At 42.7% G+C, this 72,089-nt stretch overlaps 1 protein-coding gene across 1 annotated transcript; it reads right to left on the bottom strand.

The window, feature by feature from the left end:
* Positions 1–32,492: 32,492 nt before the first annotated feature.
* CEBPE (CCAAT enhancer binding protein epsilon) lies at positions 32,493–65,078 on the bottom strand. Its single transcript, XM_040354555.1, has 3 exons — positions 64,918–65,078; positions 44,494–45,080; positions 32,493–33,165 (listed from the first exon to the last, which is right to left on the bottom strand). The coding sequence occupies exons 2-3, from the start codon at positions 44,938–44,940 to the stop codon at positions 32,851–32,853; spliced, it is 762 nt and encodes a 253-aa protein (XP_040210489.1). The 5' UTR covers positions 44,941–45,080; positions 64,918–65,078; the 3' UTR covers positions 32,493–32,850.
* Between the last annotated feature and the right edge of the window lie 7,011 nt (positions 65,079–72,089).

The following is a 72,089-nucleotide window of genomic DNA, read 5'->3' as shown; positions in this document are numbered from 1 at the left end:
GTTGGAAGCAATTTCACTAAGTCTGAGGAAAAGTTGCTGATTTGTGTAAGTATTTTGACCACTGTTATTTCATCATCTTCAACTGCATTTTAGTCTAGTTTAAAAGTTAGTATATATGATCAGATATTAGTATTTCACAAAAAATGTGTCTCCTGCTTTTACAAAACTACAAGTCCCAGCATGCCTGGACAGCTGCAGACACCCTGGTTGGCAAATGTGTATTTAGGCACTTTTCCTTGTTATTTAGCATAATGAATTTAAAAATTTTTTGGACATAGGACGTATGCGAACGTCCTGACTTCAGTGTCCTCAAGGCCCAAGGACGTTCGAATACATATTGCCCTTTAGATGTTGCAGAACTACAACTTCCAGCATGCCTGGGAATGCTGGCACTTCTAGTATTGTAAGTTCTGCAGGCCCCCATTTTTCAGGCCTTTATGCACGGGTCTCTAAACTGTGGCACCCTAGATGCAGCAAAAGTAAAATTCTTAGCATGCACTGACAGACCGTGGCTGATGGGAGTAGTAGTTTTGCAACAGCTGGAGGTGGACTGGTCTTGAAACCCAGAGTTAGGTAACAAACCCGTAGTGTTTTGCAACCATTCTGCCTCCAGCTGGTTTTTTCCTGTTGAAAAGCCTGTGGCGTGCAAAACACAACCCAAAAACTCCACCCGGTGGAACGAAAAATTTGCACACACCTAAAGAGTGACATCACAAAAAACTGCGACGGTTGCATACGTCAGTGGTCCTCCGAAAAGGTCCCGTCTCTGACCCCCCGGGGCGTTAGGCTCCTGACAGGGAAAAGAGTTACTGTGGTCCATACAGCCGAAGCCATATGGACCCATCTCGGTCCAAGCAGCGCAATCAACACGCGAACAACACGCGACCATTTCCTGGACCCTTGCCAGTTTCCAACTTTATGATCGCAACGCAATCGCAGAGCAAGATGGTTGGAAGTAATTTCACTGTATCTGAGGAAAATTTGCTGATTTGTGTAAGTATTTCGACCACTGTTATTTCATTATCTTCAACTGCATTTTAGTCTAGTTTAAAAGTTAGTATATATGATCAGATATTAGTATTTCACAAAAAATGTGTCTCCTGCTTTTACAAAACTACAAGTCCCAGCATGCCTGGACAGCTGCAGACACCCTGGTTGGCAAATGTGTATTTAGGCACTTTTCCTTGTTATTTAGCATAATGAATTTAAAATTTTTTTGGACATAGGACGTATGCGAACGTCCTGACTTCAGTGTCCTCAAGGCCCAAGGACGTTCGAATACATATTGCCCTTTAGATGTTGCAGAACTACAACTTCCAGCATGCCTGGGAATGCTGGCACTTCTAGTATTGTAAGTTCTGCAGGCCCCCGTTTTTCAGGCCTTTATGCACGGGTCTCTAAACTGTGGCACCCTAGATGCAGCAAAAGTAAAATTCTTAACATGCACTGACAGACCGTGGCTGATGGGAGTAGTAGTTTTGCAACAGCTGGAGGTGGACTGGTCTTGAAACCCAGAGTTAGGTAACAAACCCGTAGTGTTTTGCAACCATTCTGCCTCCAGCTGGGTTTTTTCTGTTGAAAAGCCTGTAGCGTGCAAAACACAACCCAAAAACTCCACCCGGATGCAGTGAAAAATGTGCACACACCTAAAGAGTGACATCACAAAAAACTGCGACGGGTACATACGTCAGTGGTCCTCCGAAAAGGTCCCGTCTCTGACCCCCCGGGGCGTTAGGCTCCTGACAGGGAAAAGAGTTAGCAACGCATATCTCCCCTATACGTGTATCCTGTGTTGTTAATAATATATTCATAATTATGCAAATGATAATAGCTGCTATATTTATGCAAAAAAGGTGGCGACCGAAATGGCAGGATATAAAATCTGTCATGTTACCCCTGTCATTGATTAATAAGGCGAGAATGCTTCCAATTGTTGAATAGCATACATTTACGTCATATATCCATAAGGCTGTCAACAGAAGTATTACAATATACTTTGTTCTTCATCTTGCAGAAGTTCCTGGAAACAGGATACGATAAGCTGCGGAGGCAGCCAGAGAAAAGGGCTGTGGTCAGCGCCCTAATCGCTGACTTTGGCGGCCAACACGACCACAAGGCGATTGTGAAGAAGTGGTCTGACCTGAAGAGGCGCCAAATGGATCAGGTCAGACGTCTTCGGGCTAAATATCATCCAGGTAAGTTATTGTTGACAGTTATGTTTTTTTTTTCAAAAGTGTATTTTGTGCGTGAACTCGAAAGAGAGAGGAGCCGGCCTGCAGGAGTTGGGAGGCCTCCCCCAGAGGCAATCTGCCACCTTTCTCCATGCCCCGGTTGGCAATGGCGGGTGTGAGGGGGTCCTCCCAACCCAACCTCGCATAGCACACCCACCAGGGGCGGGGCTGAGACCACCAAACTCAATTCACAGGTAGCCGAGAGCGGGATCCGAACCCCTAGCTGCAGAGGTGAATCACTTGTCAGTGCAGTGGCAATCGCGTGGAGCCACCGCAGCTCCTTTGGTGACAGTTATGTAAGGTCATATGTAATTCATGTAAGGTCAGATGTTGTTAACCAAGATGCCATGTTGTGCTAACATATATCACCACCAGCCAAGGTATTCATAGTACTGTTGAAAAAAGACATGGGACAGCAGACAGGAACACAGAAGTTATGTGGGAACATACTTTTCCCATTGCTTTGCATGGGACTTTAAAGAAAAACCCCGACCATGGCAAATGGGGGTGGGTAAGGTTTAAACCACCTATCCTATGTTTGTGGCTGACATATAAGTAACCTGTGTGCCAAGTTTCATATAAATATCTTTAGCCGTTTGTACGTGATGCTGGAACATACATACATACATACATACATACATACATTTATGCACACACACGTTGAGTTTTATATATATAGATTACCACTAAATTCCTGTGTTAGGAGTGGGGTTGTTATAGTAATCCCGTGTGCTCCATCAGGCCCTTTTTTTAACATGAGATCGTCTGAACAAAACAAAGGAGACAAAAACAGCTCATTTTAACATGGTGGCATCCCAGCTCACGCTCAGTCCCCTGTAGTGCCCACAAGACCCTTTAATATAACATTGTCCCATTGGTTAACTGTCTATATAAATCAATTTGTATTCATATACAATACAGCAGAGTACACAGAATTTGCATACGTCATTAGAAAACATTTTTATAATATATGAACATTGTGTTATTATAGGAGCTCCAATGCCAGTTGTGCGCGCCAAGCGCAGAAGGCGCCAGGCCGATGAGGAGGAGGAGGAGGATGCGGCAGAGGAGGATGCGGCAGAGGAGGAGATGGATGAGGAGGAGCAGCCAGGGCCCTCCCACTCCCCAACCCCAGCTCCTGTTGAGGAGCAAGCTGAGGAGCTTCCCCCCCCCCACCACCCCAACTTCTCAAGCAGAAGAGCAGGAGGAAGAGAGCGGTCCTGTGAGCCTCGTTCAGGAAGGTAAATATGTGCACAATGATTAATAACATTTCAACAATAAAATGTAGATATAAAAATGGACAACATATAAAGCGCACCTGTCAGATTGTAGAACCATAATATGGTATTGATGCTAGAAGTATACAGGTAGTGCATAATTATTAGGCAAGTTGTATTTTTGAGGATTCATTTTATTATTGAACAACAACCATGTTCTCAATGAACCCCAAAAACTCATTAATATCAAAGCTGAATTTTTTTGGAAGTAGTTTTTAGTTTGTTTTTAGTGTTAGTTATTTTCGGGGGATATCTGTGTGTGCAGGTGACTACTATTACTGTGCAGAATTATTAGGCAACTTAACCAAAAAATAAATAGATACCCATTTCAATGATTTATTTTTAACAGTGAAACCAATATAACATCTCAACATTCACAAATACACATTTCTGACATTTAAAAACAAAACAAAAACAAATCAGTGACCAATATAGCCACCTTTCTTTGCAAGGACACTCAAAAGCCTGACATCCATGGATTCTGTCAGTGTTTTGATCTGTTCACCATCAACATTGCGTGCAGCAGCAACCACAGCCTCCCAGACACTGTTCAGAGAGGTGTACTGTTTTCCCTCCTTGTAAATCCCACATTTGATGATGGACCACAGGTTCTCAATGGGGTTCAGATCAGGTGAACAAGGAGGCCATGTCATTACTTTTTTTTATTTAATACCCTTTCTTGCCAGCCACGCTGTGGAGTACTTTGACACGTGTGATGGAGCATTGTCCTGCATGAAAATCATGTTTTTCTTGAAGGATGGTGACTTTTTCCTGTACCACTGCTTGAAGAAGGTCTCTTCCATAATCTGGCAGTAGGACTGGGAGTTGAGCTTGACTCCATCCTCAATCCGAAAAGGCCCCACAAGCTCATCTTTGATGATACCAGCCCAAACCAGTACTCCACCACCACCTTGCTGGCGTCTGAGTCGGACTGGAGCTCCCTGCCCTTTACCAATCCAGCCACGGGCTCTTCCATCTGGCCCATCAAGACTCACTCTCATTTCAGCAGTCCATAAAACCTTAGAAAAATCTTTCTTGAGATATTTATTGGCACAGTCTTGACGTTGCAGCTTGTGTGTCTTGTTCAGTGGTCGTCGTCTTTCAGCCTTTCTTACCTTGGCCATGTCTCTGGGTATTGCACACCTTGTGCTTTTGGGCACCCCAGTGATGTTGCAGCTCTGAAATATGGCCAATCTGGTGGCAAGTGGCATCTTGGCAGCTGCACGCTTAACTTTTCTCAGTTCATGGGCAGTTATTTTGCACCTTTGTTTTTCCACACGCTTCTTTTGTTTGATGATCACGCTTCAGAAGCTTTGCAATTTTAAGAGTGCTGCATCCCTCTGCTAGATATCTCTCTATTTTGGACTTTTCAGAGTCTGTCAAATCCTTCTTTTGGCCCATTTTGCCAAAGAAAAGGAAATTTACTAATAATTATGCACACCTAATATAGAGTGTTGATGTTATTAGACCACACACCTTCTCATTACAGAGATGTACATTACCTAATATGCCTAATCTGTAGTAGGCTTTCGAGCCTATACAGCTTGGAGTAAGACAACATGCATAAAGAGGATGATGTGGTCCAAATACTCATTTGCCTAATAATTCTGCACTCCCGGGATGTGTTAGACACATAACAAGTGTATACACATGATAATGATTGATTAATAAGCAAAAAAAATTTTTTATTTATTTGGTAACGTTATTTGAAATCCAAATGTTTTTTTATTATATCCTAAAAGCATCAAGAGATCTGAGAAGGCAGAACAGACTCATCGAAAAGACCCACCAGAGGATCCTGCAAAACCAGCGGAAGATGAGCTACCTCACCCAACAAAATGCTCTGCTAGAGCAGCAGCTATCGGGTCATATTGCGGAACTGCACCGCATTCAGAAACGCATTGATAGTTATATTTGAATTTATTTTTGTATTAAAAAATCTTATTTTTTGGAAATGTTTCATTTCTTTTTGAGATAGAGTTGTAGGTTTTTCAACACATCTAACTTCACATCAAACAAATCAACATCAACACATTTAACTTCATAATAAGCAAAAACATTTTATACTATTATTTTATTTAACAGTAACCTAGGACAAACTAAAGCACACGACACAGACACGACGAACACAAAATAAACTGTTGAAAAATGAACATAACAAAAGCAACAATATATATATATATACAAAGAGAGAGAGAGGGAGAACAAGAAAGAGAGAGAATGCAGATGAGCTCTTGCAGACAGCCCAATGGTTGCAGTATAAATGCCGCAAAACAGGGTTTAACATAAGGTTCATTGTTATAGTTACACTTGCTGTTTAGATCCGGTCTGGTAGCTTGTAGCGGAGGCTGTTGGTGGATCCGCTGTGCCAGAGAGGTCATGAAGCTTTACTCAGCATGGAGGCAGCAGCAGGAGTATTAAAATATAATATAACTAGACAATGCATTTCCTGAGGAAAATGCGAGTGGGAATGCTGAATAGCTTAATTGGTGAGCCCCTTGCCAAAGACATTCACCATAACCACTACACTATCTTTAGGACACACAGCTTCTTTCTCTATCTGCAAAGTATAGAGTATGCTGACTTCCTGGTCGCCCCTCCCCCCTCAATAGGTTTCCCCTCCCCCCCAGGTCAGTGAGGAGGAATATTGCACTGAGGTCAGGAAAGTTATTTATGGAAAGAAATAACATTACAAACGCTTTTAATTCACAGATCTAATACATGATTTAAGCCTCCAAACAAAGCTTAATAAATCCTCAAACGTACATGCAATTGATACAACGACTACACCGTTTGAAATACACGGCCCTTGTAAACGCATCGATATGAAATTTATGTAGATAAACTTAAAAATGTGGCCATGTCTGCGATTTAGAAAAGAGCGTCTTTGTGAGTTCTGCAGCAACATTTTTTAGATAATTTCACATGAGAGTCTATGAGACATAATTTCTGGCTGTTGCTCCAATAACTAAAACTAAAATACGTATCGCAGAATTGATCACATTGCCATAAACCAGACAAGCATAGCTACGTTTTGATATAAAAATTGTGTATGAAAAGTAGATCTTGTGGGCGTGAGACCAATTTGTTTCCCCTTTTTGTAAAGATATTTTTAATTACAAAGATCTCCAATGTTAAGGTCACATGACAGACTCTAAATCCCCTCCATAGGATTACATTATAACCTATTGCATTTTTGTGAAAAATTCGCAAAACGTAAATTGCGTTTTCACCAAAAAATTGTAAACGATAACGATCTGAAAAGTCATAGCCGGATAGCTAAATATTTTGTGACCGCTTTAAAGTTTTTTCAGTGTCTGTAAGTGAAAGTATGAAGTAGCTGAAACTTTTGGCAGGGCATGTGAATTCAAAGGGGAAAAGGATGTTCTCATTGACTTCAATGTTAAAAAAAGGGTCTAAAAGCTTAAAATTTATAAAAGTGTAAAAAGTAGAAAAAAACTTGAAGAAGTCCCATCATTAGCTGAACGAGACGAACATTTTTACAGTTGAATGGTCTCAATAGCTGAAAGTATGCCGAAGTTACGCAGAACCAAAAAACGTAAGGAATAATAAGATTACTAAATTTACGTATATCAATACTGGAAATGTTTATTAAAGCATTCACACTAATTAAGATTAATACATTTACGGGTATCCATACTGGGAATGCTTATTAAAGCATTCCCACTAAGTATCACACAGGCATGATTTACAAGCAGTAGTGGTAATAGTAATAGATAGCATAAAAACACTTGGGGAATACTTTACAGCATCAGTAGTGGTCATAGTAGTCAATAGTGTACCAAAAAATTGGGACACAGGTGTCTTGACTGAGCTGTAATAGTAGTAGTAGACATTGACAATACAGTGTCAAATCACTCGGGCAAGAGGTGCCATGATGAACAGCAGTCTTAATAAGAGTATATAGGGTGTGAAATAACTGCTGACATAGGTGTCTTGACTGGGCAGCAGAAGCAGCAGTAGTAGTATTAACAGTAGTAGTTGACACAGAGTCATATCACATGGGCAGGAGGTGCCATGATGAACAGCAGTAGGAATAGGAGTATATAGAGTGTCAAATAACTGCTGACATAGGTGTATTGACTGGGCGGCAGCAGCAGCAGCAGAAGCAGCAGTAGTAGTATTAACAGTAGTAGTTGACACAGAGTCATATCACTTGGGCAGGAGGTGCCATGATAAACAGCAGTATTAATAAGAGTATATAGGGTGTGAAATAACTGCTGACATAGGTGTCTTGACTGGGCAGCAGAAGCAGCAGTAGTAGTATTAACAGTAGTAGTTGACACAGAGTCATATCACATGGGCAGGAGGTGCCATGATGAACAGCAGTAGGAATAGGAGTATATAGAGTGTCAAATAACTGCTGACATAGGTGTATTGACTGGGCGGCAGCAGCAGCAGCAGAAGCAGCAGTAGTAGTATTAACAGTAGTAGTTGACACAGAGTCATATCACTTGGGCAGGAGGTGCCATGATGAACAGCAGTATTAATAAGAGTATATAGGGTGTGAAATAACTGCTGACATAGGTGTCTTGACTGGGCAGCAGAAGCAGCAGTAGTAGTATTAACAGTAGTAGTTGACACAGAGTCATATCACATGGGCAGGAGGTGCCATGATGAACAGCAGTAGGAATAGGAGTATATAGAGTGTCAAATAACTGCTGACATAGGTGTATTGACTGGGCGGCAGCAGCAGCAGCAGAAGCAGCAGTAGTAGTATTAACAGTAGTAGTTGACACAGAGTCATATCACTTGGGCAGGAGGTGCCATGATGAACAGCAGTATTAATAAGAGTATATAGGGTGTGAAATAACTGCTGACATAGGTGTCTTGACTGGGCAGCAGAAGCAGCAGTAGTAGTATTAACAGTAGTAGTTGACACAGAGTCATATCACATGGGCAGGAGGTGCCATGATGAACAGCAGTAGGAATAGGAGTATATAGAGTGTCAAATAACTGCTGACATAGGTGTATTGACTGGGCGGCAGCAGCAGCAGCAGAAGCAGCAGTAGTAGTATTAACAGTAGTAGTTGACACAGAGTCATATCACTTGGGCAGGAGGTGCCATGATGAACAGCAGTATTAATAAGAGTATATAGGGTGTGAAATAACTGCTGACATAGGTGTCTTGACTGGGCAGCAGAAGCAGCAGTAGTAGTATTAACAGTAGTAGTTGATACAGAGTCATATCACATGGGCAGGAGGTGCCATGATGAACAGCAGTAGGAATAGGAGTATATAGAGTGTCAAATAACTGCTGACATAGGTGTATTGACTGGGCGGCAGCAGCAGCAGCAGAAGCAGCAGTAGTAGTATTAACAGTAGTAGTTGATACAGAGTCATATCACATGGGCAGGAGGTGCCATGATGAACAGCAGTAGGAATAGGAGTATATAGAGTGTCAAATAACTGCTGACATAGGTGTATTGACTGGGCGGCAGCAGCAGCAGAAGCAGCAGTAGTAGTATTAACAGTAGTAGTTGACACAGAGTCATATCACTTGGGCAGGAGGTGCCATGATGAACAGCAGTAGGAATAGGAGTATATAGAGTGTCAAATAACTGCTGACATAGGTGTATTGACTGGGCGGCAGCAGCAGCAGCAGAAGCAGCAGTAGTAGTATTAACAGTAGTAGTTGACACAGAGTCATATCACTTGGGCAGGAGGTGCCATGATGAACAGCAGTATTAATAAGAGTATATAGGGTGTGAAATAACTGGTGACATAGGTGTCTTGACTGGGCAGCAGAAGCAGCAGTAGTAGTATTAACAGTAGTAGTTGATACAGAGTCATATCACATGGGCAGGAGGTGCCATGATGAACAGCAGTAGGAATAGGAGTATATAGAGTGTGAAATAACTGCTGACATAGGTGTCTTGACTGGGCAGCAGCAGCAGAAGCAGCAGTACTAGTATTAGCAGTAGTAGTTGATACAGAGTCATATCACTTGGGCAGGAGGTGCCATGATGAACAGCAGTATTAATAAGAGTATATAGGGTGTGAAATAACTGCTGACATAGGTGTCTTGACTGATCCAGAGGAGTCATGGGAGAAAATCATGTGGTCAGATGAGACCATAATATAACTTTTTGATCATAATTTCACTAACCGTGTTCGGAGGAAGAATAATGATGAGTACCATGCCAAGAACGCCATCCCTAATGTGAAGCATGGGGGTGGTAGCATCATGCTTTGGTGGTGTTTTTCTGCACATGGGACAGGGTGACTGCACTGTATTAAGGAGAGGATGACCGTGGCCATGTATTGCGAGATTTTGGGCAACAACCTCCTTCCCTGAGTTAGAGCTTTGAAGATGGGTCGAGGCTGGGTCTTCCAACATGACAATGACCCAAAGCACACAGCCAGGATAACCAAGGATTGGCTCTGTAAGGAGCATATCAAGGTTCTGGCGTGGCCTAGCCAGTCTCCAGACCTAAACCCAATAGAGAATCTTTGGAGGGAGCTCAAACTCCGTGTTTCTCAGCGAGAGCCCAGAAACATGACTGATGTAGAGAAGATCTGTGTGGAGGAGTGGGCCAAAATCCCTCCTCCAGTGTGTGCAAAGCTGGTGTAAAACTACAAGAAAGGTTTGACCGCTGTAATTGCAAAGAAAGCCTACTGTACCAAATATTAACATTGATTTTCTCTGATGTTAAAATAGTTATATTCAGCACTGTAAATACATCAGGTCCGGGGCTTCATCAGGGAATGCATGACAAGGGACCCTTCAGCGCCCTGAACCGACGACGGGTGCCAGAAAGTCACCGCCGATCCAGGACTCATTCATCTTTATGAATGTGAGTCTGTCCACGGAGTCTGTGGACAGACGGGTCCTCTTGTCCGTGACCACCCCACCTGCCGCGCTGAATGTCCGCTCAGATAGTACGCTGGAGGGGGGGCAAGACAATAACTCCAGCGCATACTGAGCGAGCTCGCGGCAGGTGTCCAATCTGGCAACCCAGTACTCCATGGGGTCGTCGGTGCTCATACTGTCAGAAGCACCGACGGACGCCATGTAGTCTGCCACCATGTGGGCCAGCCGCTGGTGGTGACTGCTGCTGCTGCTGGTGCTGGTACTGGGTCGCTCGGTTTGGAAGAACATCCTCATCTCTTCCATTAGGTCCCCTGCTCGGCTGCTGCTGGGTGCAGCCACCTGCTGGGTGAGATGAGGGGGGACAACTGGAGGCCGGGGAGTTGCCTGCTCCAACCGTCTGACAATGCCTGCCTGCAGTTCCTCCATCCGGTGCTGCCTCCGGCTGGCTGGGATGAACTGCTCCAGTTTCCCCTTGCACCTGGGATCCAAAAGGGTGGCCATCCAGAAATCATCCCTCGCCTTGATGGTCTTAACCCGGGGGTCCCTCCTGAGGCATCTCAGCATGTGGGCAGCAATGGGGAAGAGCACAGCCCGCTGTGACTCCTCAATGCTGGCCAGGTGAATGAGGTGCGACTCTTCATCCCTGAGGCGCTGCTGGTCAAACTCAGAGATGCCCAACCCCCGGACTATCGGTGCCCCCAACACCGGCTCTCCCTCCTGACCAGGCCCTGACTCCGGGACGACACCAGCAACCACCTCCTCCTCATCATCATCCTCCTCCTCCTCCTCCTCGTCCTGGCCCTGGTCTCGGTGGAGCATTGCTGACTCCTCCTGCTCCACCAAGGCACTCTCCCCAGCTTCGAGCAGGCGATCTAGTGTCCTCTCAAGCATGAACACTATTGGCAGCACGCTATTGAGGCCGATGTGCTCACTGCTGACCATCTTGGTCGCCTGCTCGAAGGAGGACAACACTTGGCAGACCTGGTTTATCTGCCCCCACTCCGCACAGGCGATGAAAGGGAGTTGTGGTGAAGCCCTCTCAGTGCCTAGTTCCATCAGGTACTCCCTCACCGCCCTTTGCTGCTCCCACAACCTCTTCAGCATGTGGAGGGTGGAGTTCCACCGCGTCACACTGTCCACAATCAGCCTGTGAAGGGGCAGATTGTACTTCCGCTGCAACTTGGACAGGGACGCGGTAGCGGTTGGGGAGCGCCTGAAGTGGCTGGCAATCCTACGCGCCTTTGCCACAATGTCACTCAACCCTGGATAAGTGCGCAGGAACTTCTGCACCACCAGGTTGAGGACATGTGCCAGACAGGGCACGTGGGTCAGACTGCCAGCCCTAAGGGCGGCGAGTAGGTTGCTGCCGTTATCGCAGACAACCATACCTGCCTGGAGCCTTCGGGGTGTCAGCCACTTCTGGACCTGAGCCTGAAGTGCTTTCAGCACTTCTTCTCCAGTGTGTCTCCGGTCCCCTAAACTAACAAGCTGGAGCACGGCCTGACAGCGAACGTGCCCCACACTTGAGTAGCTACGGGGGCGCTTGCTGGGAGGCTCAGCAGCTGCGGAGACAGTGGCTTGAGGGAGACCAGCAGTTCTCCCCTGGACACCCCGGGGCGGCACCACAAGATCGGTTGCCGCCGATCCCTCACCGACGCCTCGGAGGGAAACCCAATGGGCCGTGAAGCTGATGTAGCGTCCCTGCCCATGCCTGCTGGTCCAGCCATCCATTGTCAGATGAACCCTGTTGCTGACAGCGTGATCCAGCGACAGGGTTACATTCTGCACAATGTGCTGGTGTAGGGCAGGGACACCAGTCCTGGCAAAGAAATGGCGGCTGGGGACACGCCATTGGGGTTGGGCCTGCTCCAACATCTGCCTGAAGGGGTTGCTGTCAACTATGTTGAAGGGCAGCAGATGTTGGGCAATAACCCTTGCCAGGAGCCCATTGAGGGAACGCACACGTCGGTCTCCAGGGGGGAAGGGAGTGGTGCGGTCAAAGGCGTCTGAAATCGACGCCTGGCGCCGGACGGCAGTGCGGGACACAGACGTGGAGGGTGCTGTGGATGTAGAGGTCTGGCTGCCGGTACCAGTACCTCTACTAGAGGGAGCGGGGGGGCATGACCTGCTGGAAAGAGATGAAGATGTGGCAGGGGCTGCTGTACCCTGCTCACTTGTGGTGGTGGCGCTGCTACCACCACCACGCTTCATCTCGTCAAACACCGCCCAGTGGTTTATCCTCAGGTGCTGGTTCAGGGCTGTGGTACCCACCCGAGCCAAACACTTCCCTCTCTTCACCCTCACTTTACAAATCCGGCAGATGGCCACGGTAGGGTTGTCTGCCACCAGGGTAAAGTAATTCCAGACAGGTGACTTCAGCACCGCCCTCCTGTCAGATGGGGTGACGCTTACTTGCACCTGCTGGGACTCGGTGCGCACAGGTGGAGCTGCCTGCTGCTGCTGCTGCTGCTCCTCCTCCTGACACCTCCTGCTGCCATCACCAGTGGAGACCCTGACGATGGTCTCCATGGTGGTGACCTGGCGCACCGTTTCACCAGGGTGCCTACCTTCCCCGTCGTCACTGACGTAGTGAGCCGACGCGTCAGATGGCAACCATGATGGGTCACCCTCTTCGCCCCCAGAGATGTCAGACCAAGGGCTGAAATGTGTTGGTCTGAGGGAACCAACTGACATGGAGCCTCTAGCCTGGCTCCGCTGTCCCCTCACCCACGCCTGGGTCTGACTAGGTGCTGCTGTTTCCTGCACCAAAACAGCAGCACCAGTTTGAAGGGATGTCTCTGGGATACTGCCAGCAGGTATCCCATCCTCCTCATCCATCCCTTCAAAAAGGTCCTGACCATCAGGACAGAGCTGGAGGTCTGCCTGATGCATGGCCTCCCCCAAGAGATCCCTCTCACTGTCGCTGTCGAACAGTAAGATGCTGGACTCTTGGGGGCTGGGGGGGCGTACTACAGGCACTGGTGTAATGGTGGTACTACTGTGAGTCGGGACCGACGACTCAGTGGCACTGCTGTGCCCCATGTAGTCCACCACTACTTCAGCCTGAGATGGCAATATCGGGTGGCTGCCAGATGGGAAGAACTCCCGGATCAGGCGTACTCCCCTTGCACCCGATCCTCTAACACTAGTAGGGGCACGAGAGGTACCCCGTGCTGGCAGCGATCCAGCACTGGGAGTAACTCCCCTACCCCTGCTGCCACGGCCACGGATGCCGCTCATTATTGCTGATATGTGTGTGGGGGGGGTAAACTTTATTGGGGGGGGGGAAATGTGAACAAAATGTGTTTTTGTGTATTTTTTACAAGACAGGCACGCAGACAAAGACGTACACAGACAGCTACTAAACTATAAGAAAAGTAGTACACCAAAGACAAGGACTACAAAATTAAAGAAAAAAAAAAAGCACTAAACAAACACTAACTTTTTTTTTTTTTTTTTTTTTTTTTTTTTAAACACAAAACACAGACACTAAACACACACTAAGCTAAGCTAGATGAAATAAATGTACACTAACAGTGTGTACACTTACTACACAAAATTTAACTAAACTGAACACAAAACTTAGCTTTTAGAAAAGCTCTTTAGGAAAAACTAAACAAAATGTGAACTGAGATGCCTAGCAAATATCACTGAACAGCGAACCTGCAAGATCTAACAGTAACACAAGATGAACAAAACTTAGCTTTTAGAAAAGCTCTTTTATAAAGCTCAGCAAAATGTGTACTGAAATCTCTAGCAAATATCACTGAACAGCGAGGATGCAGGATCAAACAGTAACACAAATGAACAAAACAGCACAAAACGTAGCTTTGAAAAAAGCTCTTGGGTCTATTGCTTTGAAAAAAGCAGTTGATATTCTGGAAAAGATCCACTGGAATCACTAAATAGCAATGCTGGTGATGATCTAAATCAATCAGGAACACAGAAACAGCCTCCACACTCTATAGCCAGCTTCTGAATCTGCAATGAAATGGTGCTGGGAGTGAGCTTATATAATGTCCATGCAGGCAGGTTCCTATTGGTTGCTAACCTCTGACGAGTGTGGAAGGAGAACTCTGATTGGCTCTGATGCAAAAGGGCGGAGCAAATAATCGCGCAATATTCCTATTGCCGAATATTCGCATTGCGAATATTCGGCAATATAAAATGATCGCTTCAGCTACTCGGCCCAAGGTCTCTAATCATACCAGCAATGCTTTTAGACGTCTATGGAGATCACTAGGATGTGATCTGTTTTAAAAATGAAACTGTAAAAATCGCTCTGATGCGGAAGATCGGGGCGAGGAAAATAATCGCGCGATATTGCGTTTGCCGAATAATCGCATTGCGATCTTTCTGGAAAATTCAATGAACGCTTCAGCTACTCGGCCCAGGGTCTCTAATGATACCAGCAATGCTTTTAGACGTCGATGGAGATATCTAGGATGTGATCTGTTTTAAAAAAAAAATTGTAAAAAATCGAATATTCGGAATTGCGAATATTCACCGCGAATTTCGAAATATAGCGCGATTTCTCGAATATGCTATATTCGAGTCGAATATTCGCAATGCGAATATTCGTGAGCAACACTAACCACCACCCAAGGTCCAATTTTCCTTCCCATTTTTAACAGGGGCATGTAATTACAATTTTTGATATAATATTTCACAGCAGGGCCTGTTCCTGCGCACAACAAGAGTAACTTTGAGAGTTTACAGTGTTCTGGCGCCACCAAAACCATAGTCCCAATTTTTATGCCCCTGTTTAACAGGACCATGTAATTTAAATTTTAAATATATTTCACAGCATGGCCCGTTCCTGCGCCCAACAAAAGTAACTGTGAAAGGTTACAGTGTTCTGGCGCCACCAAAACCAAAAGCTCAATTTTTGTGCCCCTGTTTAACAGGGCCATGTAATTAAAATTTCTGCTATAATATTTCACAGCAGGGCCTGTTCCTGTACCCAACAAGAGTATCCGTGAGGGGTTACAGTGTTCTGGCACCACCAACACCTAAGGCCCAATTTTTCTGCAGAGTATATAGGGCAGACCGTATAGTTTACATACTGCTGTTCAGAGTATATAGTGCCGGGGGGCCTGTGGGATCCCCACAGACCTGAAGGGCCTGGTATGGATTTTGGGGAGGACAGTCACGCCATTTTTTATGGTATTTTTTCCCCTTAATATTCATACCAGACCCAAAGGGCCTGGTAATGGACTTGGGGGTGGGAACCCACGCCATTTTTTTTCAATGATTTTTATTGCAGCCACAAGCAATTTTAAATGCCTTTTGTTGTCCTTTAGAATTGTGAATTTGCTGGGGTACTGTTTTAAACATGGGAAAGATGCGCTACTTTACAGGCAGACTAAGAAGGCCCCCCAGTCATGATATTTAAAGGAATATTTCATTTTTATTGTTTCACTTTAAGCATTATTAAAATCACTGCTCTGGAAAAACTGAGTTTTTAAAACTTTTTTTTGCATTGATACATGTCCCCTGGGGCATGACCTGGGTCCCCAAATACTTTTTATGGCAATAACTTGCATGTAAGCCTTTAAAATTAGCACTCTTTATTTTTTCACGTTCGTGTCCCATAGGGTTTAACGGTGTTTGCGTGTCCACACACATTTTTTGCCTGCATGCATGTTCTGCTGCGAACCAAACCAGCTGGGGTGGGTTTTGGGGGTCTTTGGCTCATCCCTATCTCCCTATCTACTGTGAGAAGCTCAATAATATTAGGCAATTTGAGAATTCAAGAGGGATGCTTGAAAAATTGTACAAGACTGAAGGGAAGGCTGGAGTTTAGCATTAAATGTATCAGTTAAATTGCTAGTTTTGCTGCTTAATATATCCAATTTATTAAATGCTTGTTAACCACTAGAGTACCGGGCCATCGTCAAATGACGGCTCCGCGGTGACTCTGAAAATTCAACAGGACGTCAATTGACGTCCTGTATTCTTGTGGCCACTGGGGGGCGCGCGAGCGCGCCGGCGCGTCCCCTAGATGCCGATGCGCGTGCCTGGCGGTCGCGATGTCCGCCAGGCACTCGGAATCGGCGGCTACAGGGACAAGACGTGGAGCTCTGTGTGTAAACACAGAGCTCCACGTCCTGTCAGGGGAGAGAGGAGACCGATCTGTGTCCCTTGTACATAGGGACATAGATCGGTCACCTCCCCCAGTCACCCCCCTTCCCCCACAGTTAGAACACAATTTAGGTATACATATTAACCCCTCCCTCACCCCCTAGTGTTAACCCCTTGAATGCCAGTCACATTTATACAGTAATTAGTGCATATTTATCGCATTAATCGCTGTATAAATATGAATGGCGCCAAAAACGTGTCAAAAGTGTCCGATGTGTTCGCCGCAATGTCACGGTGACAGTAAAAAAATCGCAAATCGCCGCCAATACTAGTAAAAAAATTTATAAAATAAAAATGCCATAAATCTATCAGCTATTTTGTAAACGCTATCACTTTTGCGCAAACCAATCAATATATGATCATTGCGATTTTTTTTTACCAAAAATATGTAGAAGAATACATATCGGCCTAAACTGAGGAAAAAAAATATATTTATTAAATAAAAAAGTAAAAAATAGTGTTTTTTTTTAAAATTGTCACTCTTCTTTTGTTTATAGCGCAAAAAATAAAAACCGCAGAGGTGATCAAATACCACCAAAAGAAAGCTCTATTTGTGGGAACAAAATGATAAAAAAATTGTTTGGGTACAGTGTAGCACGACCGCGCAATTGTCATTCAAAGTGCGACAGTGCTGAAAGCTGAAAATTGGCTTGGGCAGGAAGGGGTGTAAGTGCCCGGTATGGAAGTGGTTAAATATTCTTATCATGAATTCAAAGTTAACAAAAGTGAAAAAATACACACCTTTATCAAGTTTTGAAATTCATGTACCCCATAATTTTCCTACAGAGGAGTGGGTAAGGAGACTAAGGGCCAGATTCACAAACGAGATACGACGGCGTATCTACTGATACGCCGTCGTATCTCTGTTTCTAACTATGCGGCTGATTCATAGAATCAGTTACGCATAGCTAGCCCTAAGATCCGACAGGTGTAATTGAATTACACTGTCGGATCTTAAGGATGCAATTCTAGGCCGGCCGCTAGGTGGCGAGGCCATTGCGGCCGGCGTAGAATATGCAAATGAAGACTTACGGCGATCCCCGAACGTCCGGAACGGCCCGTCGATCTAAATCTACGTAGTTTCCGTTGAGTTACGCCGCGTATGGCCGTCGTTCCCGCGTCGAAATTTAAACATCAACGTCGTTTGCGTAAGACGTCCGTGAATGGCGCTGGACGCCATTTACGTTAACGTCTAAGCAAATGACGTCGGTGCGACGTCAGTTATCGCAATGCACGTCGGGTAATTTACCCGACGGAGCATGTGCAGTACGTCCAGTGCGGGAGCACGCCTAATTTAAATGGGACTCGCCCCATTCGATTGGGCCCGCCTTGCGCCGGACGGATTTAAGTTACACCGCTGCAAATTTCCAGGTAAGTGCTTTGTGGATCGGGCACTTAGGCAGAAAATTTGCGGCGGTGTAACTTAAATCGGAAAAGTTAAGTTGCACCCGGGCTACGTGAATCTGGCTCTAAGTTCACACAGCTTCTTCAAAAGTTTTTGGATGTGCTTTTTTTTCAGGCTCAGTCTTTTTTGTTTTAGCTAATGGAAAGCTACCAACTAGAAAAAGGAGAAACAAAAAATTGAGGGGAAAACAGGCATTGCATGTGTTTGCAGGCAGTCTTCAGAAGCTTCCATTCTAGAGACCGTACCAAACGTGACTCTGCCCCAAAGAGGCTCATGTAGAGTTTCAAATGACAAGACTCAAGCGGCATAAAACTCTGGTGTAAATGGACACCATAGGATGGGATAACTCATGTCGAGCATCGAAGCACTTCTAAAAAAGTGCTTCAAATCACAAGGCTAAATGTCAGATCACAGATTCATTATCAAACTTGAAACTTACAGCCTTCTCTCAACCATCCAAAAAGAGCAGAAAATGCAACAGTAAGCGTAAACAAACCATTGGACAATACTGCAGTACCACGCAGGGTTAGAGAAAGCATAGTCCCTGACAGACTAAGAGGTAGGCAGAGGCAGGTACAGGCAAGGCCGGGACAAGGGGTGGGCGTGAGGGAGCGGCTGCCCTAGGCGCAATAGTTTACTATAGGGATGGGACGCTTTTCTTTTGTTACAAGGCTGAGAGGAGACAATGGCAATGGCATCACTACGGCATCACTACTCTTGTCAGCCCAGCGCTGGGAGCAGAACACAGTCCGCACTGCAGAGTGGAGAAACTTCCAGGAGAGAGCAGGGAGTGGAGGAGAGAGCTATCAACACAAGCATGTGCCCAGTGTTTAAACTGAGCTTCACATTGATTTTGACATATATTTTGACAAGTGATAGACTGATGGGCATAGGATCCCCTAAGCTTGCATATCATGAATGCTTGTGCGATTGGCTTACTGATTTTTCCAGAAGTCCAGTTCACACTGGTGCGACTTCAGCCCAACATTGATCTGACTTCCATGTGACTTTAAACAAACTGGATCCAATTTTGATCCGACTATGAGATGAGTTCAACTTGGGTCTTCTTTAGGGGAAACCCCACAGCAACATGTAAAAAAAAAATCCATGATGTCAATGTCAACTAGAGACCCTACCCCCTTGTGATGTCACGAACACATCATGCCCGAGGCGGTGACGTCAAAAAGGTGCAGGTTCAATGGGTAATGTCACCGCATGGCCATGCCCTATAGTTATATAAGAACTGTGAGACACTGGAGCAGCCAGAATGACAAGAGCCTTTGTCAGGGGAAGAGAGTTTTTTGGGTTATTTATCGGGGGTGAGGCAACGACCATTATGATTGATGAGCTACCACGGGGGACATTATAAATTTTTAATAAAGGACTCAAAAACAGTCTCCTGTTTTACTTACACTACACAATTTTTTTTGGGTGAATGGGTGAATGGGTAGGGGCACTATTGTCCAATTGACTCCACAACACAGCTGAATACTATCTGATATATATATATATAATACTTTTAAGGACAAGCTTTTGGGGTATACTTCCTTCTTCTAATGTCTAAGCAGTACTCAATGCACTCCCAGTCCTACGTCAACTCTTCAACTCTGCTTGGACAATGAAACACTGCTTACCTGATCCCCTCACATTGTACCAAACATTATATTGTCACAACTGTTAATAAGGGAAACATGCATATAGCAATGTATGATAATGCTTCTTTTATTTTTTTCCCCATTTTGCTGCCACTGAAAGCCTAATTTTTTAAATTCTTTGTTCAAAGAAAAGACCAAAATTCATACACTTTATGGGAAAATTGTGTACAAATTAAATTATTCAGGAAGAACAGCGCAAGAAGCACGATAATTGTGCAGGTTAGAAGGCATCTGTTGGCTTAGACAACTTAAAGGGGTTGTAAAGGTTCGTCTTTTATTTTCTAAATTGGTTCCTTTAAGCTAGTGCATTGTTGGTTCCCTTACCTTCTCCTTTGATTTCCCTTCTAAATGTTTTTTTTCTTTGTTTGAATTTCTCACTTCCTGTTTCTCCTCAGTAAACTTTCCACCATCATCCTAGCCGTGGAAAGTCATTTAGAACAGCTTACTGAACACCTTACCGAGGAGGAACAGGAAGTGAGAAATTCAGACAAAGAAAACAAAGAAAAAAAACATTTAGAAGGGTAATAGAAGGAAAAGGTTAGTGAACCAACAATGCACTAGCTTAAAGTAACCTATTTAGAAAATAAAAGATGAACATTTACAACCCCTTTAATGCAATCTGAGCTTCCACATAGATTATAATGTACAAAGAGTGAAACAAAGATATATTTCCAGTGTGTAAGAAAACCCATAGCTGGGAAGACACCCCAGCATAGCAGAAAGAATGGATACTAGTATTGAAGAGAAGAAAAGGAAGAATAAAACAGTCTTGAGGTCATGGTCCACTGCACTGGGGGCTCAGTTGGTCAAGAGAGAGGGGAGGAAATAAAAAAAGGGGGAGAGGGGAGGAGGAGAGTAAAGAGGCCAGAATGATATGGAGGAAAGAGTTGGGGAAGAAAAGATGAGTTAGCAAAGGGAAGGGATCCATCAAGGTTTAAAATACCATCTCAAGAGGCTCCACATCACAACTATTACACTGAAAGCCTAATCTTAATGTTCAGCTTTTAAGCAGACGATTAACAAAATATGCGTTGAGGGTATTAAACATAGCTTAGCTTAAGAATACATTTGGAATTTCAAATTCTTAAAAAAGACCAATAATGAATTCCCTTAGTTGCCAAAATAGGCATTAAAAAATGATACAAACTATGGGAGAGCGAATTTGAATATGCAGTCTTTTCCTAGACTTTTACTAAGTCATAAAAAATAATCCCCTGGGTTAAGTACATCTCAAACTATTCCATTAAAGAACTCAAATAAAATAGTGTAGGGGTAAAAACATTGGGCCAAATTCCCCAAAACGTAGCCTAACTTAACTTTCAGCAGTTAAGTTACACAGGCGTTAAATTTCTACCTAAGTGCCCGATCTTCAAAGCACTTACCTAGAAATTACACGCCGTGTAACTTAAGTGCCTCCGTCGCAAGGCGGTCCTCCTCTCCGGGGGGCGATTACAATTTAAATGAGGCGCCGGCCGTACTGCGCATGCGTGTGACGTAATTTTCCCGACGTGCAGCGCGCGAACGTAATTTTCGCCGGGCTTTGTGGATTGCGACGGGACAATAAAGTTGCGACGGGTGAAAAAAAAAATACGCGCCGGGAAAAAAAATTCAAATTTAATAAAAAAAAAGCGGCGATAGAAAAAAAGGTCTGGTTTTACATGGTGGACTAACTTTCCACATTGTAAAACCAGCCCTAATTTTGCGCAAGCAAATCGGAACTTACGCAGAAACCACAATGCTTAAAAGCTTTGTGGATCTGCTTAAGTCCTCATTTGCATACGCAAAGCGGCATTTCAATGAGAAATGCCCCCAGCGGCGGATGCGGTACTGCATCCTAAGATCTGACAGTGTAAGTGTCTTACAGATGTCGGATCTTCTGCCTAACTTTGGAAAAATCCTTTTGAGGATCGTTTCCAAAGTTAGGCACAGAGATACGCAGGCTGAACAGCAGTTCCGCCTGCTTATCTCTTTTGAAGATTTGGCCCATTGTCCCTTCGTTTTTGTTGTCTTTGTCCTATTGGGGAGATTTGCCATAATTTTCTAGCCTGGATAACACAACAGGAAATTAAAATAAATGTATACAGTTGACACCAAAACAGGTATCATCACTGGAAGATTTACCCTTTCCTCTTGTTCCGTGACAACTAAAAAAAAATTGGACTTCCCACCACTTGGCAGTGGTCACCTTGGGCAAGTAGGAGAAAGCGTGAATCCATCTAATGTTGATAATAACAACAATAAGAACTAGACAGGGGTTTTTAATTCTTTCATAAACTATCCAAAACTAAAATATTTTGGTTATACACTTTAGGAGGCACTTGTCACGCTGGTAGGTCATACACCCTATTTTGTCTCCTCCCCCTTGCTGTCTTCCTTTCTTTTCTTTCTTCTTCTTTCTACCGAACTGTTCCCCTTCTAGCTTATCTTCTTCCGCCAAACGCAATTGCTCTATTTCTCATACAGGTCTATACTATTATGAGTTCCGCATTGGCTGCTGCCATATACAGAAAGGTCTAATTGCAAAAAATTTCATTTGCAAAAAAAAGACATAACCTTACATTTTTCATCTCTTTCTCTAATAAATGCAAAACAGACATATGACTGGATATAGAGAAAAGTGAAGGTACATGTAGCTTAGTGAATAAGATAAAGCTCTGTTCACTTCATTCATCCAAGCACATACAAGGCAAAAATCCTGTTTGCACATGATTGGGGGTACAAATTGAACACCTTATTCCAAACACTAAATAAATATATTCTACCCATTTAGTAAACCCCATTCCCTCGTGTCTATTTTGAGCAATTTTATTATTCTTTAATTATAATATTAAAAACAATAATGTTAGCAATTTTAACACAAATCCAGATATACTGCATATGACCTTTTGATATTATATAATCATGTTAGGTGAGCATTGTTTGCCCTAGGGCCATGTTTTGTGAGGTGATTTGGGTGAAAAAAGCTTTTATTCACTTTAAATGTCCAATGATTGGGAGGGAACCTTTACACATAAAATATTGCATAAGATTGGATAGTTGCCACAGGCAACCATCCACATTAAAAAAAGTAAAGTAATGAGGTGGCGGTAGAATGATATAGAAACCGACATGAGATCAGGTTACATGTAACTTGTGCTCTCTGTGTCTGCTTCTCTTATGCTAACCATTTAATTGCAAATTTTACAAGCTTTCAATTAGCTTTTGACTTAAAGGGTCACTAAAGGAATTTTTTTTTTTAGCTAAATAGCTTCCTTTACCTTGCTGCAGTCCTGGTTTCATGTCCTCAGTGTTCGTTTTTGCTTTGATGTTGCTGTAAATCCTCTCTGTTCTGGACACTTCCTGGTTGCCTGTTTCCTGATAACCACAGTACTGGGAGATTTCTCACGGTGGTCACTAATCAAGGAGGTGTGATTACTGTGTGTAAAACGAAACTGGATTGGTGCTGAGGAGTTTTAGACAAAGTATCACTGCTCTCTATTGGCTGACTGCCCTCTAGTGGCTCTCTGTACATCAGAGAACCAGCAAACAACAGCAAAAACGAAACTACACTGCAGGCACATTATATGATTGTTTTTTTTATCTATTTGTAATCATTTTTAAAAGGAATCAGTTAACTATTATGTCTCTATGCCCTGTAAACAGTCATTTCAGCTAAAATTTTTTTTTCCTTTAGTGACCCTTTAAAACATGATCACATAGGCCCAGATTCACAAAGACTTACGCCGACGTATCTAATGATACGCCGCGTAAGTCCACGGATGCGCCGTCGTATCTATGCGCCTAATTCACAGTACAAGATACGCCTGAATTTTGGCTTCCTACGACCGACGTAAATGTCTCCTACGCCGTCGTATCTTGGGTGCATATTCACGCTGGCCGCTACACGTCAAATTTCTAAATGAGCGAGATACGCCGATTCAAGAACGTAAGGCGTACGTCCAGCGTAAAGATAAACCACCAAAAAGCTGGTCTAAGTCATGTTAGGGTATGGACGTCGGAACTGTCGTCAGATTTTACGTCGTTTACGTAAGTCGTACGTGAATGGGGCTGGGCGTAGGTTAAGTTCACATTGTACACATTGAGCCGTCGTATCTTAGGGAGTATATGCGACGTGATTCCGAGCATGCGTGCGCATGCGCCGTTCGTTCGGCCATTTATTTACATGGGGACACGGTTCATTTTAATACAACACGCCCACTACCTTCCTAATTTGAATTAGGCGGGCTTACGCCGGCCCATTTACGCTACGCCGACGTAACTTACAGAGCAAGTGCTTTGAGAATACTGTACTTGCCTCTCTATGTTACATCGGCGTAGCGCAAATGAGATGCGCTACGCTGATCTAAGATACGCCGCTCTACCTGAATCCAGCTAATAAAGTTCAATAATTCATGGCAACTAGTCAAACACAGATTTTAAATATTTCATGGTTTGGGTGACCAAATGATTAAAAATTAAGTGTAAATTGATTCCAAGTGACTTTAGACTGCCATTGCAGTGTTTTCAATTTGATTCTTCAGCAGTTTTGATTTTTTTGTTTGCTTCATAAATGGAAAAGATGTATATAAGGGGTAGCAGATCACTATAGTTGAAAATTTATGGTACACTTTGCAAAACTGCTTAGTGAATTTTAAGCTCACTTTAACAGACTGCATTATTTTGCTAGGTTTTTAAAGTGCATCTGTCATAAGAGAGATATGTGTTATGGTTACCACGTCTAACCTCTCCATCTGAAGTTGCTAGTTAAGTCAGTAAGGGCCCTTTCACACGTCCGCTCAGTTTTTTAGATCATTTTTTTTTTCATCAGTTGATCCGTTTTTTCATCAGTTTTTCGTCCGTTTTCCGTCCGTTTACATCTGTTTCCGATCCGTTTTTCGTCCGTTAACGTCCGTTTTTCCATCCGTTTGCTCATCCGCTAACGGACGCTAACCCATAGGAAAGCATTGCGGTCCATTAACGGACGTCCAAAAAACGGACGAACGGAACGAACGTGAGAAAGAGCCCCAAGGCTGATACTTAAGGCTTTAATCTTCCTGAATAACTGACTGAGAACAAGTATAGAGACAAGGAATTCTGACTTTCTTCAGACTTTAATTTCAGTGACTACCAAGTTTTAGAGTCAGACACAGGCAAGTGGCAATTTAGAAGGAGACATAGGTTGGCCAGTCGCACATTTCTCTCCTGACAGGTACTTTAACTTTCACTGCTGCTGCTTTAACTGTTATGGTGGGACATCAGGTAAGTACCCTTTACTGCGACTGCATTTACACATAGTGTAAGTTCATAGTTACGTTAGAAAACCTAAACTTGCATTGACATGGTACCCAGAGCGCTATCAGCATAGTCAATGAAAATGTTATGTATTAACTTCAAACAGTTAAACTTTTTACATTTCATTAAAATGTTGTAGTTTACATAGTGTTCATGTACACTACCAGCAGTTTGACCATGACCAGTGAAAGCATTATAGTCCAGTTTATTCTACCTGTGCTCTATTCATTCCTCCTATTATAAAAAAATAGGTAACACGTTGTATTTATCATGTCTCAACTCCCTTAATAAACAGTGAACAATTATGTGTGGTGAAATTGAAGCTAGAGTCAAAGACGTTGCAACACTTTTGACGGTTTTGCATGTTTCACAACTTTTAATGTGTTATTAAATTAACCCAAAAAAAGCCTGTCGCAATAGTTTCAAACCTTTAAGAGAGGTTTTACATAAAGTAATATTGCACCAAGTTTTTAACTAATTTTAAATCTTGTATACCTATCTGTAACGCATATATGCAACAGCCTAGAGCACTGGCAGGTCTGTGTACAATAAAATCACGAGAAGCCAAAATCTGATCAAAGATAGGTATTCCAGAGTTGTTTATATTTGTATATGTCACGGTAGACAGAAAAATTCTAAAGGAAAATTAAAGGTTATAGTTAAATATTAAGGCCCAGATTCACAAAGGAGATACGACGGAGTATCTCAGAGTATCTATGCGACTGATTCATAGAATCAGTTACGCATATATATCCCTTTGATCCGACAGGTGTAATTGTATTACACTGTCGGATCTTAGGATGCAGTACCGCGGCCGCCGCTGGGGGGAGTTCGCGTCGTAAACCAGCGTCGGGTATGCAAATTAGGAGTTACGGCGATCCACGACGGTTTTTCGTGTTCGCTACGTCGCCGCTAGTCATCGTTTTGGGTGCCTTAACTTTAGACAGCAAACGTATTGCTGTCTAAAGTATGGCCGTCGTTCCCGCGTCGAAATTTTAAATTTCACGTCGTTTGCGTAAGACGTCCGGGAATATGGAAGTACGCTACGCACGTCGCTGATCGCAAAAATGACGTCAGTTCACGCAAAGCACGGCGGGAATTTCGAAACGGAGCATGCGCAGTAGGTCCGGCGCGGGAGCGCGCTTAATTTAAATGGTACCTGCCCATTCGATTTGGACCGCCTTGCGCCGGACGTATTTACGATACACCGCCACAAGTTTACAGGTAAGTGCTTTGTGAATCGGGCACTAAAACTAAAAACTTGCGGCGGTGTAACGTAAACGGCTTATGTTACACGGGCGCAATTGTACCTGAATCTGGCCCTAATTCTCCACTGACCAACAATGTACATTTCTTTATTGACCACAAATGTAAAGCCCTGTACACACGATCGGATATCTGATGGAATCTAATCCGATTACACACCATCGGTTAAAAATCCGATCGTGTCCAACGCGGTGATGTAAAACACTACGACGTGCTGAGAAAAATTAAGTTCAATGCTTCCGAGCATGCGTCAACTTGATTCTGAGCATGCGTGGATTTTTGACTGATGGATTTCCCCACAGACGATGGGTTTTTTCTATCGTTTTTTTAACCATAAGAAAAATTTAAAACAAGTTCTATTTTTTTTCACTGATGGATAAAAAACCAATGGGGCCCACACACGATCGGTTCGTCCGATGAAACGGCCTGTTTTCATCAGACGAACCGATCGTGTGTACATGGCTTCAGAGAACATTTCTTTAATGACCACCAATTTGAGAATTATTGGTTGAGCTAGATAGATTTGTGTATTTTTTTCAACCAAACTAACTATGTAACTATATAAGATGAAGCTTCTCCACTGACCTCAAATATAAGGGGACCTTTCTCCACTGACCAGCAATGTAAGGTGATGCTTCTCCAATAGCTACAATTATAAGGGTAACCTTCTCCACTGGCCACCAACGTAAAGTGACACTTCTTTACTGACCACCAATGTAATGGGGCACCTCTTAGCTGACTAGTAATATAACAGGACAGTAACCCACTAACCACCAATGGAAAACTGCACTTCTGCACTGACCACCAATTTAAGGGCCCTTCTTATGAACACCAATGCAAGTGAATATTTTTTACTGATCACCATTGTAAGTTGGCCTTGTCCACTGACCATCATTGCAGAGACTGTAATGGCACCAATGTCTTCATTAACAAAAAATGTATAGGAACACAACAGTTATCTCTGACTACATGTTTTGTGACCATTACTATTATTCATTACATTTCATCAATATTATTGAAATGTATTTTGTTTTATACAGCAGTGGGTGTTAAAAAATTATCCGCCCATAGTGTCACTTATGCTGGCTATGCCACTGACAAGAGACTAAATTGGGATGTAAAGGCAGTTTACAGGTGGGAAAAGCATAAGGAGGACCTTATGAGTTTGGTAGCATTAATATACTGTCCAGTCTGCTGGCCGGAGGCAGGTAGGTGATACAGGAAAGCTGCAGAGTTAAAGTAAGTCCTGGCTAAGCAATGTAGCAGATGTTTAAAAAATCATAAGAATGGCAAAACAGAATTCATTTTGGTAGGTACCTAGGTACTTAGGTAGGTTTATACAGTATATGTAGCGGTAACCGTGGAACGTTTGTAACCTAGAACAACCATATTATTTTGTTGTATTATAACATTATATTTACAGTATATAATGGCATGGCGATTGATTGGCTGCTATGAGTTGTTACACTTAAAGCTTATAAGTGTGCACAGTCCGAAAGAGGCAACACAGTCAAAAATTCAATGGGCTGCAGTGTATATCTACTGTCAATATTAGTTCAGTTCAAGACACCAGGAACAAATACGACTTTAGGATCAAGGGATGCAAGAGTTTTAGTGTAACTGCATTTTTAGTTCAGTTATTTTGGAAAGCCCACTGTCCAAGCTATTCTCTTACGCTCACCTGTGTCCAGTCCACCAACATCTCAGCTACATGACCTCCAGTGGAACACAAACTCTACATAGGGTTGAAAGGAAACGGCGGGCAGGGTCTGGGGTGTTATCCGGAAAAAAATATAACTACATTTTAAGGGCAGTAACATTTTTATTACATTTTTGTTCCTATGAAGCTGCAGAAGAGAACTGGACATATTGGGGGAGGAAGCCTGATTACATCATAATCCTTAGATACCTGTAGATACCTGTAGCAGACAAGAATCATCCTGGGCAGCTTGTGGCTTGAAAGTACTGGTGATCCCAATGTTTAATTTTTATTTCCTAGTATAAAATACATTTCACTAATATTTTCCTTTTTTAAGGCCAGTCATGGAATTTTGTTTATTTTTAGGTACTAGGTCCCCTGTAAGAAATTTTCCAGTGCATCCAAAATGTTCATAAACACATCACAAAAGCAGGTCAATATACTTGCTGAAATCAGAAATGAAGAATACTATCAGATTGGATATAAAAAAATTATTTGTCTTCATCAACTATCCTATGAATACATAGTAATTTCTCAATTATAATAAAAGTTATTTTCATACAATTAACAACATAGTTACACTTATGACCTATTGACATCATAGCTGCCTCTGTGCTAAATATATATTTGAAGTAGAAAAGGGAGCTTAAAACTAGACTAGCTGAAGGGCTTAATTGTGAACCTTTTTTGTAGTTTCAGTTCATGCTGCCTGGGATACTCTGGCACTGGAGCAAAGCGAAAAATAGAGTGAGCGTGGAGGCAGGAAAGTGTGTCATCCACTTAAGTCAGGGGTGGACAACTGCTGCTCTCCAGCTGTTGAGAAAACTACAAGTTCCATTATTCCCCTGCCTTTAGGAGTCATGCCTGTATCTGTCAGTCTTGCATTTCCTTGCCTAGAAGGTTTTTGTAGCTTATACACTTTTACCATGGCAATTTCTATAGTGTTCTGGAAGAGATGCAGAATAAACTTTGAATGGCACAAGTGCTTTGGAGAGCTTGGATAAAACAAGCCTCTACAGAGAGGTAAACTGAAGGAATGCAAGTCTTTTCACACGGTAAAGAGTTTTTGGTAGCCTTTCCGTTTTTCTTTCTGCAGCCTTCCCAAAAAAGACAGCACAGCCAAATATATTTAAGCTTAAACAGGCCAAGGGCATGTGTTATATTTGATAGAATTTTTTTTTCTGTTGTCATTTTAGTAAAATGGTCAACTGGGCCACACATAAGAGTGTATGTAAGTCATGGGCATGGCCTTAGAAAGTATGGTCCCCAGGTAAATATTATGATAGGTTCTGCCCGATGCACATTGCCAATTAGGTTTTGTGCCAGAGCGGATGGCCTACTCTTCCACCTCTAATGTAGGTTCGTGTAAGCATTTTCACACCTTTAAGAAAATTTTTGTTAGAAATCTGGTAAGAAGTGCAATTTCTAATTTTAAAGTACAGTATCCCATAGCAAACAGCCTGATTTAAGATTGCCATAGTCAAATCAGATGATAGATTAATTCAGACTGGATTCTATGAGTACACTATAAAATGGTCTTTAAAGAATGTGCTAAATTGTTAAAAACTGCTTGTGGGATAAGATGGGGGTTAATATAAAGCCATGTATAAAGCATTAATATTGCATTCAATTAAACTAGGTTGGCAGCCACATGGTTATTTCTGATTCCATTTATGTCAGCAAAGAGGATAAAAGCAAACATACTGGTGCACACCCAACATGTGTCACCCACAATGAATATACCTTATAAAGCAATTTCGTGCTAATGCATTATTTTTTTTTTACTGTACATATGAGTCACAGTTACAGTTAATGCTATGTTTTTATCTTTAACTATCATAATCTTGGATCTTCCCATAAACAACTCAGTTATTAATATTATTTTAAAAAAATGGCCAAATTTAAATATATGAAAGATTTAGTTTTCATATCCCATCTAAATGATTTGATATCAAGAATCAGGCAGATTATATCAGACTAAGTTCACATGTATGTACTCATCACTACCCTCCTCGCTGTCTCATCTGCTTCTCCCCACCCTACTCTTATTTCCCCCTTCACCCCCCTCCTACAGGATGATGGGCTAACTCTGTGGTCACCATTAGCTGCAAACATATGTCGAAATATGTACATCTCCCACAGACTTTCAGAGAAAAGTAGAGGATGGGGAGAGACAGCAGTAAAGAAATGAGAGAGCAGGTGAGAGAGGGGGGGAAGATAAGGGCAGAGACAGGGGCTTGCATAGGTAAAATGTGATAGGGAAACAAGATGAGGATTAATATAGTGGTGATCTGGTAGGACAATTGATAGAAATAATCTAACAAAGAGATGAGCATGGAGAGAGAAGATTCGAGACGGCCAGTCATTTAGTTGTTTCACTTCTTCTTATGTCTGTTTCCTTGTACATTTATAAACACATATTGCTATATATGTATATTCCTTTATTTATAGAGCTCAAACACACTTCTGTTCCTTCACTTCCCACCCAAGTCTATATCTGTCACGAACATGGATGTTAATAAGAGACCACAAGTTACCAGAGAAAATAAGAATAATCAAGGGGGAAGATAGGTGAATCCTTATGTAGATGCAAGTTGATATTGCATGGACCATTGGGAATCAGTAACTGGACATTTAACAAGTCTATTCTTTACTAGATTAGATAATACTTTAATTCCACTATGTTTTTCTTATTGAGCATTACATTGCATTATGATTAGCTCGAGGCTATCTTTTTCCATATGGTGTAAACAGTTTTTAGTGATCACATATCAGAAAGGAAGATGTGTGATAGGGAATCAATGCAGCTGGTTATCCCATAGAAATATATGTCTACAATGTTTTTGCTTTAAGTCACCAATAAAACCAGTTTGTGTTTCAGAGGAAATACCTTTTATACAAAATTATTTAACAGCTAAAAAGGTTGTTTTAAAAAACATTTGATAGATGTTGGTTCTCTGGACAATGAATGTAATCACTTTAGGAGCGTTCAACAATTGATATGTTTAATTTTAAAAGAACAATACTAGTTATTCCAAAGTACATAATGAAAAATACAGAGTACTATTTTACCTATCTGAAAAACAACAGCCACAAATATATGAGCTCACATCCATACGCCACACTACAGAAACATATTATCAACTTTTCATACAGCCAGTTAGGCCTTGCACATACGAGCTTCAGGTAGTGTAAGAACAATTTGCACAGCAAGGTTTTTCAAAGCATTTGAAAGCTTAAAGAAGGTTTCTTGAAGCCTTTAATGAAAACTTGTCTTCCAGTTTGGTGATGTTAATGGGAATGCTGACTGTTTAAACAAGCTACCATCAAGGTTCAAAAGGCTTTTAACAAATTTCAAGTAGTGCTGAAGCTTGTTGAAAGCTTAATGAAGTCTGCTAGCAGCTTGTTTAAAGCTACTCTGCAGCTAAAATAAAAATGTTAAGCAAAAGGGGAATTATTAAAACTGAAGTAGACAGAATTTGGAGCAGAAACCAATCAGTGGAAGTACCATCATTTGAGCTGATTAAAAATAAATAAATAACCAAAGTCTTTAACATCCCTAAACTGGAGTTAAAGAGGTTGTAAACCTCAGAAGAAAAAAAACCTGCAAGACAAAGACATATTGAGCTAGCATGCATCGCATATTAGCTCATTATGAAATACTTACCCTAGAACGATGCCCTGAGGTGACGCCCGCACTTTGCTCGCACAGCCGACATCTTTCACCGAAGTTACTTCCAGGTTCGCGGGCTCTGACACTGTGATTGGCAGGAGCCACGATGAGGTCACTTCCACGAATGCGCGCGGGTGCAGTCAGTCATGGCATGGGTACTGAAGAAACGGCACGAACGGGCCATTTCTTCAGTGTCCGTGTGCCGATGATATCGGCAGCAGCGTATATGGTAAATATCTCCTAAACTGTGCAAGTTTAGGAGAGATTTACAGTACCTACAGGTAAGCCTTATTATAGGCTTACCTATAGGTACAAGTGGTGTAACAGAGTTTACAACCACTTTAAAGGTGGCTTTAAATGCTGACTGAAAGTTTTCTAAATGTGAAAGTTTACTATAGACACTGGGCCAGATCCACGTACACCGGCGCTTCTTTATGTCCAGCGTAGTGTATCTCAGATACACTACGCCGCCGAAACTTACAGCGTATTTCCCGTATCCACAAAGAATTTGCGCCATAAGATACGGCGGCGTAGTGTAACTGTGTCGGCGTAAGGGTGTGCAATTCAAATGGATGAGATGGGGGCGTGTTTTATGTTAATATGTCTTGACCCAACGTAAATGACGTTTTTTTTCTGAACGGCGCATGCGCCGTCCGTGGGGGTATCCCAGTGCGCATGCTCCAAATTAACCCGCAACAAGCCAATGCTTTCGACGTGAACGTCATTCTACGCAAAGCCCTATTCGCGAACATTTTACGCAAACGACGTACACAACGGAAAATTCGGCGCTGGCCCAACGTCCATAATTAACATTGGCTACGCCTCATATAGCAGGGGTAACATTACGCCGAAAAAAGCCTTACGGAAACAACGTAAAAAAATGCGCCGGCCGGACGTACGTTTGTGGATTCGCGTATCTAGCTAATTTGCATACTCGACGCGGAAATCGACGGAAGCGCCACCTAGCGGCCAGCGTAAATATGCACCTTAGATCCGACGGCGTACTAAGACATACGCCAGTCGGATCTAGCCCAGCTTCAGCAACCTAGCAGTTACGCGGCGTATCAATAGATACACCAGAGTAACTGCTTCGTGGATCTGGCCCACTATTTTTATACAAACTAAAGAGCACATGTACAAGACCTGAACATTTACACAGATTGCCGTCTTAGATAAAAAACACAGGTGTTGAATACTTTCAACAGATGTGTTGTACCAGTAATGTAAAATGAACTAGTCCCAGCCTAGAATCAGTATGTATACAATATATCTTTATGCAAAACTAATCCTTTTATTCTTGGATGTTCGTTCATTTTGGTGAACACAAGTCCCACCCAGAGTCTATTAAAGCTGGTATACTATAATAAGCTCTTTTCATTCATTATTTATGGCTTTCAGCTACAGCCCCCAGCTCCTTTGGCTAATGCAGCCGCTTCAGGAATTTGCCTGAAAACCCCTCGCAAAGCTTCAAGCTCTTGGCTCAGTTGTTGTATGCGACTACGCAGCTTCTCATTCTCAGCCATGAATTCTAGGGCTCGCTGCTGAGTTTCCATATTTCTGCGTTTGGCTTTGTCGCGGCTCTTGCGCACTGCAATATTGTTTCTCTCTCTACGCAGGCGGTACTCCAGACTGTCTTTACTCAGTAGCTTTTTTCCTTTGTGGCCTGGCTCTTTCATTGGAGAGGCAGGCAGCATCCCTGAGAGAGGGCCCTGTAGACAAAAAAAAGAGGTTATAAAGAAGTTGCATTAGGAGTTTTAAAAAGTTTTCATACGTAAGGGTTTCTGAACAATCGGGTAGAAAAAAAATCAGGCCCATGGAAGATCCCTTATTAAACTAACATGCAAATCCTCTGCAGTAAGGGGGGCTGACATATATACAGGAGTGAGGGGGGCTGACATATATACAGGTGTGAGGGGGGCTAACATATATACAGGTGTGAGGGGGCTGACATATATACACGATTGAGGGGGGCTGAGTGCATACAGGTGAGGTGGCCAGTGTACAAATTTGGTGGGATGGCCCTTGGGCAAGCCCTGGGAAATGTTGGTGGTCAGGCTTGAGGGGGCCCAGGCCTAAAGCTGTGTAAAAAAAATTGCCCAAAAATTTCTGATGGCTGCCCTGCATGTTTGTATATGCATGGTCCACTGATGTCACTACCAGAAATCAAGTCCAGAGCAAGAGGGTGTAGCCAATTCTGAAGTGAGTGCATGTAGACAGGAAGTGTCCAAAAGATGCTGACAGAAATCATCATCAACACTGAGATACAAAGGATAAAAAGAAAAATTAAGAGGGCACAAAAACCTGCCAATCGTTAATGAAGCACAATGCTTCAGCAAACAAAATGTTAAGCTATCAAAAACAAATTTACTTTGAAATCCCTGAGAGTACTGAATACATTTTATACAAATACCAACTGCCTGAACATCTCCTAGACCAGTAGAGTTCCCCACATTCCAGGATGCCAGGGGACTTGAGGAGAGCTCTGCATTTGTTTTTCATTCTAATGTCAGTTTAAGCAGTATAATATAGTATTGTGAATTCTGTTTGTTTAGATACAACAAAATTTAAAGTGTCTCCATATTATGTTGGCCAAAGTAACCAAAATGTTGCCTTGAGTTCAGTAGTAACAGCTCAGAGGACATATTTATCATTTACAATATGATGTATCTACAATATTTGTATATATGTATTTATGTTCTTTATGATGCCCCTGGCTTTTCCTTTGGACAAACACGTGAGTTTGTTTTGATTACAAAATTTATTGAATCAAATTGCACTGAATGAAGTTGTATAAAAAATGCATTAGGCAATATGTCATGAAATAGTGTTTTCAAAATCCATGTCGTTCTAAGAGTTGCTTTACTTCTCCATTAGAAGCAGGGCCAGACTGACACATACAGTACATACAGCATAGTAAAGATAGTGAATACCCCTACTGTATAACTCTTTTATATGCGTGTTGTGCAGAAAATAGGCTGCTTGTATGGGGATGTCTGATTGGTCAGGTGTTGGAGCCAAAGTCCCCACCCCACTTATTCTCGGATAGGACAGGTACCCACCTGCTGGTAGTTGTATCCCATGGCCATACTGTGCCAAACTTCTGGCCATAGGACCTCTTATGACATCCCTGGCCATAGGCCTGAATATTTAAACATAAAAGAATGTCCACACAAGAGATATTCTCTGCACTTTACTTTATTTTTTTAAGATGGCCGTGAATTCTAACATCACATACTGTAGACATATTGACAGAACTCTTCGGGCAGAATGCCATACACAGGAGCAAACATTCTGTAGCTGTCATTTGGGCTGTAATTTTTTTTTTCTTGGAGACAGCCTTCTATTAGCTATAGAATCCCCCTAGTACCTGCTGTAAATTACAGGAGCAAGAGCAGGCCTGATGGGGATCTAGTGTCTCAGCTTCCCCATCAGGCTTCACCCATTGCAACTTCAGGGCATTTAGCTGAAAACTCAATGGGAAAGTAGAATCTTGAAGTACCGTATTTGCCGGTGTATAAGGCGACCGGGCGTATAAGACAACCTCCTAATTTTACAGTTTTTTAAGATTTTTTGCCTGTACTCACCATATAAGACGACCCCCCTTCTGAGGCTTCCGACGCTTCATATTTTTTCCTTCTGGAGCCATATTCTTCTTCTTTCTTGCTGGAGCCGGAGCCATATTCTTCTTCTTTCTTGCTGGAGCTGGAGCCAGTCACGAAGAGCGATGTATTCTATCAATGAATACAAAGCCTGCTTGGATTGGCAGAGGCTGTAACATCATCAGCCCGCACCTATCTGACTCTCAAAGCCAATCCGAACAGGCTACTGTATGTAACCTGCTCAGATTGGCAGAGCAGAGCAGAGCAAATACAGTATCCTGAATTAATAAGGACTGTGTGAGAAGTGGAAGAAAAAAAAGAAGAGCACAAGATCAGAGCCTGTTGTTGGAGTCAAGGGGGTTTGTGCAGTCAGTGTGACCCAGTGAGCTTTTAAAGACCCAGAGAGCTTTTGAAAACCCAGATGACCCAACTAATGAAGATGATGACTCTACTAGCGACCAAAATTATGACATTTCCTAAAGAGAGTGTTCCAGGGCTCAGTCTTCAAACTCTAATGCCGCGTACACACGATCAGGTTTACCCGACAGGAAAACCGAGGACCGGCTTGGTCCCTTTTCCCCGTGTACTCACGGCGGCTTTTCCCGACATGTTTTCTCTTGGTCGAGAAAAACGGCCGTGTGTAGGCTCCACCGCAGTGTTTCCCTATGGGAAAACTGCAGAGGAAAAAAACGTTGCGATTCGTGACGAGAAAAATTAAAACATGTTCTTAATTTTCTCGTTGTGATTCTCTGCGGTTTTCTCGTCGGGAAAACTGCTGGAGAGCCTACACACGGCCGTTTTTCTCATCCAAGGGAAAACATGACAGTTTTACAGACGAGAAAACTGATCGTGTGTACGCGGCTTTTGGCTGGTTCTGCTGAGAAGCCTTAAAATCAAGCGATTTTCTTCAATTGCGGAAAAGTGGTATACTACAGATGAGTATGCACAAGCCCACAGAAGCCTGAAGGCCAGCAAAAAGAGTGAACCAGGTGCACATCTCCAACAGCCAGATCCGATTCTAAAGAAACAAAGAATTGACAGTGGTGGCCTAAAGTCTTGCAATTGACTCCCTATGCTCTTTCTGAGAGACTGTCCAACTCACTCTCTTTGACCTCGGGTATGCAGCCCCTGAACGGCAATGCGCACCAATCTCCCAGAACTCAATTGAGACACCAGGAAAAATGACAGCCAGCCAAGAAAGGGGTACAAATACAGACCATAGGACCTGCTTGCCCCACTGTTCCAAGCAAAATCCCTGACAAGTTAGTAGGGCCTTCCTGAACTGTACCAGTTCAAGTAGAAGGCATCCACTGTAGAAGACCCTTCTGGACACAACAGCACAGGTGACTCTGCAATATCAGGACTTTTATTACAAACACCTAAAGCATATAGCCCTACAGAAGTTGGAAGTGCTGGAAATTTGGGGTCTTGGAACCCAGATTTTCCCCTATGAAGAATATCTACTGATCAAATTGGCTTTCGACCACTCTATGGTTGGGCAATCAGAGATATTTAATATATTAGAACTTGTGTGCCCTCATCCACCTGAAGCCAACAAGAGTTCACTGATAATAGGACTAAATACTATTCTCATCAGGAGACTACTCACTCCCCTTGTCTTCAAGCCTGACACGTAGTCCGAGAGTGTACACCCCACACTATGACAAGTGTATTGGCGAATTGTTCAAAAACAGAAAGCCACAGAAGGAGTGGAGAAGTTGTGGTGACTAGACAGAGATGAGAAGATACTGCAGCCAGGGGAAGTTGCATGTCTATGAGCTACAGTCATGTTCAACTGAGATCAGCCAGAGCCCTTTGTTGTCTTTGAAGCCAATTCTCAGGGACGCACACAGGGTGGAGTTGATCCCTAAAGTAGTGTCGACTAGGGCCTTATAACAAAATCATGGCAAGATTCCTGTCAGTGTTCGCAACATTACTGACACTCAAGTGAAGTTAGGGATCCGATTGCTGACCAGACAAGTAAATCCAGCTACTCCAGTCTCACCATCTGATCTGGGGGAAGGTGAGCAGTGGACAAAATCCTAGTAGAAATATTCTACTCGTGGGATACCCCACTTTCACCTAAATGGAGGGAGAGGGCCAAAGCCCAACTCTTGAGATGGCAAGAGATGTTCTCCAAAAACAACTTTGCTGTGGAATGCGCAAAAAGTGCTCAACACAGAATTTGCCTTCGGGAAGAAAAGCCCTTTAGAGAAAGAGCTTGATGAATTTCATTGGGTGATCTGGAAGACCTTCATAAACAGTTGGAGTTGAAGCAAGAGAGTCACAAAGTTCTTATGCCTCTCCCAGGAGAATGGCTCCCTAAGGAGGTGTATCAACTACCAAACACTTAACCAGAGAACTATTCCTGATCAATAGACTACCCTACGGATAGAAGATGCTCTTCAATGGTTGTCCAGAGTGTTGTGGTTCAGTGTGCTAGACCTAAAGAGTGGGTACTATCAAGTTCCCATGCATCAGGAAAACAGAGAAAGAACATCCTTTATCTGCCCCCAGGGATTCAGTAAGAGCAACAGGATGCCCTTAGGCCTATCATGAGTTCAAACAACTTTCCATGTCTTCTGGAACATACAGTGGGAGACATGACTTTCATTAAAGTTTTGGTATACCTCGACAATTGTTTTTTGGCAGAACCCTAGAAGAACTCAAGAAGCATCTAGAGAAAGTGATGCAAAGGGGTTTATTTACTAAAGCTGAAGAGTGCAAAATCAGGCTCACTTCTGTGTAGAAACCAATCAGCTTTCAGGTTTTATTGCCAAAGCTTAATTGAACAAGCTAAGAAAATAAAGTTGATTGGCTACCATGCACAGCTACACCAGATTCTGAGTGCACCAGCTTTAGTAAATCTCCCCCAAAGACTTCATAATGATGGGTTGACGTCTCTAGAGAAGTGCTAGTTCTACCAGCCTTCTGTCACTTAACTCTGGCAGGTCATCTCTGCTGAGGGAGTGGCCACAGACCCCAAGAAGCCAGAAGCTGTCACCTCCTGGCCAAGATCAAACAGTGTGACTGAGTTGAGGTCATTTCTGGGGTTCTGCTCAAGCTACTGAAGGTTTGTTGAGGGATTTTCTTATAAAGCCTGACCCCCTGCTGAAGTGTGAGGATATGGGGATAACATAGACTCACTGAAACCAACTAAACAAACTAAAGGACCCAGGAAGCCTCAGGAGTCAATCCAAAACCAGTCAGTGTGAGCAGGCTTTCCTAGAAGTCTTACCCCTGCTGAGAAGAAATATCCCACACACAAGAATTCTTTGTCTTGAAGTCGGTAGTGGTGGATAAACTGAAAAATTACTTGTATGGTGCTAACTTTGTGGTCAAAAATGACAATAAATTGCATTTGTACTTACCATGGCCAAGTTGAATGCCAACAGGCATACTGTAGGTGGTTGGCTGCCTACAGTATCACCCAGGGGTCAGAACAGAGATGCCGATGCCCTGTCTAGAAGACCTTATCACCCTGAGCCTCTTCCAGAACAGTGGACACAGTAAGTAAAGTCGGAAGGGGTAGAAGACTTGTGCCAAGGAGAAGTGCATCGGGCCAGAGCAGTGTCAGGAGCTGAAGCCATTGGAGTCTCAGTTGCAGGGGTCCCAAAATACTACTGTGACCTTTCCCAAGTGAGAGATGAAGGCCTGCTCAAGCTCTTAAAGAAAGACTGGAGGCAGGATCAGATGGGTGACCCTCTCTACAGTTTAACATTAAAAGCTCTGCTACTCCAAAAGAAGCATATCTGGTTCATAACGAATCGGATTGGTTACAGCTATGTGACAGGGTTGGCTACTATAGGAGCACCTTGGATGATCTTGAAGATACATTTCAACTGTTCCTGCCAGAAAAGCATAGAGAGACTGCATTGACTGCTTTGCATGGTAATTATGACCTAAAAGAACTTTCAAATTAGTAAGACACTGCTTCTACTGGCCCTGCATGCAGGCTGAATTAGAAGGATACTATCACTCCTGCATATGATGCATACAGAGTGTGACAGTATGAGATGCTATCACTGGAACATGTGTATTTAAATTTTAATTTTAATTTAATTTAAAAGACACAGAGTGTGCACATTGGCTCACTGCAGGACTACAGAGTGTAGCTTTGGAGTGGAGAAAACTGCTTTTGCAGCTTTCTCCAGGTTTTGGTATACCTGGATGGGGCTCTGTAGTTAGGAGTTTCCATAGTGTCTTGGGTGGGACGGAATCTCCAAAATCCAATGTCCAGGTTTTGTGGAGGACCAGCGTAAAGAACAGAGGTACTGCTAAAGAGAGAACCAGGTGGGCTAGCATTTTCTGTTTATGTGTATTTGCTGGAGAAGAACCCCTGCGTGGGAAACCCTGTATGTTTTAGACTTCCTAATGGCCTTTTTAATAAAAATGGGCTACCAGGCCCTTCAAATATAGTTCCTGACTACAGTGAATCACTAGAAAACGCATCTACCACTAGAGCTAATGGCCCCCCATGTTACAAGAGAAAGACTTTACCCACCAGAGTTGCCCCAATGGGCCATCTCCAAAGTCAAGGACCAATGGAGTTAATGTGCATTGGCTTTCTGGGCTTGGAACCTGATTCAAGTGGACAAGGGAATGAACTAGTGGTGACTGACTTCACCTGGTACGCCCAGGCGTTTCCAACTAGAGACAAGCAAGCATCTACAGTGGCCAAAGTTCTGATACAGTTTTTTGGTTAATTACGGCCTGTCTCAAAATATCCACTCTGACCAATAGAGAGACTTTGAGTAGACTCATTAGGAGACTGCTATACCTATTGGGTATTCAGAAGTCCAGAACATCCCCTTATCACCCACAAGAAGATCTACAGTCAGAATCATTCAACTGCAACCTATTAGATAGCTGATGAGAAGAAACAACACTGGAGAAGTAATATCTCAGCCACCGTACATGCCTACGACAGCGCAGAGAATGATTCCACAGGGTTCTCTCCTATATGGTCATGTTCTGGAGAGAGGCCTGGCTACCCACTGACTTGCCATTTGGCACATCTCTAGCCTGGATGTCTAAATCTGAAGACAGTGTATGAGCAGGCTCAGTCGGATTCAGATATCCGAGGTCAGCAAAACTAAACGTCAGTCTGAGAGTGAGGGTGCAGGACCTGCAACCAGGTGATTGAATGTTGCTGAGGAATTTGGCTGGAAGATTAAGCTAGGCGTTGAGTGGAAATCCCAGCTATATATTGTCTGTAAGGAGTTGCCCAGATTGCTGACATACCAGATCTGCCCAGAAGAAAGAACCAGCCCATTAAAGACCTGGCATTGTAAAAATCTCTTATCACTCATGGAAGCAGTTTGTGAACCTTGGCAACCAGATTCACAACCAGTGAGTAGATCTCAGTTTTTGCCACACAGATGAAGGAGAGAGCAGTGAAGAGGAAGATGTCTGCATGGTCTGGTTGTGGCCTCCTATACCCTCAGAGGTCATCCTTCCCCTTCTGGTGAAACAGATCCAGGAACCCTCAGGCCTGATGGAACTCATACCCCAAGGTTACTCACTAAAATGTCAAGACCCACCAATTTCCCTGACAGCAGAGAAGACAGAGACTTCTCAGCCATTCATGAAACCAAAGGGAAAGCCGGTTGGAGATGGGCCCTCCGAGTTGAAAGAGCAAAATGCACAATTCTGCCCCAGAGGAGACTTTGGACACCTTAGGTGAGAGTTCTGAATGAGCCATTTTCACCACTCAAAGGACTCGCGAGACACCAACCCTTCCCACTCCAATTCAGTGGGAGACGACTCAAACTCACCCCCTGACACACCTAGGTGGACCATCCTAATATTGGTGACTTTGGACAGGGCAACTTTGCTTCTTCTAAAAAATAGTGGAAGGTTCCTTTGTCAAATTTGTATGTCAATAAGGATTATCTGGGTTTGTGTAAATGTTGACTTATGTGTGCTTTTAGCTGTTTATCCAGGTTAATCTAAGATATTGACATTATATGTTGTCGGACTCTGTCGGGGCCCGAGCTGCGCTCTGTGTGTCTATTGACACACAGAGCAGGGCCCGGGATTGAGCCCACACTAGTTCCCCCATAGTAAGAGGCCTGCTTTGGAGGCACTCGGCATGGGGTGGAGCCAGGAGATACCCAAAAACCATTGCACAGAACAGGTAAGTATAACATGTTTGTTATTTAAACACAAAAATATAATTTAGAATCACTTTAACCACTTCAGCCCCGGACCATTTTGCTGGTCAATGACCGGGCCACTTTTTGCGATTCGGCACTGCGTCGCTTTAACTGACAATTGCGCGGTCATGCAACGTGGCTCCCAAACAAAATTGGTGTAATTTTTTTCCCATAAATAGAGCTTTCTTTTGGTGATTTTTGATCAACTCTGCGGTTTTTATTTTTTGCACTATAAACAAAAATAGAGCGACAATTTAAAAAAAAAAAAAACTTTTTTTTTAAAACTTTTTGCTGTAATAAATATCACCCAAAAACATATAAAAAACTATTTTTTTCCTCAGTAGGCTGATACGTATTCTTCTGCATATTTTTCACCCAAAAAATCGCAATAAGCGTTTATTGATTGGGTTGTCCTGATACCGATACTAGTATCGGTATCGGGACCGATTCCGAGTATTTGCGGGAGTACTCGTACTCCCGCAAATACCCCCGATACCAAAATAGAATACTACATATATGGGGAGGACATGGCTGCATATATGGGGGGGACATGGCTGGATATGGGGAGAGACATGGCTGCATATGGGGGGACATGGCTGGATATGGGGGGGGGACATGGCTGCATATGGGGGGGGACATGGCTGCATATGGGGGGACATGGCTGGATATGGGGAGGACATGGCTGCATATGGGGGGGGGGACATGGCTGCATATGGGGGGGACATGGCTGCATATGGGGGGAGATGGCTGGATATGGGGGGAGACATGGCTGGATATGGGGGGGACATGGCTGGATATGGGGTCGGACATGGCTGCATATATGGGGGGGACATGGCTGCATATATGGGGGGGGACATGGCTGCATTTGTGGGGGGACATGGCTGCATTTGGGGACACATTTAAAAAAAAGTATCGGTATTCGGTATCGGCGAGTACTTGAAAAAAAGTATCGGTACTTGTACTCAGTCCTAAAAAAGTGGTATCGGGACAGCCCTAGACTTTGCGCAAAAGTTATAGGGCCAGATCCTCAAAAGGGATAAGCCGGCGTAACTGCTGTTACGCCGTCGTATCCCTGTTTCTAACTATGGAACTGATCCACAGAATCAGTTTTCCATAGTTAGGCAGAAGATCCGGCATGTGTAAGGGACTTACACTGCCGGATCTTAGGATGCAGTACCGCATCTGCCGCTGGGGGCATTTTGTGTCGAAATGCCGCCTCGGGTATGCAAATTAGCACTTACGGAGATCCACGAAGCTTTTCAGCTTCGTTTTTTCTCCATAAGTTTTAGTTTGCAAACGCAAAATTAGGGCTGCTTTTACAAAGTGTAAACTGTTTACACCATGTAAAAGCAGACCCTTCTGTCCAGCGCCGCAATTTTTTTTTTGTTTTGAATTTTTTTTTTAACGCCGTATCTTTTTTTTTTTTCCGACGCAACTTTATTGACCCGTCGCAATCCACAAAGCTTGGCGTAACGTAATTAAACGCTATGCACGTCGGGAAAATGACATCACGAGCATGCGCAGTACGGCCGGCGCGGGAGCGCGCCTAATTTAAATGGGAATCGCCCCAATGAAAAGAGGAACGCCTTGCGCCGGCGGAATTTAAGTTACACAGCCAAAAATTTCTAGGTAAGTGCTTTGTGGATCGGGCACTTAGGTAGAAATTTTAAGGCAGTGTAACTTAAATGGGAAAAATTAAGTTATGCCGGATCTTTGTGGATTACCCCCATAGCGTCTACAAAATAGGGGATAGATTTATGGCATGTTTATTAATATTTTTTACTAGTAATGGCGGCGATCTGCGATTTTTATCGGTACTGCGACCTTATGGCGGACACATCGGACACTTTTAAAAAACATTTTTGGGATCATTGGCATTTTTATAGCGATCAGTGCTATAAAAATGCATTGATTACTGTAAAAATGCCACTGGCAGGGAAGGGGTTAACACTAGGGGGCGAGGAAGGGTTAATTATGTTCCCTCATTGTGTTCTAACTGAAGGGGGGGGGACTGACTAGGGGAAATGACAGATCGCTGTACATACATTGTATGAACATGTGATCAGTCATTTCTCCCCCTGAAAGGACCAGGAGCTGTGTGTTTACACACACAGCTCTCGGTTCTCGCTCTGTAACGAGCGATCACGGGTGCCCGGCGGTGATCGCGCCCGCCGGGCACTCGCATTGGCACCAGGGGCGAGCCCCTACTAGTGGCTGCAATGCAAAATCATGTTATATTACATGATTTTGCGCAGCCGAGCCGACCTGCCGCCATAAAACTACGGTGGGCGGTCGGCAAGAGGTTAAGCTACATAGAAATTCTCTGACATTGCTCACTGGGTCCTCTAAGCCTGATGACCAGTACATAAACTGTGTACATTGGGATTATGTGATACTACCAAACACAAGCACAAGGTTGCCAGCTTGCTATTACCTTCTTGTCTTTGTTGGGAGATTTCCTCAAACATCCTAATCCATTGAAAAATGCAACCTATGAAATATCTTTAACACAGAAAAATGGGAAAATATAAAACCTCTATCATGTTTTATTATTGTCTTTGTTCTCGTAAGAGTGCATTCCCCTCACTTTCTATCCCACTGTAAACTTTGTAACAGTAACAAAAGTGATGGGAACCAAATCTGGTAGAGGTTCTAGTCTTCTCTACTGTGTTTAAAATAAAATAAAAGTTATAGCTACAGGCAGATCTCTCATTTAACAAAGATCTTGCATGAAGATGTAAGATCTGCCTATTTGTTAGCCCTGTCACTTCTGAATAGAAATTGCATTTTGAAGTCTAATTTTTTTTTTAAATAAAATGTGCTGGTAATTGGGATCTATAGCTTTCCTAGGATCTCATGAGAATGCTGAGTGTTTTAACATTGCTTAGGCAAATGTTTTAGAAGCTAAGGTGCAAAATAAATATCCAGGGATGTGCCCAAGAGCAGAGACTTTCTCCGCTCTCTCCCTCCTCACAGAACAGATTAAGAGCAGCAGGAGCCTTTGCCTGTGGACACAGGCAGTGCAGCTTGGGATTGAGTCCGCAGGTGTGCCACGATAGGAAGCAGCTTCCTATCGTGGCACACCAAGAAGAGGAAAAGCCAGGACCACCGGCGGGGGACCAAAGAAGAATACGTTTGGGGCCGTTCAGGTGAGTATAACATGCTTATTATTAAAAAAAATTAAAAATAAATAAGGTTTAGAATCACTTGGATTATATATAAAAGAGGTGGTAGAAGAGGAAGAAGGAATGATGCTTAGAGAGTGACAGACATTTCTCACCTTCAGTACACGGAGTGTTGGGTGTACCCTCTCCATTGGTGGGGGTAGATGCATTGAAGTCTGTGCACACTGTGCAGCCTGGTACTGTAGAGTGTTACACACAGCTCTGTGTGACCCACGGGTCTCCTCCTTCACAATCACTCCTCCCGATTCATATCCTCCCATTCTGCGATCTGGGACCATGCTGTGTGGGTATCCATACAGGGCACTAGCGGGAAAGCCCTCTGAGGGCAGGTATTGATATGTGTTTTTCACACGTTCCTGCGTAAGAGGAAATACATCAGACAAAAGTTCTTCTCCTGCTTCAATATACGTGGACAAATCCACGGAGGTCTCAGGATCACAGAGATTATTCCCTACAATCTCTCCATGGGATGGTCCAAGACGAGTAGGGTAACTTGAGCTTGGGCCTCGTTTCTCACACTCATAATAACTGTTCTGAGACATTGTCTGGGCTATGGCTTTCTTCTTCCAGGTGATTATGTTTCTGTCCAGCACTCGTCACCACGTAAAGGCCTTCTGTTGACAAAGTTCTCCTTAGCCTGTTGGCTAATCACTCTCTTCTTTATTTTATCAGCATAAGACAGCTGGAAAGACAGAATTTGGTTACAGAATTTCCTCTAACACATATTTATTATTGTGTCATCTTTTGTGTTACTGGTCAAATCCAGAAAACATGGAGTAAGGGGAAGGAAAGGTGACACAACAGCAACTATACAGTTTACAGATAAGATCTTTTTTTTTTGTGTGATTATAAAGCACATACCTGATTGCAAGCTACGTGTCCACCTTTCAGGGTGCCATTGTTATGCAGGAGAACTCCTGATTTTAAATTCATGATTCAAGGGGCACATTGCCTTTATGTAGTATTAAAAACATAACCAATGGTTCTTGTCACATATAGCTGAGAGACATAAAGTATACAATTTTGACATCAGGGGTTTCCCATCATCTTTGGCACAGCAGTGACATGAGATATTTAGACTGTTAGCCATATTTCTCATTTCAGTGGCTGAGGCAGATCTAGAAAAATATACATATATGGACAACTAGATTTGGCTATTGACACTTCCCATACTTATGGGCTATACAGCCATAACTTGAAATCCAGTTTTGTAATTTGTGCTGCTTTCAAGCCAATGTTTCTTGTATATTTATCTATACCCCAGTTCAAGATTCTTTAAATCCCCAATTAAATATGGAGGATGCAACATGAAATCTGAAGCTCGCTATTCACAGCTTGAATTTCAGCTAATACCTACTGAATCAGATGAAGTTCGGGCTGTGGGTGGACCTGTTGGCACCGCCCAGCTTGACAAAACTCAACTGAAAAATTAAAGAGTAGAACATTTTAAACCAAACGGTGACTGCATCCAATCAGATGCTGTCACTGTTCAGGTACTTAACCAGCTATGGATGTATCGTCTGCTAGAATACAATATCCTGCAGTGCAAATTCCTCTATTCTTGCTGTGTGTGTAGGAAGGTATAGGCAGGTGCAGTCTATTTTCTCCACTGCAGGTGACAATCAATGCAGATGGGGGAGGAAGTCAAGATGAACTTAGTTCCACTATGGTTTTATTGGTCACAGGGAGGCAGCTATCCGATTGGATGCTGGAACCCCATGTGACTTTGGTGGCCATCTTGAGACAGTAAGAGTCTATTTTAGACCCTGGCTCCCAGGTTTGGTGTGCATTTTACAAGTGGCTAGTATAGGGAAAGGTCACCGATCTGACAAAGACAGTACTTAGAGCCAGGGAAAGGTACCTGAGGAGTAGGGAAAATGAAAACTTCCCCTTTGGGTATGGATTGGCAAGGCTGTATTCTGCTCCTCGTGGCAGATGATGTCGGCATCAGTGGATCTCCAGGCTACTGTCCCATCACTGTTGCACCTTGTAAGTGTTTTTGGCCAAGCTGCTTCCCCCCGCCGGGCCTGTTGTGTACTTCTAGAATTTTGTTACAATATATTCCTGTTACTACACTTGGAATCAGTGGCCTTGATTTATTAAAGGCAAATAAACTGTACACTTTGCAGTTGCACTCTGCAAGAGCAGTTGCTTCAAAACTTAGTAAATGAGCAGAGGCTCTGCAATCAAAAATTCAGTTTTTTTAAATCTCCCTTACATATGTTTGGGTATTCTTTGCAAAGTGAAGCTTTACCTAATTTTGTAAACTCTAGAGTAAATACACTTGCAGAGTGCAACTGCACTTTGGAAAGTGCACAGTGTATTTAACTTTAGTAAATCAACCCCTGTGAGCTTTCTGCCTGCCACATCACGCTCCACCTACCCACATGTGGATAGAAGAATCTATTGAATTTCTATCGTTCAGCTAATGTATGGCTAGTTTGAGATCCTCATTTTCCAGTTTAACAATTATTACACTAGGTGTCAACTCTGCTTCCTGACATATGTCTATACTGTACTGGACATTTGAGTGATCTATACATATCCGCCACAACTTGACCCCAGTGCTTGTAATTTATTACCAAAACTGCAGACACTTTAAATGTCATGTTGTGTCACCTACTGGTGCCCCAAACCCTTATTTTCTATTCCGCAACCAATATATGCAGTCCTTATTAGCCTGATTTGAAATGGAATTGGTGTACATGAAAGTATGTGAATTTAACCACTTCTCTACTTTTTCAGATTTGGTGTTTACAAGACTAAAACATTGTTTTTTGCTAGAAAATTACTTAAAACCCACAAACATTATATATTTATTTTTTTCTAACACCCTAGAGAATAAAATGGCGATCATTGCAATACTTTTTGTCACACCATATTTGCGAAGCGGTCCTACAAGCGCACTTTTTTTGGAAAAAAAATCACTTTTTTTAATTAAAAAATAAGACAGCAATAAATTTGGCCCAATTTGTTTATATATTGTGAAAGATAATGTTACACCGAGTAAAATGGTACCCAACATGTCACGCTTACAAATTGCGCCTGCTCGTGGCATGGCGTCAAACTTTTACCCTTAAAAATCTTGATAGGCGACGTTTAAAAAATTCTATAGGTTGCATTTTTTGAGATACAGAGTAGGTCTAGGGCTATAATTATTGCTCTCGCTCTAACGATCGCGGCGATACCTCACTTGTGTCGTTTGAACACCGTTTTCATATACGGGCGCTACTCGCGTATGCGTTTGCTTCTGCGCACGAGCTCGTCGGGACGGGGCGCTTTAAAAAAAAAAAAAAAAAATTTCTTATTTATTTTTATTTATTTTATTATTTTTTACACTGGAAAAAAAAAATGATCACTTTTATTCCTATTACAAGGAATGTAAACATCCCTTGTAATAGAAAAAAGCATGACAGGTCCTCTTAAATATGAGATCTGGGGTCAAAAAGACCTCAGATCTCATATTTAGACTAAAATGCAAAAAAAAAAATAAAAAAATTTGAAACTGTAATTTTTTCAAATGACAAAAAAAAAAAAATGTTTCTTTAAGAGGCTGGGCGGGACTGACGTTTTGACGTCACTTCCGCCCAGCAGAGCTACGGGGACGGGCGAAGGAGATTTTTCCTTCAGTCTCGTCCCCAGTCAGCAGCCGAACGCACCCGATCTCCTCCGCCGCTACCGACGGCTCCGGTAAGTGGCGGAGGGCGCGGGAGAGCGGCGGGAGGCCCTCTCCCGCCGCCGATAACGGCGATCTCGCGGCGAATCCGCCGCGGAGACCGCTGTTATCGTTAACAGAACCGCTGACACTAAATATAGATACCTCGGTAGCTGCTGCCGTTACCGAGATATACATCTTTAAAGTTAGGCCGTATAAAGACGTACGGCGGTTTGGAAGTGGTTAAGACAAGTATTATGGGAAAGTACACATAGCCAAGTAAAAAATAAAAATAAAATAAACTTTACCAACTGGTCGGGGAAATATTCATGTAAAAATTGAAGAAAAAAAAAAAGAAAATATTTAAGAAATTCTTTCAAAAAGAGTTCAGCCACTTAACATCTTCATTGAATTGTTGTTATGCAAAATAATGTTCTGACATGATCAAAAACACTATATTTCATAACTTATAAGAAGATAGATTTTAATTTATTTTTTATTTTTAGGGTTACAAATAGTTAAATTGAAAGGTGTATGCCACCTCCTGGATTGCTGCCTATTTTTTACAATTTCATTGAAGCCAGGAGGTATAGCTTTTGCCAGTAGCGGAACTACCAGGGTCGCAACAGTCGCACATGCGACTGGGCCCTGGAGTTCCGTCGTTGTGGGGGGGCCCGCTGGCCAGCCCGCCCATTCTCCGCTGTCAGGGGGCCCGCCCGCATGTTCTCCACTGTCCGGTGCCATCCCTTCCTTCCGCGCACGGGCCCCAACCTCTGCCTCTTACTGACCCCCCCCACCACCACAGATCTTATCCCTATTCCCCCATGGGATGGGGGTGCGATCAGTGGCAAGGGTGGTGCCATCCTCCCCCACCACTACCTCTGCCTCTTACTGCCAACATCACCACCACCGATCCCACCACCGACCCCACCCACCACCACCAATGTCACCACCCCCACCACTGATGCCACCCACCACCACCGATCCCACCACCCCTGCCACTGATCCCACCCACCACCACCACCATTGATGTCACCACCCTTGTCACTGATCCCACCACTACCACCGACTCCACCACCCCTGCCACTGATCCCACCCACCACCACTGATCTCACCCACCACCACCGACCCCACCACCCCTGCCACTGATCCCACCACTACCACCAATGTCACCACCCCTACCACTGTAGCCACTCACCACCACCGATCCCACTACCCCTGCCACTGATCCCACCACCAATGTCACCACCCCCACCACTGATGCCACTCCCCACCACCGATCCAACCACCCCTTCCACTGATCCCACCACCAATGTAACCACCAACCCACCACTGATGCCACTCACCACCACCGATCCTACCACCCCTGCCACTGATCCCACCCACCACCACCGATGTCACCACCCCTGCCACCGATGCCACCCACCACCACTGATCCCACCACCCCTCACCTTCACCACTGTCAGTGATCTTTCCCCCCTCACAGCCACCACTGATCCTATCCCCCCACCACGATCCCATCCCCCCACCACCACCACGATCCCACCACCCTCGTCACTGATCCCACCACCATGATCCCACCACCACCACCACCACTGATCCCACCACCGCCACTGATCCCTCCACCCCTCACCATCACCACTGCCAGTGATCTAACCCCCCTCACAGCCACCACTGATCCCTTCCCCCCCACCACTGCTGCCACTCATACAACCCACCACCACTGCCACCACTGATCCCATCCTATTCCCCCCAATCACTGCCACCACCGCTCACTGTCACTCATCCCAGCCCCATGCTTCAGGGGGGCCATGCCTCATCCCTGTACACCTGAATAGGAGGGGCAGCGGGTGGCATATAGAGTTACCAATACCTTTAATTTTCCTCCTGCAGTCACGGCTGCAGGTAGAAAATGGAGGGGATCGGTTCCTCTATATACAGCCCCCCGCCGCTCTTCCTATCCATGTGTACACGGGTGACACATGGGCCAACTAAAGCATGGGGCTGGGTCACCCCGGGGGTCAGGAGGAGCCTTCATGATTTCTTGCACCGGGGGCCCTGTAGGTTCTAGTTACGCCTCTGGCTTTTGCTATATGTCCGGTGCTCCAACAGGGGACTTACAGATGTCCTTTAAACAAGCCATCCTTTCTGGCCCTCCTCTCACTTGTCTATTCAAAGAATACAAATTGTTCTGGACAAGAGGAGAGGAGGGGTGGACTAATGACTCTGCGGCTTGTGTGTAGGAGAGCTGCAAGTTTCCTGTCAAAGTAATAGAAGTATAGCAAAAGCATATACTTCCTGGCTTCTATAAAAAAAAATATTTGTCAATTGTAAAGAACAGGCAGTGATCCAGGAGGTGGCAGACACCTCATGAGATTTAGCTATTTGTAACACAAGATGTTTTTTTTAAAATAACATTTTCTGGCATTTGCCAATTCATCTCTGCTGGCGCATGTCCAGGAGGTCAGTCTCCCCAGCGGTCTCTCGGATCATGCTCTGTTAGAGATCACACAAAATGCGTCTCTGTGATGCCTAGGTACCCAGTGGCTTTCTCATCCAGATAGTTTGCTAAGGTCATATTTGTACCTATTTCTTTAAAGTTTTGAAAGGTTCACTCAAAATGTATATTGTAGAATTTGATTTAAAAAACAAAAAAAAATCTGCTTATGTTTTATCTTCTTGTTGGCATACTTTTCATATGTGAACCCCTATCAGTTTTTTTTTGTGACCTTAAAGTACATCTGTCATAAGAAAGACATGGGGGCTATCATTGCTCACCTCCCCTGAAAATGCTAGCTCTTTGACTGCCATGATGACTCCCTTACTTCAATAATTCGAGTCATTGACCATGAATAGTTAAGGACTGCTCATTTTCTTAAAGACCAACTCCAGGATTATGAAAAAATCCACCCTTGCAGTAGTTACCCTTCCGGACACATTGCAAAGATTAAAGCTTATTATGTGTAGACAGTACTGTACAGGTTGTGGTTACATACCCTATACCCTGCTCCAGCCAGCTCTGGCACCCTACTTTTCCCACAGCTCTGTGGGCACAGCCTTGGTGGCTATAAATACATCACAGTTTACAAAGGTGGCTGTGGGAGACCGGTGCTAGCACTGGTGGGACACCTTATTGCCGCACTCCTAGATATAATAAGCATTTTTCATCTTTCTGGAGTTGGGCTTTAAACTTGCCAGGTGTGTATGCTTGTTCTTGGTCTCAGAAAGTATTGAAGCCAATGGGCCAGCATAAAAGTCATGTAACTTGAAGTTTCATAAACTTTTTAGAAATAGTATCCCCCAATGCCTTACTTTAGGTCATACAGAATTATTTAGTAAAATCTAAACTGCAGTCAAGTTTGGTGGCATGCTGGACAAAGCAACAGGTTAACTTTAATGGCCCCTTCCCCATTAGCACATTCTTATCTTTATTAAACAACCTGTAGTTTTGGTCAGCTGCCAAGAGCAAAGAACTTACCAGGTATTCATGGGTAGGGAGGAACATGTGACACCTTATTCCTCCATGTGAATGTGATGGTGCTTGGTGTCTGGTAAAAGTCCATAACCCTGTGTAAGCTACAATTTCAATGACTTGTAGCTTGCACAGTGTAACTTCTGCTGCTCCTGTCAGCTAAATAGAGTGGCAGGGGAGTAAAGTAATTGTGAGTATTTACTGCTGGGGAGTAGGTAAAATAAAGTAAACTTTTTATCCCACATGATCAGAGTGCAGGTTCAATTTAATCCTTGTATTACATAAAATATGTAAAAAAAAAGTGTCAGATTCTTTTTTTTATTATTATTTAATTAAGAAGCCATTCCAAATATTGTCCTTCTAAGCTTATTGATTTCTTTCTATTTTACACTAGTTAGTTCTGTCTTCTATATATTCCTATGTTAAACACCCACATATGAGCTGACTCTTTTAGGAGAATGTGGTAAGTGGCATTAGCAAGTACAAGCCTGATATGAGCACTGTATCCAAACTTCCTCTTGTGGTTAAAGAAAAACTCATCATCTCACCACAAATATTTTCTTCTGAAGTTTTGTAAAAAAAAAATAAAAAAAAAAATATTTAATAATTGTTTATTTATTTATTATAAATTATTATAATAATGAGTTTACAAATAAATTTCTGTTGAATTCACTCTGCTCATTCCTGCTTATGTAGACATACCCTGGGGCGGTCATCAAATGTATGGCCAATCTTTTCTTTTTGTTCCCCTATGAATGAAACTAAATGGAAGGTACCTGGGGGGATTTACTAAAACTGGAGCACTCAGAATCTGGTGCAGCTGTGCAGCCAATCAGCTTCTAACTTCAGCTAAAGCGTAACTCCACTTTTATTGAGAAAACATTCCCCTCTGGATGATATATGTACTTTGCAAGGATTATAACAAACTTTGCTGCAGATTCCTACCTTTTGTTATTCAGAAGGAATCACTGTTTGTTCCTCTGTGCATCTGTGATCAGTGGGTCTAATAGGAGTGGTTTCAGAATTATCAACCAGCTGTGACACATGGAGAGCAATAATGAGGAAATCTGCTGGACCTGCAAAATTGCATTTTTATTGCAGGGGGTGCCTGAAATCTGAGGCCTCGTACTCACTACCGAGGAACTCAACGGGCGAAACACATCGTTTTGCTCGTCGAGTTCCTTGTGAGGCTGTCAAGGAACTCGGCGAGCCAATTTTCTCCATTCCCGTCGAGGAAAAAGAGAACATGCTCTCTTTTTGGCTCGACGAGTTCCTCGACAGTTTCCTTGTCGAAAAATGTACACACGACCGGTTTCCTCTGCAAAAAAAAAAAAAAACAGCAAGTTTCTTGCTGGTTTTTGCCGAGAAACTCGGTCATGTGTACGAGGCCAGACTTGTATCTTAGGCAGACTTCTGGGAAAATTGGTGAGCCATCACACAAACAGGAAATTATGTTTCTGGGGGTGGTTAGTACACATTCTGTGTACAGAACAACTCCAGGTTGCCATATTGCACTTCATTTTCAGAAAATTACAGTGGCTGCAGTTTCAAAAGGAAAGGAAAATTAATAACATTCAATTACAATATGATTTGTGTCGCAATTGTATACGCTATATTATTTTTTCTTTATTTGCTATTTTTTTACCCCACGAAAGTGGACATACCCTTTAAGCTTTGACAATAAAATCTGGAAGCTGATTTGTTTATGTGCACAGCTGCATCAGATTTTGCACACTACAGTTTAAGTAAAGCCACCCCCTCCGTGGGACTAAGTACATTTTTACATGTGTATGTATGTGAATGAACTGGAGCTAAAGAAGCACTAGCATGTTTTTTTTTAGGAGGCTTATTCTGCCAGCTACAAGTCAGTTATAAACATGGCTTGAAATATCTTCTGACTGTAACATTACCTGAACGGGGTGCAAATTTGAACTTTCTAGTGTTGCTGTTACTTCTTTTGTACTACGGAAAGTTGCCCATTGAAATTATAGGCAATTTAATTTTTTTCAATTATGTCAGTAGATTAAATTTGTTGTCAAATGTAATACTTGTATTATACTAATATAACAAATGTCAGAATCAGCAAAAAAAAATGGGGACACAAAGAGGTGAGCTTTGGGAGGGTACCTTGCAGGGGGGGGGGGCTTTGCCCCCCTCCCCCTTGCAGGGTACCTTGTCACCATGTTGAGAGTACAAGGGCTTCATCCATACATCCTGTCTCCAAAAGGTGATGTAGGGGTCAGCAGAGGGGACTTAGCAGAATGTGAAAGCTCCCTTTAGAACAAGAGGGCCTTGTCTATATTAATGGTTTTGGGGCCCTTTTTTACTCACAGGGTTACAGTGTAAATCAAAAGTCAATCATGTTGTCCAGCAAAGTTCATCCTCATCAATAACAGTTGAGCACTGCCACAAAGTTTTGCCAACCAATGACGCTACTGCGCCACCAGGGGCGTCCCTAGGGGGGGGCCAGAGGGGGCCCTGACCCCCCCAACATCATGCTGTGCCCCACCATGTGCCCCCCCCCAAAATTTTTGTATTTTGCTCCCCGAGAGGGAGAGCGTCCCCAGTCAGCTCTGCGGGGGATTCCTCCCCCTCCCTCTGCTCGCCATCACTGCATAATGCGAGCGCTCACACAACCAGATATTCTAGCCTGGACCGTGTTTAAGTGTGTGCACTGCAGACTGCAGTACACTGTAATCACTGAACTACATTATCTCCATCCCTTCTCTCTCCCCCCCCCATCTGTCTCCCTCCCCCTCTCCTGTTCTTTCAAAACATTCACAATTTACTTTCACTTTCAGTTAGGCAGATAATATACGGTGCAAATTTCTTTCCTGCATCCACAGATTGCAGGAAAGAAACTTGCATGATTCCCCCATCAACAGACAGTGGTGACAGGGGAATATCCCTCCTGCCCAGCAATTATATTCTCCCGACAAACAGTGATTATCACCAGTGGCTATACAGCAACCACTAGTGATAATTATAAGAGAATCTGCTCATTAATGGTTCAAATCTCAGCCAGTTTCTGCTGAACCAGCTGAGATTTAAACTGTCTATGGCTGGTCTTAGCTCTTAGGCAGCCCATACATGGATTAGCACTGTGGAGTGTCGGCTTCGTGGCGTGATCGGGCATGTGGGATTTCAAACACATCTCTATTGGTTGTAGACAGTTGAGCTCCCTGCAGGTTGCTTAGCAGCAGTGGACCCTTCTCTGATATGCTGATCGGGATGCAATCCAGGTGATGCTCTTAGTCAAATCCTAGTCATAAATATCAGTGATTTTATTGATCAAAGCCCACACTTTACAGGCATAGAGCCCACATGGCTGCTGATCATACGGTTGATTATATATATGTGGTTGTACTCTTGATGCTAATAATTACTGTGTTTATTAGATCTGACTGGGAGCATCACCTGGATCACATGCCGATCAGCATGTCAACAGAGAAGGTTATACAGCATTACTGCTGCTAGGTGACCAGCTGGGGGCTCAGCTCTCTATAACCAATAGTGCCAGCCTTCCCCTGCATGCACCCATAATGTCACCAGCACTAGGTCCTAATAGACTGCCGCCGCTGCCAAGGAGACAGATGCCAGACCAGCACTGTAAATAGCAGGGCCAGGACAGCTGGGGATCTTCACTGTGGCAGAACACCAGGGCCAGGTGGCAAGACAACCTTTGCAACAATGATAGTTCTCCCACTGCTTTGGACCCTTATATTTTCTTGGTGTGCTGGTGACATATATCTCTTGTTTTCTGCCACCCTGGGGGGCCCCAGTATAGTAGGAAGGGAGCTCACTGCAGAACATATGAAAGGGCCCATAGTGGGATCGTAGTAAAGGGCCCCAGGATATATATATATAATTGCATTTTATAGTTGGCCCCCCTACTTTTGTCCCTGTCCCCCCATGTGCCCCCCCTAAATATGAAAGCTGGAGACGCCACTGTGCGCCACTACTAGCATCGCAAATGACAGATCCCTCTGGACTTCTGTATATAAACAAGTCATCAGGGATCCTTAGTGATAACAATGACCAAATACAACTGCCTCTAAATGACAGATTCCCACTGGTTTCTATTTGTGAGCAAGCCTGCTGGAAACTGTCATTCAGCTGTGGTACTTCTACTGCGGCTAAATGGCAGGCCCTCGGCCACTGTTTATAAAGTGCATCATATTGCAATAGTAACTTTACATGCAAGTTACATGAATCTCCACTGAACAGTATTTTCTTATTTTATGTTTTTTTGCATTGGTACTTGTCTCCAAAGACAATTCCCAGCTACTTATGCCTTTTATTTTTAAATAAAATCTTGCATAATTAGCCTTAAGAAAAGGCCAGAAGAAAATAACATGATTTGGCTCCTAAAGATTTAAATGGGTTTGGCCAGCAGTCCACACTCACCAAAAGGGCACAGTGAGACTTACCTACAAAAGGAGCCCTCCAGCTCTTGGCTGTTATGGCTCCCCTGATACCCGGCGGCTTCCATGTTATTCCAGTTTCCAAATCTTCAGCCTCCTTATTGGCCAGGACCAGAAGCCGGAAACTGGAAGTGACACAATAGCAAATACTGATTCCCTAAAAAACAAGCCAATTAGAGCCTCAGGCTCTAATCACAAGCTCTTCGGCTAAGCCAGATCCTATTTTTTTGCATATTTTGAATACTTTAACAAATTGATCTGGCTGTTATAACCCCCAACTGTGTTCCTGTCCACCTGAGAGTTTTCAGTGTTTCACCTGCCCTTTTTTATAGTTCCTCTTGTTGAACTCTCAAAAAAAAAAAAAAAAAGGGGGGAAAAATTTAGCATTCGATTCTCTTAAAAAAGCCACTGCTAGTATGCAACTTCTTGTATATTTTGGATACTCTAGCACAGGGGTTGTTAGCATGGAATGCACCCCTGGTGGTCCATGAATGGGTTTCAAGGGGTCCGTGAGAGTAAGATAAAAAAATAACATTTACATTCACTATACAGCACCCCATGCCTCATCATTCTCTTCCCAACTGCTATATTGTGCCTTTCAATAATAGCAAGAGATTATTCTAATTAATTTGCACAAGATCATTGTATTTCATTTTTGCAAGTGCCTATTATTTTTTGCATGAAATGGAGTGAGTTTTTTGTTTACTTTATTCAAACTTTATGTATGTCATATATGTATGAGGCAATCAAATGTCAATAAAATAAAGTGTATGTATTCACTGCATGCAAAGCTGTGTTCATGTGAAGATTTCTGGTGAGGTATTTTTGTCCATAGCTTTCATCAGATTCTTAAAGGGGTCTGTGATTCAAAAAAGAACAACTGATCTAACAGATGTATCTGGCTGCTATCATTTCTGACTTTGTTCCTGTCCACCTTTTTTTTTATAATAAACATTGCTAGGGGGTCTAGTTTCATCAGTATGTACCAAGAACTAAAGTGTCAATTTTGGTTGGACTTACTTGTTAAGAACCATCATATTCTTGAAGAATACTAACAATTTTTGTATTGGACAATTTTTATGTAACTTTTCTTAAATGTTTTTCATATTTATCTTATCACTTTTCTTTTCCAATATTTTTATTCAGATAATTTTAACAAGTACAAGATCAGCATTTGCCATTGTGAGCGGAAGCAATTATACACTAACAAATCGTTGAAGATTTGGTTGCATTACTGATAAGCCAATATATACGTGGGACTTAATATAGCATCATCCACCTATTAGATTTATATGAAAACGTCAAACCTAAACCGCAAATAAATAAAAGGAGGAACCGTAAATATACACCGTAGAACTTATGAGAAGTAGGAGCAACCACGAGTGGCTAGGTTTAAAAAAAATGGCCTGTGTCTTCCCCACTTATCTCATTGGAGGTGTACAGCGCTTTGAGGGGGGAAACGCATATATAATGCAGTTATTTTTTTGGAGCCCCTCCTAATGCTTCAGGTAGTACAGATATACCCCAATGTGTAGCATAGGGGTCCGTGGGGAGCAGATCCCCACCCCCCTCTGCTACCACTATTCGAAGCGACCCATTAGTTTAACTTCCACGTGGTCTCAGGGACCATAATTGGTCCAATGGCCCATTGAAAGGCATTCAGATTGAGATAGGAGAGAAGGAGAAAAAGAGATATCAGAGAGAAGAATAGAGCGTAGTGAAGGGGGGTGCACTCTGGCCCTGGAGGAAGATACTCCCGAGCCAATCCCATCTCATTATGTAGCTGTAAGATAGTTGATCCAGGGGTCTTATATTTTGTCGAACAATGCAACTTTATCATTTAGAATTTCTCGAGAGGCGTTCATTCACCATTATCCATGATAGTTTTGATTTCAGCAGGTGGAAATGGATCGTAGGGGACCTCCAGGACAAAGTAATGTAAATCTTTATATGTGGCCAGTGAGTTTGTTAAAAGAATTTTCCATTTAGGTGGATGTGGTTAGTTCTGTGGTGCTATTTAGTATCGTCAAGAAATGTGCTATCTAAGGGTAGCTGTATATTTCTGAATTTGGGAGAATGGTACTTTTCCTGAAGGGCCTGTTTCGACAAAACACCTCTGTGGTCACAGAGATCCGCTATTCGTAGCAAACCTTTATTAGTCCACCATGTAAAATCATGAGGGTGAAGACCCAGGGGGGAATGAAGGATTGTTAAACAATGGAGCTAATGGGGTATGTCGGGATTTAAATCTATAAGTGGCTAGCAGCCGGTCCCATAAATTTAAAGAAAAGGATAAAGTTGGGCATTCTATTGTCGGTATATCTTTCCCTTTCATCCACATTAAGTGACTAATCTCCTTATTTGGGTATAGGGCGGACTCCAACGACATCCAGAGTGGTCTGGGCTGTCGTGTGCGGAATCGAGTCAGTTGGGACAGTTGTGCTGCATGGTAGTACTTAATCAGAGCATTACTAGGCCACCCATCGGTTTTGGTGTGTATAATGTTCGTCTATTCACCCTGGGTCTTTTATTTCCATTATTTGCCTGAGATTTATTCAGATCAGAGCCTATTATTGCTATCGGGAGGGTCCTAAAAAGTAGGGATGAGCTTTAGGTTCGAGTCGAACAGCGAACATTTTGGGGTGTTCGCAACAAATTCGAAAAGCCGAGGAACACCGTTAAAAGTGTTAATTTTATAGGTTAAGTTATTGTCATAAAAAGTGTTTGGGGACCTGGGTCCTGTCCCAGGGGACATGTATCAATGCAAAAATAAGTTTTAAAAACTGATGTTTTTCGGGAGCAGTGATTTTAATAATGCTTAAAAGTGAAACAATAAAAGTGAAATATTCCTTTAAATTTCGTACCTGGGGGTGTGTATAGTATGCCTGTAAAGTAGCGCATGTTTTCCGTGTTTAGAACTGTCCCTGCACAAAATGTAATTTCTAGAGGTAAAATAGTCATTTAAAACTACTCGTGGCTATTCATGAATTGTCGGGTCCCGGCAATACAGACCAAAGTCATTGAGAAAAACGGCAGGAACAACAAAAAAAAAGCGTGGGGTCCCCCCCAATTTCATATCAGGTCCTTCAGGTCTTGTATGGAACCCCACGCCATTTAAAAAAAAATATGGCGTGGGGTTCCCCCAAAAATTGAACCCTTCAGGTCTGGTATGGATTTTATGGAGAACCCGCACCAAAATTAAAAAAAAAATGTTGTGGAGTTCCCCCAAAAATCCCTACCAGACCCTTATCCGAGCGCCCCCCTCCTGAACCGTATAAGTCCACATGCATTTAATAATGCTTAAAGTGAAACAATAAAAGTATATGAAATATTCCTTTAAATTTTGTACCTGGGGGGTGTGTATAGTATGCCTGTGAAGTTGCGCATGTTTCCCGTGTTTAGAACTGTCCCTGCACGAAATGTAATAGTAATTTAAAACTGCTTTATTCTTATCAATAGTTTTAATCCAGGACATATAATGCAAAGTCTTTTTAATATGCATCGTTCTGTTGTCTTTCAGTACATAGTTATATAATACTCAAGTAGGATAATTTGCCAAAGCAGTTATTACAATACAGCTAGACTATTCAACATTTACAGTCAAATATTATGTTATTGAAAAATATGTAGACTTTGTGTAACACAGGAGAGTACAGTGGAACCTTGGATTGCGAGTAATGTGGTTAACGAGCGTTTCGCAATACGAGCACTGTATTTTTAAAAATCTTAACTCGGTTTGCGAGTGTTGTCTCGCAAAACGAGTAGGATTCAGACAGTTGTGCAGTACCGCGTTTGGACTGAGGTGGGGGGCGCCGGAGCCGGGAGAAGACGAACGGCGCCGATCTCAGCCGATCGGCGCCGTTCGGAAATGCTTGGAAAGACACGGAAATACTCCGTACCGAGCCTTTCCAAGGTTTGCCAAGGTCAGCCGATCTGTCCTCAGTCCCTGTTTCCGAGGCTCTCCTACACCCCCACCTCTGGCCGCATGCGGTATTGCATGCCATTGTAGTCAATGCGGAACAAATTATTTTCGTTTCTATTGACTTCAATGGGGAAACTCGCTTTGATATGCGAGTACTTTGGATTACGAGCATTCTCCTGGAACGGATTATACTCGTAATCTGTGGTTCTATGTGGTATATGTAATTATTCAGAGATGAGACTTACTAAATAATACCGAAGGAAGCATATCTATTAATACTTTCGTTTTTGCACAGATTATATGACTTTAAAACATTGAAACCTAATCCTGTCCTAGAATATAGAATATTTTTGTTTTTCTGCTTTCTGTAAGTAAATTATTTACCTACAAAAATTCCTTAATAATTTTTTAGTGCTTTGTGTGTGATCTCTACATAGCTTGTACAAATAATCTGAATACCAGAATCTGCCATGACACTAAACAAGTGATATTCGTAGTGTACATGTAGATCCTTTCCTCTGCCCCAGAGCAGTGTCAAGATTGTTATTACACTGTCAGGCCTCGTACACACAACCGTTTTCCTCGACAACATCCATCAAGAAACTTGGTGGCAGAGCTTTTTTGCCAAGGAAAACGGTCGTGTGTATCTTTTTCATCGAGAAAACTGTTGTGGTTCTCAATGAGAAAAAAAGAGAACAAGTTCTCTTTTTTCTCGTCGGGAGTTTCTTAATTTCCTCGTCGTGTTTCTTGTCGGGCTGGCTTTTCAACAAGAAACACGTTCGTGTGTATGCTTAGAAACCTGCGCATGCTCAGAATAAAGTATGAGACGGGAGTGCACCTTCAGTAAAAGTAGCGTTCGTAAATGGAAATAGCATATTCGTCACGCTGTAACAGACTGAAAAGCACGAATCGTCTCTCACCAAACTTTTACTTAACATGCAGTAACATGAGATTAGTAAAAGCAGCCCCAAGGGTGGCGCCAGTGGAATCAAACTTCCCCTTTATAGTGCCGTTGTACGTGTTGTACGTCACCGCGTTTGAGAACGACGAGATTTTGTCTTGACAGGGTGTACGCAAAGAAAGCTTGACAAGATTCTCGACAAGCCTGACAAGGAACTCGTCGAGGAAAATGATGTTTCTTTTATGACGAGTTTCTCGGTCATGTGTACGAGGCCTAATAGTCTTTTGGGTGTAGCTATACTAAATAATTACACAACATGGCTGAAAGCTTCCGACTCCTTGAGATATACTGCTGTTTTTGTTGATTTATGTTAAAATCCAATTTCCGCTGCTAATTACTCAGCAATTGCAGCATGGATTTATAAAACATATTGGTTACTTCTGTACTGTTACTATCTAAAGCACTATGCTATGCACTTTTTTATGTATATCAGGTAATATTGCTCCCATCAGTGTAAATAATACAAGGGAAGAATTTAATTTGTACCATATTTTTATATAATTTATTTATTTATATATATTACATTATACCTGCCATTGCAGCATAAGTGTATAAGATGCAACACCTAATTGTAAAATGTATTTTTGGAACCATTCTGAGATTACCAGAGACCTCATTTAATAGCCTTACTTTATTGGATGCTGTTGCTTTTATTTGACCTAAATTGTGTTAAGCCTCGTACACACGATCAGTCCATCCTATTAGAACGGTCATCGGTTAACCGATGAAGCTGACTGATGGTCCGTCGCACCTACACACCATCAGATAACAAACCGATCGTGTCAGAACGCGGTGACAAAAAACACAACAAAGTGCTGAAAAAAACGAAGTTCAATGCTTCCAAGCATGCGTCGACTTGATTCTGAGCATGCGCGGGTTTTTAACCGATGCTTTTGCATACTAACGATCTTTTGACCTATCGGTTAGGCGTCCATCGGTTAAATTTTAAAGCAAGTTCTAATTTTTTGGACCGAAGGTTAAATAACCTATGGGGCCTACACACGACCGGTTTGGACTGATGAAAACAGTCCTTCAGACCGTTGCCCTCTGGCTATCCTATCGTGTGTACGAGGCTTAAATGTAGTGATGCCATGATTCTACTGTCTTGGGGGACCTTTTTACACCTGTGACAAAATGAGAAAAGATTGCTTCTCTTTACATAAGGTTGACTATTAGTGTTTTTAATTTTAAATGACAGTTACCAAGAGCAGTATGTTGTTAACTGAATACCAAAGAATGGTTTGTACTTTTAAGTCACTGGCTTATTGTAGATTGATTGAATTTAGAAATAAATGAGGAGGCTGGGGTGTTCCGGAGACCCTATCCCTCGATCACTTTTTTTTGAAAAAAAAGTTTTTATTGAACAATTTACATTTGAAACATAGTTCTGCAAGTTACAAGGCAATACTGGAGAAATGCATAAAACAAAGAAATATGGCTTATACACATATAAGCACAGTAGATCAAAAAACGTATTCAGATTGAACAATGGACTCAGTAACTATAAATGAGTGGAAAACCTTGTGTCTACGCTATTCATGAGATTGTACGCTAGAAGAATATATAGGTTTACGGACCCTTAGTGCATGTGTCTGTGGACTCAAGCCATCTATCCCAGATTTTGTTATACTTATCTGGACAACCTCTGTTAATGTATATGAACTTTTTGTAGGGAAGTGTGTTATTTATGTCTAGTTTCCAGTCGTTGAAGCTGGGGGGAGTGGGTCCTCGATCACTTTTAAGTGTTGCCTTACTGTATTTATAATTGGACCGTGAAAGGTTATTCAGGATTAGTAGGACAGTTCCTAATGTTTTCTTCCTGTGTTCTTTGTAAAATAAATAACGAACAAAACTTTGGGTGAGATTTACTAAAACTGGAGCGCTCATAATTCAGTGCAGCCGTGCATGGTAGCCAATCAGCTTCAAACTTCAGCTTGTTCAGTTAAGCTTTGACAATAAAACCTTGAAGTTGATTGGTTTCTATGCAGAGCTACGCCAGATTTTGCACGCTCTACTTTTGGTAAATTTGCCCCAATGTCATTTTTCTACATAAACAATATAAATTACTACGTTTTTAGCCCGTGCCAAATTTATTAACATCCCTAATCAATGTAAATAAAGCTGCTGTTCAAGTTTTGAAGGATCTAATTTAAAAATAATTATCTGGCACCTGGAGGACAATCTCTTCCCTACAAATTAGTTGTAAGGTCGCCATATTTATTTAGGGTGGTAACCTGATTTTTTTATCTTTGTTTTAAAAGCAGAGATGAACAGAACACGAGACAAAACTTTGTATCCCTCTACATTCTTGCCATCACCAGTTATGGATGATACGATCTTTCTAACTTCATACAAAGACACAGTTGTGCCAAAACATTTGTATCAAGTGTCAACAATGGCCTACATGGCCGATAATATTGTACTAGTTTGACTTTCCATCTTCATTCACACTAAAACTTGTAAATGAATGTAGTGTTCCTTACTCATTAATACCTAGTTTTAAATAAGGAATGAATGGAGATACAGCCACCTAAAATAGATAATAGTAGTACCCTCGAATTTTAATACAAATAATTCTACACTTTCTCCGAATATGTGGAATATCTGCCTTCTCACCTGCACATTGTACTAGTTTTTCTTGTATCATAGTCATCTTCAGTTTTACTTATAACAAATATCAGAGAATTCGATATTCTGTTACAGTATTATGTGCTATGTTATTGATTTCATGAGAAAATAATAAAAATAACAATATACTGTACTATATGTAATGTACTTTTCTTTTTCTTTCTTTTCTTTTTTATCTAATTTACATGTCGGCTTAACAATACACACATAAATAATTATCCTATCTATCTATCTATCTATCTATCTATCTATCTATCTATCTATCTATCTATCTATCTATTGATCTTTATCTTTCTATCTACTTCTATCTATCTACCCGTATGTCAGTCTTATAGCTTATACTACATATAAAACAGATGAGTGATCTTAGAAATAATTGTTAATTGTGTCATTGTTCTTTTTTTTTTTGTACTCTTATATTTTCTTTTGTACAATATATTGTACTATATGTAATGCACTTTTCTTTTTTTATCTAATGTACATGTCTGCTTAACAATACACACACATATATAATTATCAATTATTTTTAAGTATAGATGCGTATTAGGAACTGTTATTTTAAAAAATAAATCTAATTGAATCTATCTATCTATCTATCTATCTATCTATCTATCTATCTATCTATCTTTCCTTCTCTTCCTTTCTATATGTAATGCACTTTTCTTTTTTATCTACTTTACATGTCTGCTTAACAATACACAAATATATAATTATCTATCTACAATATCTATCTATCTATCTATCTATCTATCTATCTATCTATCTATCTATCTATCTATCTATCTATCTATCTATCTATCTATCTTTCTTTCTTTCTCTTTCTTTATATTTCTATCTATCTACCCGTATGTCAGTCTTATAGCTTAAATTACATATAAAACAGATGAGTGTGGTCTTAGCAATAATTGTTACCTGTGTCAATGTTTTTTTCTTTCGTACCATTATATTTTCTTTTGTACAATATACTGTACTATATGTAATGCACATTTCTTTTTTATCCAATGTACACGTCTGCTTAACAATACACACACATAATTATCTATGTATCTATCTATCTATCTATCTATCTATCTATCTATCTATCTATCTATCTATCTATCTATCCTTTTCACTTTCTTTCTTTCTTTCTTTCTTTCTTTCTTTCTTTCTTTCTTTCTTTCTTTCTTTCTTTCTTTCTTTCTTTCTTTCTTTCTTTCTTTCTTTCTCTTTCTTTCTATCTACCTATCTACCCGTATGTCAGTCTTATAGCTTAGATGTGTATTAGGATCTGGTATTTAAAAAAAAATCTATATCTATCTATCTATCTATCTATCTATCTATCTATCTATCTATCTATCTATCTATCTATCTATCTATCCTTCAATCTATCTATTCCTATCTACCTATCTTCCCGTATGTCAGTCTCATAGCTTATACTACATATACAAGAGATAAGTGATCTTAGCAATCATTTTTACCTGTCTCAATGTTCTTTTCTTTTGTGCACTCGTCTGTCACTTGTGGGATATATGAAGCCTTGATATCTTGCACCCCAGAGTAGTTTTCTTAGGGGTCCCTTAATGACACCTTAAGTTAAAAGCAGGTCTGAAGTGAACAAGTTTGGGGAGGGGGGGTCATCTTCTGCATCATTATATGTACCCTCCCTTTTTCTGACAGATTCCACCCCCCCATGATATGCTAATCAGGAAGACAACTGATTTCCTAATGGGGCTGGTGCAATCCAGACACTGCTCTGAGTTTATCAGCTCTCACCACATTGCCCCCACAGAACCCAGTAACGGCTACCTCACAGCGGGCCTAGGACTGGTTATTAACCTCTTATCTTCTAACTTGCAGATGCAAGGTATAATGAACGCATTGCAGAAATTAAGGAACAATTATAAAATCATTGGTTTTGTCTGGAACAATAAATCAGCAGGACGTGTGTGTTTGTCTAGGCTTAGTTTTCTTAGTCTATGTGCACTTGCTTTAAATAGTTGGAATAAACTGACATTTTCAAAAGTGATCACATGAAGGACTGTGAAGACGTGTGCATATGGTTATTAGCCTAGAAGAAAGAGTACTAGTGGTGGGTATGTTATTCCTTCTCTAATATCTGTAAACATGGGATCACTTTTCATGTCAAGTACTCAAGGTTTCTTTGAATGGTGGGATTATGTAAAAGAAAAGTTAATTAAAAAATAAATAAAAAATCTCAGCTCTTTTGAAATATCCATACTTCTCTGTCCTTTGGCAGCCACAATCCATAACCCGGCCAATGCTAATTTTCTCTAAATTTGACTCCGTACATTGTATGTCGTGAACATTACATCATAAAAGGTGTCAGGGACTTAAATCTAGAGCATTTCCAGGATGGGTGAATGGTGGCCATGCTTCCTGTACTTCTTGCTTCCACTGCTGGATTTTATTACTGTACTGCAGGTTCCCTCTCTGTGTCTATATGCATACATCAGTATTTCATTTATATAATCACATACTTGACCTTATTTGCAGGAATTAATTGCATGTACCTCAGTTGAACGCCACCTTGTTAAGATTTCCAACTATGTTTGATCCCCAAACTGGTTTTGACACCTGATAACAGCTTCTGGATATGCTCCCAACTGCACTCCATTTCCACTATATACATATAGGGGCTGATTTTCTATAAACAATGCACTGCGCCGTTTCATGGCTTAATTGGTGCGCCGGATAAATCATTAATTGAGCGTATGAACCGGCGCAGCAGAGGGCTCAATGCAATAATAAATATGTAAAGCCGCTGAACTCCCTTTAGAAGTGGGAGAAATCAAAAGTGTTAATTTTAAAGGTTAATATGCTAGTTTTTGTCATAAAAAGTGTTTGGGGACCTGAGTCCTGCCCCAGGGGACATGTATCAATGCATTTTTTTTTCCGTTTTTTCGGGAGCAGTGAATTTAATAATGCTTAAAGTGCAACAATAAAAGTGAAATATTCCTTTAAATTTCGTACCTAGGAGGGGTGTATAATATACCTGTAAATTAGCGCATGTTTCCCGTGGTTAGAACTGTCTCTGCACAAAATGACATTCTGACGGAAGTAATTTAAAAATCACTCGTGGTTATAATTAATTGTCGGCTCCTGGCAATTCAGAGAAAATTCATTCAGAAAAAAAAAAGCGTGGGGTCCCCCCAAATTCAATTACCAGGCCCTTCAGGTCCCCCCCCCCCAAAGCACCTTGTCCCCATGTTGATGGGGACAAGGACCTCATCCCCACAACCCTTGCCCGGTGGTGGGGGTCTGCGGGCGGGGGGCTTATCGGAATCTGAAAGACACCTTTAACAAAGGGGACCCCCAGATCCCAGCCCCCCTGTGTGAAATGGTAATGGGGTACATTACCATTTCACCAAAAAAAGTGTAAAAAAAAAAAAAAAAAGACAATAGCCGTTTTTTGACAATTCCTTTATTAATGTCTTCTTTCCGCGCTTCTTCTCCCATTTCCTTCTTTTGTGCATTCATTCGGGTTTCTTCCCCCATCTTCTTCTTCCTCTGCTTCTTTCTTTGGTCTTCTCGTCCGCATCTTGCACCGGCTTCTTCTACCCCGTTGGTTCTGTGTGATGCTCCTGTTCTTCTGACAGTTCTTTTATAACCGAGGATGCGGCGTCACCCGGTGCCCCCGCCCCCTCTGACGCCACGGGGAAAGCCATAGGGGAGTCCCCATGTAGTACACGTGCGTCAGAGGGGGGCGGGGTCACCAGGTGACGCCACGTCCTCAGTGATAAAAGAACTGGCATAAGAACAGGAGCGTCACACAGCGGGAACTTCAATTGGAAGCGGGTCATCCGAGGAAGAAGAAGCCGGTGCAAGATGCGGACGAGAAGACCAAAGAAAGAAGCAGAGGAAGAAACCCAAATGAATGCACAAAAGAAGAAGATAGGAGAAGAAGCGTGGAAAGAAGACATTAATAAAGGAATTGTCAAAAAACAGCTATTGTCTTTTTTAAAGAATTTTACACTTTTTTTTGGTGAAATGGTAGAGGTAAAATGTACCCCATTACCATTTCACACAGGGGGGGGCGGGATCTGGGGGTCCCCTTTGTTAAAGGGGTCTTCCAGATTCTGATAAGCCAGGGTTGTGGGGATGAGGCCCTTGTCCCCATCAACATGGGGACAAGGTGCTTTGGGGAGGATATTGCCGCAAAAAAAACAAATTGTTCGCTGTTCGCCAAACAGCCAATGTTTGAGTCGAACATAAAGCTCATCCCTACCGGGGGGAGGGGGGGTTTGGCTCATCCCTAGCCATGACCCACTTGTATTTTCACAAGTGGACACAAGAACCTACATCTCTAGATACATGTTCGTTCAGCACAGTGGTGTAGTGAATAGCACTTTCACCTAGCAGCAAAAAGTATCGATGGTTCAAATCCCGCCCGTGACACCATCTGCCTGGAGTTTGCATGCTCTCCCTGTGCCTGCGTCGGTTTCCTCCCACAATCTAAAAACATGCTGTAAATCGTATCCTGTCTAAATAAGCCCTAATATGCAGTAGTATATTTAGGTTTTGTGCTTCCCTAGGCCTGACTAAACTTCTGCACCTCCTAATTGAAAAATTACCCACCCCTTCCTGTCAAGGCCTCACTCTTTTTTTAAGACCCGCCCAGAAATTTTCAGGGGGGGACACACTAGTTCTGAGGGCCCTGGGGGGGGGGCATTGGATTCCCTTAATTTGCATCGTTTTTCCCCCACTTCCTGTTTGGCTATGGGGCAGGAAGTGAAGGGAAATCTCCGCAATTGGACAGGGATGGTACAAAATAAACTGACAGGGACTATAACCCTCCCTTACTCTATCCAAAATGAAAAAAATAAAAATAAAGTGTTGATTATAGTTCTACTTTAAGCACACATTTCTGATAATTTTATTGAGAGGACTAAGAAAATATAACCATCCCAATAGGCCAGGATACAGCGTTGCTAATATGTATGAATGTGTGTTAGGGACCCCCACAAACACCACCCAATGTTAAAGAAACAATTTTCTTCATTTGCAAATAAGTATCATCCCTTCCTCAGAGAATTTAGCAGCAGTACAAGCAACTTCCTGTCGGGGAGTGATGTCATACCTGTGTGCTGGCCACCGCTTTCCGAGAACCACATATGCGCATATCCAATACACGGTGGTCGCGTATCTACGTGCAGGACCCCAATTTTTAGGGAAAGTGATAGTAAAGCAGATGCAGATTTCCAGGATTGGACTAATAAATGTTTCTAGTGAAAGGCAACTGGTGTTTTCTATTAAACACGGGCTAAATGGGCCATTGACATGCATCACAGTTGATCTGAGGAATGTGTCTTTGCAAATTTTAACTAAATTAATTCCTTTCTTATTTTTGCTTGGGGCTAGAGTGCAGAGGGATTAAAAGTCTGCTCATTTTTTGGGGATGTCTGCACCCCTGATAGGGTGAAGTCACCTGCAAAATGTTGTCACTTTCTGCTTCAAATTCATTCACTTCCTGTCACATAGCCAAACAGGAAGTGAGGGTAAAACCTTACGAATGTCTTTTCTTGGGGACACACAGATTCATCTAAATAGTTTCCTATTATGTAAAGTCCATTTACTAAAGGCAAATCCACTTTGCACTACAAGTGCAACTGCTGGAGGTGGACAAGCAAGGAAGAAAAAAAATCTTGGCTTCTACCTGATTGCATGTTAAAATCATCAGTGCTTCCCCTCAGATTTTCAGCAACTACACTTGTACTGCAGAGTGGCTTTGCCTTTACTAAACCCAAAACTACCTAATCATTTGGGGTGTACACAGCAAAGTGCTGGCGTGCAATTTGCTTAATGGGGACACTAGTTAGATGGACATGTGTGTCCCCAAGAAAAGACATTGGTAGGCTTTTACCCTCACTTCCTGTTCAGCTGTGTGACAGGAAGTGAAGCCAATTTTAATAAAAGGAACACAAAGCCCAACCAAAAAAACACAAGCAGGGTTTCCCTCACTCACTTGGTTACCCTCAAACACCCACAATTAGAATAGGATTGCCTTGAGCTAGTTTTTACCACAGTGCTGTAAATCAGCACTTCAAGCCTGTCCGCCAATACCCCCCCAACAGGCCATGTTTGCAGGTTTTCCTTCATCTTGCACATGTGCTTTAAAAGACAGTCAATGGCTTAGTAGTTTGGACAGCAATTCTAGATAAGATAAATCCACAAAACATGTCCTGTCGGGGGTACTTGAGGACTGAGGCTGAGAACCACTGCAGTAAAAAGGAAAAAATTAAATACTTTCCTTTCCTGGTGACTATGCATGGCAGCACACAATCCATGCATATGCTATCATGAAGGCACCAGGAAAGGAACTTTGAGACAAAAATCACACCTTTTTTGTTTTGTTATGCCAATCAGCCTATTTCAGCTGCAGCTGGCAAAATCTGTAGAATGAAAAAGTAACAAAAAACAAACATCAAAATTTGAAAGTAATTTTATTGGTCAACCAAACAGGACTTTGAAAAAAGAGCAAGGAAAGCAAAAACTAAAATCAAATAAACTAAAAAAAATAAACATAGGTTCAAAAAAATGCAGCACAGACAATTACATCAAAGTGAACACCCTAAAAACATACATACCTCACAAATATTTTAGGCGAAGATAGCCCCCAAACAAAATAAATAAATAAACCAGTCAAAAAACTCTTGATCAAAAACATATCTGTTTTGCAAAGACATAAATAAAATGCAACAAAAAAAATAGACATTCGATAAGGACACCCAAATATACTCTGGCCGGCCGGCCCCCCTACACACACAATCTTGCCTCTTTTCAGGGCAAGGGAAAGACTGTAAGCTTTATATAACATAGGCTTGTGTACTAATGAGGCAATTAATAACACATGCACAGCCCATGAAACACACAAAACACAAGTTCACCCAATGTAGAGACTGAACTTTAAATTGGGTACACCTGTTAAGGATGTCCTTAAATTACTAAGCCAAAAAACACGCTCTATGAGCATGCCCAGAAACATCCAGGTGCTGTTCACACACAAAAAGCAACATCAAAAAATCTAAGTCCCTGGGCATGCTCGGATCACCAGAAATGCAGCTAGCAGAAAATAAGGCAAAGCCCAGTCCAAAATGAATCACATCATCCAGCATGCTACAAAATTAGAGATGGGACAAACACCCACTGGTCTGGGTGGGCAAACAAAGAGCCTAACATGGGCAAAAGTTATACCATAAATACCATTGCAGTCTATGGGAATTGACTTGTTAATTTTTCTAGACCCCACTTGGCTGGCTTATCTTCTAGTAATTGGCCTTAAAATGGGTATGGGGGCCCAGGTCCCACCTAAGGGACATACTGTACCTGCCGCCGTTATTGTACTTTCAGCCTTCAGGACCATACCAGGCCCTTAGGTCTGGTATGGATTGTAAGGGGGAATACCTACGCTGAAAAAAATGGCGTGGGGGTTCCCCCAAAATCCATAAAAAACCCTTATCTGAGCACGTCGCCTGGCTGGTCAGGAATGGGGGTGGTGATGAGCGAGCGCCCCCCCTGAGCCGTACCAGGCCGCATGCCCTCAACATGGGGGGGGGTGGATGCTTTGGGGCAGGGGGTCTGCAGGCGGGGGGCTTATTGGAATCTGGGAGCCCCCTTTAATAAGGTGGCCCCCAGATTCTGGCCCCCCACCCTATGTGAATGAGTACCCCTACCCATTCACCTGGGGGGAAAATGTTAAGTTGAAAAAACACACTACACAGATTTTTGGAGTAATTTATTAGTCAGCTGGGGAGGTCTTTTTCTTCTTTAAGCTCTTTTACAAGGGGGGGTAGGACCGGTCTTCTCTGCCGTTTTCTGCCGGGGGGGGGTCAGACTTCACCGCTGCCTTCTGCCGGGGGGAGCCGGACTTCACCGACGCCTTCTGCCGGGCCCCCTCCCCTTAAAGCTCTTTTACATGGGGGTTAGGCCTGGTCTTCTCTGCCGTTTTCTGCCGGAGGGAGCCGGACTTCACCGCCGCCTTCTGCCGGGAGGGGAGCCAGACTTCACCTCTGCCTTCTGTCGGGGGCGGGAGCCAGACTTCACCGCTGTCTCCTCTGTTCCCTCTTCTGCAAGGCTCCACTGCGGGGGCCCGGTCTTCTCCGCTGTCTTGTTCCACCTTCTCTTCTAGCGATGTTGACACGACGAGCTCTCCCGCTGTAATGCCGCGTGAGCGTTGCGCAATGACTTATATAGGTATGGGGCGTGGTCACCGGGTGATGCCACCCGGCGACCCCACCCCTTGTTATATCACATTTCCGGGGCATGATAGGAATCTGATGTAACAAGGGGTGGGTTCGCCGGGTGGCATCACCCGGTGACCATGCCCCATGCCTATATAAGTCGTTGCGCAACGCTCACACGGCATTACAGCGGGAGAGCTTTTCGTGTCAACATCGCTAGAAGACGGAACAAGACATTAGAGAAGAACGCATAGGGTGGGGGGCCGGCATCTGGGGGCCACCTTATTAAAGGGGGCTCCCAGATTCCGATAAGCCCCCTGCCCGCAGACCCCGAAAACCAACGGCCAGGGTTGTCGGGAAGAGGCCCATCAACAAGGGGACAAGGGTGCTTTGGGGTGGGGGAGGCGCATTGCGGGTGGTATTACCGCGGTTTGCCATTGTTTTAAATGGGA

Source organism: Rana temporaria, chromosome 1 (assembly GCF_905171775.1).
Source record: "Rana temporaria chromosome 1, aRanTem1.1, whole genome shotgun sequence".
Taxonomy (NCBI): domain Eukaryota; kingdom Metazoa; phylum Chordata; class Amphibia; order Anura; family Ranidae; genus Rana; species Rana temporaria.
Note: the sequence above shows the minus strand (reverse complement) of the source record. Positions and strands in the feature narration are given on the sequence as shown.

What these genes read in the sequence shown, in the direction of transcription:
- CEBPE (XM_040354555.1), bottom strand. Translation starts at nt 44,940, where the DNA reads ATGTCTCAGAACAGTTATTATGAGTGTGAGAAACGAGGCCCAAGCTCA. An exon ending in CAACACTCCGTGTACTGAAG is followed by an intron (nt 33,166 to 44,493) that starts GTGAGAAATGTC and finishes TTTTGTCTACAG; the next exon opens with GGCCCTCTCTCAGGGATGCT.